This window comes from Sitophilus oryzae, unplaced genomic scaffold (genome assembly GCF_002938485.1).
Source record: "Sitophilus oryzae breed Bouriz unplaced genomic scaffold, Soryzae_2.0 scaffold_1178_pilon_pilon, whole genome shotgun sequence".
NCBI classification, from domain to species: Eukaryota; Metazoa; Arthropoda; class Insecta; order Coleoptera; family Curculionidae; genus Sitophilus; species Sitophilus oryzae.
The window spans coordinates 2070074-2131021 of record NW_022145813.1 but is presented as its reverse complement, the minus strand read 5'-3'; the positions used below and the strand labels follow the sequence as shown (position 1 = coordinate 2131021).

General features: G+C 31.8%; 1 protein-coding gene across 2 annotated transcripts; it reads right to left on the bottom strand.

Moving 5' to 3' along the window:
• Positions 1-4487: 4487 nt before the first annotated feature.
• LOC115890926 (forkhead box protein N3-like) lies at positions 4488-54354 on the bottom strand. Of its 2 annotated transcripts, none has more exons than XM_030911292.1 (9): positions 54280-54354; positions 37377-37611; positions 31201-31400; positions 27303-27575; positions 21025-21297; positions 16544-16630; positions 14481-14572; positions 12143-12256; positions 4488-5748 (listed from the first exon to the last, which is right to left on the bottom strand). In XM_030911292.1, exons 2-9 carry the CDS (start codon positions 37582-37584, stop codon positions 5541-5543), a joined length of 1455 nt encoding a protein of 484 aa, XP_030767152.1. In that variant the 5' UTR covers positions 37585-37611; positions 54280-54354; the 3' UTR covers positions 4488-5540. The 2 variants fall into 2 exon arrangements, with proteins under 2 accessions (XP_030767152.1, XP_030767156.1); XM_030911296.1 differs by having other exon boundaries at positions 37377-37590; positions 54280-54347.
• Positions 54355-60948: the final 6594 nt, after the last annotated feature.

The window sequence follows — 60948 nt, the reverse complement described above, 5'->3', positions numbered from 1 at the left end:
TGATGGTTTAAATAATACCAATATCCCTGTACAAAATATTAGAAAAAACTCTCCCATGTGTGATTTTGTCAGTAGGTTTAAAGATGAATTACGTGAACATTTTAAACGGGATCATGATATTAGCACAGACTAGGTATACTATATGTATACAGATAAAAATCTTGTCCCTAATTCGTGGTACGAAAATTGATTTTTATGACGATGAGCAAACGAGTAAAATTTCCTGTGCGCAAAAATAAAAGCATAATAACTGGGCCGGTCAGGCGCTGTGCACAATTTTAGAGGCCATATAAGTGCTATGTGCGCAAACTAGTAACCTAACTAGTGCGCGACTCCGAAAATTGGAACCACGAAAAACAATGCTTTTGATGATAAGTTTATAATCTGTATATGTGATATTAAGGGACAAAAAACGCTAACATTGCTGGGCATGCGAGTTGACTACTAGGACGTAGAAGCTAGTGAATTTTATACCTAATAAAATTTCAATTTATTAACTAAATGTAATTCATACCCTGTTAAATTATGCAAAAATTAAATGTAAGTAGACCAAATCAAAGTATGAACGAGGTAACCAAATGAACTAAGTAAGAAATAGAGGTTTCAGTCAAGGTGACAGATTTAAAAACAATCCTAGGAACGAAGCCTACACAGGTAAATTTTGACAGATACTAAAAAATTATACATATTATTGAAATGTTCGTTTTAACAAGTAATTATAGAAAAATTCTTTAAAATTTTCTTATAAAAACATTTTAGGTAATATCTCTATTAATTCTTCGAGCGATTATTGACACACACTTTGATATTTTTGATAAAATATATAACTTGCTCATTTGTTACATTTAAATATAAATATTTTTATTTTCATAACAATTAAGTATTGTAACAATCTCGTTTATTTTAATCAGTCTCATTATAATTAGAAATATAATAACTAGGATTTATAATTTTTTTTGTTAAGTATAATACTAGTTAATATAAGTTACTTCCAAATTTTGAAATATATAAATTACTGTGCTCCGAATAAATAAAACCTCAAGATCTTAGCCAACAAAGCAACTATCTTTTAATAGATATTTTAATGAAATTAACTGTTTTATTCAACACTATAACACCCCTGCAACTTTTTTATATTTTTTCTTGGATAAAAAAAACGAGATTTGGTATATTAGTAATATGACTTAAATCAGGATTGATTGACTATTAGGTATAGTACTATTTAGTATCGGTCACTTCCTGTTAACCGAAATAACTAAAACTTTTGATTTTTAAATGATACCCTCGATATTTTTTAACTTTATTTGAATAGAATGACATATGTCAACTTTTGATATTTTCGCTTAAAAATATAATATTTTAAACTTCAATCTAGAATGTTATGGCTAGGTTAAAACCACTAATTTTAAATCAAGGAACCTTGGAAAAATACATTTGATAGTCTAATGTTTTCCGTCACGTTTCTTGGCCGGTTAAAAGATGCCGTATTAGTATTTTTAATCATAGCATAGTTGGAAAAGGCGTTTTTTAAAGAATAATTTGGTACAACATTTTGACTTTTTGAGTCAAATTGTCATTATCAACACAACCATTGCACTCTAGATTGAAATTTAAAATACAATGTTTTAAGCCAAAACGTAAAAAAAATAATATATATGTCATATGTCATTCAGAATATAATTCTCTATACACATATCTATGTTCTCTATCAAATAAAGTAAAAAAATATTGAGGGTACTATTTAAAAATCAAAAGTTATAGTCAGTTCCGGTGAAACAGAAAGTGACGGAAAATAAATGAATACGTCAATCAATCCCCATTTATGTCATATACTACTATACAGGTTGCTACAAATTCGAGGTACGAGCATTGGTATCTCGGTAACCGTAATAGATACAAACATGGTTAAATTGGGACAAAGTTGCGCTTTGGGATTGGCCAAGATGCCATCATAAAAGTTTTAAAAATTTTAAGGATTGCTGAGTTTTTTGAAAAAAAAATGGGTTTTTTTGAAAATCAATTTTATTTTTTCCTTCCGTTACTTTTAAAAAAATCAAAAAACTAATTGCACATTCTCATAGCAACTTCATTAGGGCTATCTGATAGTATTTTTAGATATTCAAATTAGCTGATAATTTTTGAGATACAGAGGCCGACTTAATTTTTTTAAATACGGACCTGCATTTTTTATTTCAAGTTTTGAAAGAACTCGGTCTCCTGAGTACAATAATATGTCACACTTTATACTTTTTTTTGTTTCGGACATTTGAACGCAATTTATTTAAACTAATTTCAACTCCGGCTGTTTTTTTTTTAAATTATTTAATCTATTCATCGTTACAATATTGATAAGCCTTCAAACTTAACAATGACGTGGAGTAAAACATTGAATACGGAAAATCAAATGTTATAAAAAATAATGTAAAATAAATAATAATTTGGAAACGGTAGTGCAGTATAATGGCCAGCGAGGTTCATGGACCTGTAGTTAGGGGGGTATTACTTGACGTACGTCATTTGTAACAGTAAAATCAATATTTTTCAACATTTACAATAAAGAGTACAAAATGCATTTGGAAGTATAAGAAGAAGATATGTTCGAAGAGCTATAAATAAAATTGAACGAATAATAAATTTGTGCAATAGGAAGGGTGGTTACCCTTTCGAACATATAGAACATTAGAAACTAGTTTGTAGAAGTTGATTTATTTATAATAACTACGATTTATATTATGCATATTATTAGATCGGACACTGAGATTTCAAATTCACAATAAAAAAATTAAAAATAATATCTTTGAATTGCTGACCTGGATATTATTTATTAGAATCTTTCAATTGACTCGATTTTCCTTATTCAATGTTAATTAGCGATGAACAATATTGTTGCGATGAATATAATCGGATTAAATAATTTAAAAAACCAGAGTCGGACTTGAAATTATTTTAAATAATTTTGTTGTTGTTAAGGTACCCAAAACAAATAAAGTAGAAAGTGTGGCATATCATTGTACTCTACTAAGGAGACAGATTTCTTTCAAAACCTGAAATAAAATATGCAGGTCCGTATTTAAAAAAAATAAGTTAGCCTCTGTATCTCACAAATTATCAGCTAATTTCAAAACTTAAAAATACTATCAGATAGCCCTAATAAAGTGGCTATGAGAATGTGCAATTAGTTTTTTGATTTTCTAAACAGTAACTACAGGAAAAAATTAAATTGATTTTCAAAAAAATCTGTTTTTTCCAAAAAACTCAGCAATCCTTGAAATTTTTAAAACTTTTTTGATAGCATCTTGGTAAACATCCCTTTGCCCCCATTTAACCATCTTCGTATCTATTATGGTTTCCGAGATACCAATGCTCGTACCTCGAATTTGTAGCACCCTGTATACAAATGTCAATTTTGTCTGAAAAAAAAATTAAAAAAAATACAAAAAAAACAACGATATACTTAAACACTCGGTATTTGCTATCATGTAATTATAACTGAATTTGACTTATCTACACAAACTTTTTTGTTTAATACTTAAATTTTTAAAATAAACACACTGGTCCAAAACTAGGATCTAAATTGAATTTAAAGCTGCTTTAACTGAGACTTGAGATGAATTAAATAAAATTTAAATCGCGTTTTTAGAAAGCATATGTAAGAAAGGTACGTATAAACTCGGGAGTTAGGTTAGGTTAGGTTAGGCAGTTGAGGTTCAACATTTTTGTATTTATAAACTGTCAGTTTCGGTTGTAGGTTAGGTTTGGAATTGTAAAAATTTCGAACGTTTTTCTTTCGATTTAAAAATACTTTTGATACTTTTAAAAGCTCAAACATAATAATCCAAGATTGCGCAAAATATAAACATTATATAAAAATAAATAATGAAACAACAATAAGGGTCATTTTCCAATGCATCTCTTTTCTGTGCTTCACGTGATCGACAGGCGCTTACTCATTAGCTGCCGTTCCAACTGCCCAACGTCGCGAACTGCCGACTTAAGAGCTCGAACACACTGACGGCCAGGTCGCACGGACCAGGCCGCTGCTACCTCTAAAACCATTAAATCAAATGATACGGCGCACACTAACGACCCGGCCGTTGGCTGGTCGTTGCGACCAGTAGACTGCACTAAAATATTTTTCCTCCAAATTAATAATTTTTCAGATGAAATCCCTCAAATTCAACGCAAAATATTTTATTTTCTATAAGATATAGTGTTTTAGTATAGTTTTTGCACACGTGCAGAAAATCCAAAGAAATAGTATACAGACTGGATCAAAGGGAAACTTAAATCTAGTCCCTTTTTTATCAAGGGTCGATTCTAGTAAAAATTCAAAACATTTTTATATGACATACTCTATTTATGGTTGGTATGATACCTGTTATTATACCTTCGAGTTTCGATGTTAAAAAATAAAAAAATCATATTTAAAGTTTTTCTACAACCATTTGTTATTTTTTGATTAAATTAGTTTTTTTAGTTGTATTGTAGTCATGTACAAGGGGGACAACTGTATTTTATATATTATATTTAATTTAATGTTTTTCAAACAGGGCCCATTAGACAATATTTTTACTAGGACTAATTCAATATCCTGTACTAACACAAATACCAAGAAATAGAGTTAAAAAATTAAATATGTTTTTTACGTATATAAATAAGTCATAAATAAATCATTTGTTTTCAATTCTTAGGAACAATACTATTTTTGCCCTTTATTGATATAATGTGTTTATTATTTTTATATCTGATGCAACACACTGTGACGGCCAGACGGGCCAAATTGCTTCAAAAATATTCTATTCAGTTTTGTGTCCACATATCGTAGTTCTTTTGTGATTTTCGCTCGGTGTGGCTTTGAAGAAACATTACTTTATTTAATATTAGAACATTTAATAAGCTCATGAACAGGAAATTCGCTTTTTAGTTAACTCGGATATTTTAACATTTCTGAAAACAATATTTTCTAATAATTGGTAAAACGTAAAAAATCCTTAGATCTGACAGCCCTGCCGAAACTGGTCGTTCATCTGGCCGCACATGTACGCAATATATCCGACCAGCCGACGGCCAGGTCGTTGCGACCTGGCCGTCAGTGAGTTCTCTGAACTCCCTTGAACGTGAAACGAACTGTCAACTTTTTGACCAACTGACTTTATAAATGCGCGGATTCATTTCATAACCTCAACATCATTTTGAACCTCAACTGAACTTCAACTGCCGAGTTTATAAATCCAGCTTTTCAGTTATTACCGTTTTTGATTTATAAATAAATATATTTAATTATGGTAAATTTAAGTCAGCCATATTAAAGTACCTTCGCGGTCTCGCTAATTTTATTTATTAACACATTCCTTAATTTTCTTATAAAGACAGAAATGTCAAGCGTGTCAATTTTTACAACTCAGTCGGCCCAATGCCCTATACATACTAATAAAAACTCGATATCGCGCTTAAAATCGATCAAAACTAAAATGTTTTTATAAGGAAACGGCTCTATTAAAATGTACACATGTTCTATAAAGTAAAACTAATCCCCTTTATTACCTCAACTGGTTGATGTCGAGCGCGCGTCTGTGCTTAAGCCACTCCCGTTGATTGTTGTTGCATATCATTTTAGGGGAAGCGTTCTCCTTTCGCTTCGCCCTCAGCAATCTGGGCTTGAAAGGAACGTGCTTTTCCTCGTCCAAACCATTTTCGACCCTACTCGTTTTGAAATGAGGCTCGAAGTCCAGCAGGTCCGGTGCCGACCTGAAATTTTACCAACGTAAACATTACTAAGAAGAAGGCGTACGGGACATACTTTGATCTAATCTAGCTTCCCGACACATATACAGCTTTCTCAACAGCTACAGGATTGTCTTTACAAGGGGAAAACTTTTTTATCATTGACATTTGAGAAAAATGCATTCTTCATAAAAAATTTTGGTCGTTCTAAAATAGTTAATCCCGTTTATACTTTTCCAAATTTCCATACCGTTTTAGAGAAAATTAAAAAAAAACATGAAAATATGGTTGAATTTTTTCTAAGCCCTAGAAACTAAAACGCGTTTCTGTAGTAATATAAATTTTATTTCATTCTTTGATATATGCAAGATATATGGGTTATTATTAATTTTGATTAATGTCATATTCTTTGCTGTTGTTAAAGTATCATATTGTTAAGGTCAAGGTGTATTACTGGTTGCATAACCGCAACGGTGCATTGAGGAACCTGGCGCATTCGCCAGAAAGTAAAGAAAATTATAGAATTCTTTAGAAAAATCTAGAAACAACCGCCAGAGGGTATATAAGGCCCGCGCTTTGACAGTTGGACAAGTTTAAAGTTTGAAGTCTGAAGTCTGAAGATAGTCTGAAGTCTGAAGTTTGAAAATACCGCGAAATACCGTTAGAGTAATAGTAGTTGCATAAGTTGTGTAGTAAATAGTATAAGTTGTGTGTACAGAGTGAAACAAATAAATTCGTTAAGTATTTTATCGTGAGTTTAAATAGTGGACCCACGGAATCCGTAACAATATTTTCGGATAACTATTGTTACCCTTTCTGTAGCATTGAACTAAATAAATGTTTGTGTTTTGTGCTTCTTTAATATTTTAAAACAACAAAAAATATAATATTAACTAAAAATCTATGACTAACGATCTATCAATATGTCTATCAAAGAATGAAATCGAATTGATATTACCATAGAAACGGGTTTCGATTTTTAGGACTTTAGAAAAAATTCAACCATATTTTCATGTTTTTCTTAATTTTCTCTAAAACGGTATGGAAATTTGGAAAAGTATAAACGGGATTAACCATTCTAGAACAAGCAAAAAATTTTATAACGAATGCATTTTTCTCAAAATGTCAATAATAAAAAAGTTTTTCCTCTTGTAAAGACAATCCGGGGAAATTACTGTATACTGCTAAATTGGATACTTGGTTAGTTTTCAAACTAGCCAGCTATTTTGCATAAAGCGCTGTTATTTTGTTGGTTGGTTAGTTTGTGGTGTTCGTTGTGCTGTTTGTTTGCAAAATAGCTGGCTATATGGTTTGAAAACTGGCAAAGTATCCATTTTAGCTGTAACACAATATTTCCCTGGATTGTCTTTTTATACAGGGTATCCCAATATTCCGTGGACTTCTACGTATTTTTGGAATCAAAATAAGTTGATTGGACACAATTTATCTCTATACCAAAGTGCTTCGTTTGTTCGTTAGAGGGCATCAAACTTTAAAAAAATTTACAGATTTTTTCAGATATTTTAAGAACCGTTATTCCGATTTGAGATTTTGGGTGTCTATCATTTTTTGCTAAGTGCTTTAACATTTGATTTTCTCAAAAATCAAGAAAAAGTACGGGAAGGATGAAAACTATCCCCACCCCTACATACACTTTAGTATGAAGATTTTTCAAATCAACCGACGACCGATTTTTTTTCGTAAAATGGCCCTTCTAGTGTTTTCTACATTTTTTCTAAAAAACGCTACCGCCCATATTTTTGAGGAAAAAAATTATTTTTCCAAAGCAAACTTCCAAAAAACGTTTTTTGTCATGGCAAGCTATGGAGGCGCATAAAATCTATCTCATCAAGCATAAAATCTATCTACTCTAATAATCTAGTTGGCAAATATATAAAATTTTATGTTAGTATCACAAATTATATTTGACAATAAGCTTCATGAAAATGTTAAAAAAATTATAAATTTTAAGTTAATTAACGTTCGGGTTTATTTTTGATTGATGCCCTCTAAAGGCCAAATGAAGCACTTTGTATAAAGGTAAATTATGTGCAATTGACTAATTTTTAATCGAAAAATACGTAGTTGATCTCTGTCCACGGAATATTGGAACTCCCTGTATATTTTGTAGGTCTGCTTTGGAAAGACAAATTCTCCAAAATTTTTTTTCTCAAAAACTGTTGGTGTATAGTTCGTGAACGAACTAATAAAATTCCAATGAATTATTCCGATCCCGGAATGAAAGGAACTAGTTCCCGGTTTGTCAAAGAACTTCAGAACCTATTCCGGGATCGAGACTGTAATAATAATATGCGACAGCGAGGGATCACGACGGCCAGCGCGATCGTAGCCCGATAAAAGGCTGGAGTGGGGAGTGCCAGCCGTATGCCATATGTTATCGGATCCGGACCTAGAGGAACTAAATAAAAAACTAGTTTACGTACGGGTCGGCCAACGCGATCGTAGCCCCAGGTGGATGACATTTCTTATGGGAGAACTGGCAATGGTTGAAAACTTGACTACAAGCGATTTCCTAGGAATCTTCCTTACCGATAAATTATTGACAAGAGTGACAGATAAAGCCTTGACGTTCTTTCCGTATTCCAGTTCATCTCTTTTTCTTTCTAAAGTGTGCGTTGAAAGGAGACAAAAACAATTTTTGGTGACCCATAATTTGTTATTCGAACACCACCACGGGGGTGTCACTTGTATGGGAAAACAGGCAACAGTCAAATTTAAACGTGCCAGGACCAACGACAAAGAAAGCAACATCTGCCAGGCATTGGCTTTCTTTTTCACTCACATTGCTTAAATCATGATACCGCGGCCATTTTGCCAACAAAGAAGCTGACCGGGCTGTCCTGGCAAGTGATTTAAAACAATTTTGCTTTTTTACAATATTAAATTACCATTTGGATGTATTTAATGCGATTATTCAGTTAACTGGTAAGTCAGAAATTACACACAAATACTTTATTCGTAAATACAACTAAGATATAAACGTATTTTTGTATTTTTAGATTTCAACTTTTGCAAAGACCCGCCGATAGAACTTGCCTGGTAGCGTACCTGTTTAACTAAACGTATCATTTCCTGATCATAATATCAAAACACGTAAGTACCTCTATAATTTATGATGAAAAATGATTTTGATTATGTTTTATGTTATTTAAATACTTTCTAATCTCATATAATAGTAAGATCCTTGTTTATATCGCACAGCCCGTTCAAAACTGTATTGTCTTCAAAAAATATTTACAAAACAAACAATTAATACAACAACAATGTCCTTTTAATCTGATTTATACCTCAGAAGGATGCCAGCAAAATTTTATTAAATTAACATTATATTATTTGGCCATTAATATGCAAAAAGGAGCGTATTCCTTAACTTACATTTTCTTTTACTTCTCTTGACAATGTTCTCTATATTCTCTATTTTGAGTTAGTGAACTTTTGAACTGGATGTGCCATATATAAAATACATAATATATCCAAGGGTATGATCTGATAAAAGTATTTTTTTGATGGATTTTTTGGTTGTTTATGCACGTTGGCTTAGTGTATGTTTTATTCAGCTTATATTTATTTGGTATAATAGTTTTTTTTGCCTTTGGAATGGCATGCATTGACGCTAGATAGTGTTTCATTAGTTCATTAAAGGAATTTAAATTAGCACATATTTTTTGTGATATTAGTGTGTTATTATGATACAACTACTAGGTAGTTGTATGATAGTGCCTTATGCATGTTATTTACCTATTATATACTTATGTATTATCAGTAAATAGATGATAACATACTACTAAAATGTATTTTTAATAGTATGTTTATCTTTCCAATTCACTAGTTATTTGCAAAATGTATTTTGAACTAATTTAAGTCATTAATTGATCATCTTTCTTTTTCAGGTTGCGGGATATTCTTTTTCATTGTTAAAAATATATATATATATATATTTCAATATTATTGTACTATAAATCGCAGCTCTAAAAAATAAATGATATTGTTTACTAATGTGTAATTTATTTACTATGAATTTTCTCTGAAAATAATAAGCCTTTAATAATATCATTGATTTGCTGTGTAGAGTTAATAGACATGTTTTTTAATACATTAAATTATATTAAAGTAATAAAAAATATGTTTATTAACTTTAAACAGTAAGTCAGTGATACTTATAAAAATATTTTTTTTTGAAATTTCCCCTTTTTTAAGGCCCGCCCCTCCAATTCCCCTCAATTTAGCTAGTACTGCCAGGCGACACCAGGTGGCGTCTGTTTCCATTTTTTAACATGAAGTTAGCATTTCTTTAATGTTACCTATTCTCTGAACACCACTTTTCTCCTTGTCGGGTCGTTGACGTTGACTTGTCGCGATTTTATTTCTTTTGTTTACACGCTGCATTTTGCTTTGCAAATATAATACATACATTATTTAGGCAAATATAGGTTTTTAATAAAACTCCTCGGACTAACGTGCAGGTAAGTGTTGATAATTTTTTTTTATCTTAACATGCTCATTGTCGTTCTGATTTTAGGTGATAGAAAAGGATCATCAAATCAAATTGAATTTTATATTTTCCTTCCTATTTATCCTTCCTAAATATCAACGAGATGAGCCATCGGAAGAAAGGGACCATAGTACAAAACAGAAAGGTGATCTTTTTTCTTTCCACTTCGGATATTGAAATTATTATATACTGTAGTCGTGTTCGGCATTATGCTCTGAGAAATATAGATAAACAAAGAACAACAGATATAAAGCATCCCAGAGGAAAAGAGAGGCAATACCTGTATGTACTCTCTCTGATATTTGTGAAAGTTACAGCAAAGTATTGTTGTAAATGTCATCTTTTTGATCGACCTGAAAACTTCGAGCAAAAAGATGACACTTTCAACAATACCCTGACAGATATCAGAGACGATACAGGTTTTTCCTCTCTTTTCCCCTGGAATACTTTTAATTTATTATTCTTTGTTTATCTAGATTTCTCAGAGCACTATGAACGAACTCAGCTTGTATGTTTGAAATAATCGTCCAGTTGGCTTAAAAATGATGATCGAAGACATTTCCCATATAATTTTACTTTCAAAATTATGATATATCTTTTATTTCTAAGCCATCTATGACGCCATTTTTTTCAGTTTTGTTATAATTAATTTTGACTCTTGATCTACTTTTAACATTATTCTTTTAATTTTATTAATTTATTGTGGTGAAATTAATTTCTGTTGTATATTTGATATTGATATTAAACATATTTTTAAAAAATGGTGTATTTTTTGTGTTTTTGTGTATGTCATAATTAAAAATAAATGAATAAATAATTTTTTTTATTTCTTTAAACTTCCCGCCATGCGTGACAATTTAGTCCGTAGTTCCTACAATCGAAATTGGGGGCGCTAGTAGCAGTAGACTTGTCAACAGTGTCAAATTTAAACGTCAATTTCACTTTCCACTATTTAGCAAGGCGCTCGCACTTCTTCTTGTGTATGTGTTTTGTGCGTAGCCCGATGCTAGGCGGAATTGGGGAGTGCTAGCCGTATGATACCTGTCCCTGACCGAAAGGCTGAGAGGAACTAATTAAAAGACGTTCACGGGAATCTATTCAATCGGCAGATCCGAGTATTATATATACAAGGCGACGACGATGGATTCGGCATTGTTTATTGCCACAGCCGGCGTAATTACCACAGAAAATTGTCGTGGATACTGTTTTTGATTTTTAGTTTATTCTTTGAATATTTTATGGGAATGTTAAAATTAAGAAATGTCTTATAAAACGAAGTAGATATTCTGAATTTTTAGACAAAAGCAAAACGCTTAAAGTGAGAAAAAATGCAATTTTTCGTAAAATTTTCCTATTATTTGCTCCATTTGATTTGTGATATAGTTTTTTTTAAACTCTGCTTTGAGTTTCTTTTTTAATTTTTTTATCTGCAATGAAACTTACCTATATGTTTTTATACGCAATTACACGTCTCGTTATATTTCGTACATTACAAAAATTATACAGACCATACTGTTAATAGTTCTGACTGACAACGAAAGCCAATAGAAAGCAACGGGGAAGTCAATGTTAGTCGGGAACTATTGAACTAAAGACCTAGTTCAAGGAACTATTCTTCTGGAGGAACTAGAACTAAGGAACTAGAATTTTCACCTCTAAAAACTATGCGATGTGGCGTTTTTTGCAAGAGACAAAAATGTAGTAAATACCAGAGGGACCATTTTACGAAGAGAAAATTTGTCGTTGGTGGAGTTGGAAAATATGTATACTAAAATTTCTCACAACTTTTTATAGTAGAGGAATTGCGTTACGAGACTTCTCTATTTAATATAGAGTATTGCAGTCTCTGACGTCACGGTAATGGGCGGATTTCTAAAGCAATGCTTTATAAAAAATAAAACTTACCTCTTATTGGTAGAAATCCCTGCTAAATTAAGAAGAGTTTCAGCTCCTTCCTTAATTTTTCTTGCTTCGTCATCGTCGAAGTCAATTTTGCGACAGACTAGGCTCTTGCGACTCCTTAAATTACAAAAAATAAAATATAAATACGATTTTGTAACCATCTCTTATTTCTGATACATTTTCAACATTTATATTGTTATGTTTTTTATATCTTTATATTTATCGATGTTCAGAAACAATATAATAAATATCTCAATTGTCCGCTAGGGGGCGCATCTGTTATGGCCAATTAGAAAACGAGATTTTTCTCAAAAATATGCACGTAAACAGGTATTCTCAATATTGCTATTCTGGTTTAAGAGCTTTTATTCCTTAATAATCTGCAGTATATTTATCTGCTTCATATATTTTGCCATGGTAGCTAGGTTAACACAACAGATATTGCGGGTTTGCATAAAAAAAATTAAATGACAACGTATGTTTCTTTTCGCATAGTTAAATAGAGCACACAATTTCCAAAAACGCGCAAATTGCATCCTTCTATCTTCTCTGTAACGGGCGATATTAAGAGAAAAAATAAACTTTGGCCATTGATTTAAGATGAATAAAAGTATATAAAATACAGGAATTGTTGTATTTTATATATTTTGTATATTCGATATTCGTTTATTTAACATCATAAGATGACAAACAACAATGTTCATGAAGAAATAATGATAAACCGTGTGTTGTATCGCCGATTTGGACATAGGAAATCCCATGTAAATTTTAAAAATGATGAATGTTTTCCCCACTTTATTTTACAGGCAAATGTATTTTGGAACTTTTTAAAGAACTCATCAAAATGAAGCAAATTGTTCATTTTGGATGGTTTATACGAAGTAGTTCTTTATGAGAGATACAAAAATACTAAAAATTAAAATATAGCGGTCCTGATCAAACAAACATCTCAATCACAAGTTAAGTCACAATATGAAAAATATATTAAGATTTTCTTCTACAGAGATCTGTCAAAAATATTTTCAGTTATATTCTCTATGAAAAGTTACAAAAAGTATACTGTCAACATACGAGAATCTTTTAAAAATCAAATATATTTCGTAAATAAGTAAACACACTGCTTCAAAAGGAAATGTATTTATTAAACACTAAACAATTCACAAAATTAAGTACTTGTTAATAATTAAAAAATGTATAATATTTGCTCTAGTTATTCACCCCGTCCAATAATTCTTGGCGTTCTGAATATTTAAATGACTTAAAATTATGCTTTTTCATATTCGCTAAACAGTGGTACAATGTTTTTCGGCTATTTCTCCAAGTATTCTGGCACTTTTCTCAAATATCCTTATCAATATTAATCTTCTTTTTATATTTACTGTCTTTAATAACTGTTCGTGTTGGAATTTTTCTCTTCATATTTATAGTTTTCAATAACTGGTCTGGCATATTTGGAAAATGTACAGAAACTAAATATTTTACAGTCTATAGAGATTTTCCACCATAATACCACTAAACAATTTTTTGTCTTTAGTTGTGTTATTCATATTTCCAAACTATCTTTAGCACGTCAATATGACACATATGACATTTCGTATAAATCATTCAAAATGAACAATTTGCTTCATTTTAAGGAGTTCTTTAAAAATTTTCAAATAAATTTTTCTGTAAAATAAAATGGAGAAAACTTATTCATAATTTTTAAATTTTACATGGGACTTCCTATGTCCAGGTCGGCGACGCAACAGACTGTATACAAATGGTATGAAGTAGTGTAATAGGACAATTAAAACATGCCCACCAAATTCTAAAACAGTCTATCCAACGAAACAAAGGACGATTTCGGCAGGCGACATCCAAATAATGACAGAAATAAATCTACTTTTGAATCAGAATGACGGATAACACCTGTCACTGTCAAATCGTCTCTGGTTGGACCGACTATTACTATTTCAGATATAGTTTGTACAGCGAGAGAAATATGATTTTATACAGAGAACATGCAAAACATTACAGAAAAAAACAATAATTTATGAACTTTTAAAATAAAATGATAAGGCAACAACTTCATTAAACATATTTTCATTTGCCGGACAAACTAACGTAAAATTTGATAAAGTAATAATGTTGAATTGAAGTATACGAAATTCTTTTGATCAGTTTCATTATATGAATTCGATATAAAAAGAAACGTGTAAATCATGCATGCAATGCCAAAAACGACTTTTTTGGTATGAGACACAAAACGTACATACCTAGTTCTAATAATCCTAAGGTCATTACTATGCATGAAAATGATTTTATAGATTTGCGCTTATTAATCAGATAATTATTCACTTACTTATCTTCGTCGCTTTCGAAGGCCTCATCTTCGTTGTCTCCGCTGTCAGCTGCACTATATGTGTGATCTTGACTAGGAGACGTGGTAATAACCTGTAATAAAGAAAATACAATAAAAAGTATTAGTACGAGAGCTAGCAACATCGGAAAAAAAAAGTATTTTAAGACGTCTGGCTCTTTGATATATCTTTTACTATGCTCTTTAAAACAGCATGCGGCCCGTCTGGCTGCCGGTAAACGTTGCGTTCCCTACTGCGCATTGAAAGAAGATCCTATATTTTTATTAGTCCTTTAGGTAATCCTGCAGTTTAGGCCGACAACAAATTGCGATCCAGTATTGACCGCTGTGTTGCCAAACTTAAGAATATAGGTTTGGAAATAGGGAAATCTGAAAAATATTCACTCTGATGTTGATAAAGATTGTATCAAGATTTACTCTGAAAATATTTTATTGCATAGGATATTGTTCAACAATGCACTTTAAAAAGTTTGGAAATTCTGGCTCTCCAGAGATTTTGTTTCTCCACATAAATTTCTGTAAATAAGAGCCAAACAGATTGGGAGAGGTGCCAAATTGCCTTTTTAATTTTCTTTTAGCTCTCATCCATAAATTTTCAACATTTTGTGTGCGAATTCGAGGATCATTGGGATCAACAAAATTTTCTTGGTGAATAACGACAAGATGTTCATAAACACCTCCACCGAGGACATTTATGTTTCGATAGGCTCTCCACCTATCAGAAACGATAGTAGTACCAGGAAGTATATATCTAAAATTGTTAATACCTATTTTTAAGGACAAACAAAATGTTAGCTATGTATTTACCAGTCTAAATGATACTAGGCATGCAATTTATACCCGGTATTTCTCCTAGATGGTTCTCTCCCTTTGAAATGAACAAGTTATAGCCATTTTTGGTTTAACAGGAAGAGACGACAAAAATAACAACTGTATGCCAATCAATGCATATTTATGTAACAAACCAACCAACCAACCAGTTAAAATTCATTTGTTTATCTTGCCACAAAGAAGTTATAGGGGAAGCCTTTCATCGGGGTTTACAATAATCGTAGAAGCCATAATTCTTATGAAACTAAAAGTTATAATAGTTGTTTCAGCTTAATTATAATTATATTCTGTATTATTCCCTATAAATCTTACCCGTCCCGCGAATGGGTAGTCGTTTGTTATATAAATTAAATGTCTAATAATAAATTAAATTTCTAACAATTTAAAACAAGCAATCACCAAATTCCGTTAAAAAGTTAATGTGTTAAATAGTAACGCCGCATATGATCGTTAACGATTGCCTGACGACTCGCTTTATTTTTCGTCGGCCTAAACTGCAGGTTTACCGTCCTTTAAATGATTCACAGTTCGAATCCGGGTCAGGGCAAACACTTTTTTATTTTATTTTCGTTTATATTCTGATAGTAAAGTATTAAATATTAGTTTTTTTTTAAATTACCAGAATTAATTAATACTTTACTATAAGAATATAATGAAAATAAAATAAAAAAGTCTTTGTCCTGACCCGGATTCGAACTCTGAATCATCGGTTCGTGGTCGGAAACTACGCACTGCGTTATGGAGACATGGTCGATTTATATTCAATACTAGAATTTATAGGACTAAATTAATAAAAAATATAGGATCTTCTTCCGATGCGCAGTAGTGAACGCAACGGGTATCGGCAGCCAGACGGGCCGCATGCTGTTCCAGAGAGCATAGTAAAAGATATATCAAAGAGCCAGACGTCTTAAAATTCTTTCTCGAATATGTTGCTAGCTCTTAGACTATATGTAATGTAAGTCCACGCTATATGTGTAATTCACGATATATGGAAGTGAATTCCCGTAAGGACATTTACCGAATCAGAAAGTTGCCCGAATAAAGCAATAATTATCAGGCCATTGTCATTGTCATCCCTGCCTGAGTATAAACACTTAACTACATCTGAGGTCTGATCTGACAATTACATGCAGTCAATAAAAAGTCTTCGAGCAACTATTTCTTCGGCAATTGCTTTCGCGCAATTTTCCTAGCTTCATAAATTCTCTTACCTGAAATTCCTGTTTGCCATTTATTCTGGTCGCATTTTTTAAACTCAACATCACCGTTGCAGCATCAACAGCGTCCAAAGACTCTTCCTGAAATTAACGTTATATCTGAACATCATAATTTTAGTTCCCTTATTCAGCGTTTATATAGTATATGTATTATGTTACCGGCAAAATTTGAAATTCGACATTCCTAAGAAGGAGATGTTCAAAATTCTATGCCAAATTTCCTAAAATAAAATAATGTTTCTTCGTTTTTTTAAATGGAACACCCGTATATTATTTTTTCAATAGATGGAGAATTAAAAAATAAACATTTTTCGTATTTAGAGTATTTCAAAATTTTTAACGGTTTCGTAGATATTTGCGTTTTTATATTTCATATACCATTTTCCACAGAAATTTTTATCAAAGCCACCCAATGATTTTTCTCTGGTATTTTACCGTTGAAAGAGCCATATGAAATAATACTGCGTTTATCTGCGAAACCATTAAAACTTTCGAAATACTTAAAATACAAAAAATGTTCTTTTTTAACTTTCCATCTAATAAAAACATAATATACAGTTCCATTTAAAAAAATTAAGAAAAATTATTTTATATTTTAGAAATTTTCGCGTAGAATGTTGAACACCCTGTATAATTTAAGATTATGATATTTATAGCAAAGTAAGTATAGACCATCTGAAGAAAATAACTAATATAGTTTTTATTTCTAGGTAGTTCTTGTATTTGTAATAACTTTTTTAAGGAAGGGTGAAAAATATAAACTTTTTATTTATTTATTAATATCTCTGAAATTATCGAAATATATTTACTGATATCTTAGGATTATGTAAAGTGATCTGAAAAGAAACCAAAAATGCAATATTATACAGGGTGTTCCATTAAAAAAAAATCATCCCGATCCACTGACACTTTTTTGAGCCACCCTATAGAAGTTAAAATATTTTCCTCAAATACATCCTCGTACATACTTTAGGTTTGCACTTAAGCAAAATTCCCAAGTTTTTTTTAATCTAGGAGCTACTACAGATGCCCGACGCACTATTGCCGAACTCTGTATAGGTATTCTATAACAGCGTTTTCAGATGGAACGGAGCGTCCGCGACTTTGAGCAAATACCATGAGTTTATATTATGAACGATTTCACATGGGTCGCGTATGCTCCGTCCGGATGAGCTATATTGAAAAAACATCCGCGCGGACGCTCCGCACGTACGGTCCGCTCCATCTGAAAACGCTGTAAAATGTCTAAGCCCACGGCCACACAGAAATCGTTTTTAGCGTTTTGCATTTTTTGCGTCTCCAGCGCTTTTTGCGATTTTAACGTTTTAAGCGCTTTTGTAGATTTCTGTCCATTAAAAACGAGCAAAAGACGCGGCAGGTCTGCAGTTTCTATCAAGATGTCAATTAGTAACGTCGCAAGACCGTGGATTCCCGGCCCGTCCATCAATCAATCCTGTGAGGAAGAGATAGGCGAGATCGGCGCCGCTAGCGTGGAAAAGACGAAGATAAAAGATGCTGGGATTGAATTGTGGACGGGCCGGGGCATATATTCGGAGACAAACAATCTACTACTAGTGCCAGTGGTGTGTGTAAAAATAATAATTATTATTTGCCATTTATTTTACGAATTTTAGTTTATATGTGTATAGTTTTTTTTATGTTGTAGTGTTGTGGTTAGTACTTGTTATAATAATTATAATATAATAAATAATTATAATTATATAATAGAATAGTAAATATTTCTAGTTGCTAATTTTAAGACATGATTTATGAAACATTTTGGAGTGAAACTTCTTTACGCGCGCTGGGAGTAAAAATTCAAAGCCGTGACATACGAGCTAGTGAGACGGCCCTGACACACGAGCTTGTTGTAACGAAACGTGTTAACGGCTTAGAAATACGTAGTGACGCTACGTGTATTTGTGAGCAGTCCACGTGTTTATAAAAAATATTGATATTTTAATACAAATTTTGTAAAAGTGAATCAAATTATTACGTGTAAAAAAACTATTTTTACTATTTTTCGCGAATAAAATTGTCACAGTTATGCGTTGTTAACGCGCAAAAAACTATTTTTACGCGTATAAAACTATTTGTTACGTGTAAAAATCCTTTTGTTACACGTAAAAAACTATTTTTTTACGCGTCAAAAACTTATTGTTTCTGGTAGAAAACCTTTCTTACGCAAAAAAAAATATTTTTTACGTGTAAAAAACTATTTGTTACACGTAAAAAACTATTTTTTACGCGTTAAAAACTTATTGTTTCTGGTAGAAAACCTTTCTTACGCAAAAAAGAAATATTTTTTCGTGTAAAAAACCATTTGTTACACGTAAAAAAATATTTTTTGCGCGTTCAAAACTTATTGTTTCTGGTAAAAAACGTTTTGTTACGCAAAAAAAGATATTTTTTACGTGTAAAAGCTATTTGTTACACGTAAAACACACATTTTACGCGTCAAAAACTTATTGTTTCTAGTAAAAAACTCTTTTACCCCAAAAAAATTTTTTTACCTGTAAAAAAACTATTTGTTACACCTAAAAAACTATTTTTTACGCGTCAAAAACTATTTGTTTCTGTTAAAAAAAAACTTTTTACGCAGAAAAAAAACACTTTTTACGCATAAAAAAACTATTTTTTACGCGTAAGAAAAAATTCCTTTAATTTATTACTTTTCCAACATTTCAAACTACACTTTTTCAAACATTTCCTTCAAATTTTTGAATTTAATAGAATCTTCCTAAATAGTAGATGTTCTTTATAAATTTTTTTTTAGATAATACCCTAAAATGAAAAAAATGCATAGTATTTAATTTATTCTTATCGTATTATTAAATATAACGTCCGCCTATGACGGGGTCTCATCTTAGAAAACGCTAAAGACGCTACAGAAAACAAACTGATTTGTTTTCATTTGCGTTTTTTGCGAGACACGCCGAACGCTACACGCTTTTGGTGTGGCCACTCCTATATAATCCTGTTATTTTGTTTTAGTCGCTAAAGACGCTTCACGCTAAAAACGCAAAAAACGCTTTCAGTGTGGCCGTGGGCTTAGTCTCTATGTAAAGTATAAAACATTTAAATTTCATACATTGTCTAAAATTGTTAAGCATTTTATAGAATACCTAGGTTTTATACAGAATCTAGTAAGAACTAAGCTTCAAATATTAGCATGTTGTTATACTAAACAATTTATTACTTTATATAGGGTGATCTTAAATAAGTGCAAATATGGAGAGAGTGCAGATATGCAGAGCTGGTAGATCTCGATAAAACTCTAATCTATTTTCTCTTTACCGTTTTTCAAATAAGTCCAAAATAACCGAGTTATTTTACTTTGAAAATTTAAGGAAAAAATGATTTTTTGGTTAAATTTTGAGAACAACTAAATCTTTTCTGGATTTTCCACAGGGGTTTTCTTTCTTGTAAATTTAATTTACTACCTACGTTGCAATATTATGAAGATATTGTGATTTTTAACTTAAAATTAAAAATTTTCAATTTCTTTTTCAAAAAATTCAAAATTTTCATTTTCATTTTTCGCGTAAAAAACCTCATAGACGTGTTTTTAGGGTCGAAATATACTCCCCCAGAAATATTTGCACTTATTTAAGACTCACCCTGTATATATTTTAAAATTTTGCGAATACCGGGTGCATCTCATAAGTGGCTTACCCCTATAACTTTTTTATTTTATTTTTCAGATAAACAGACGAAGTTTGGTATGTTAGTATATAACATAAATTAGGATTGATTGACGTATTCAATTGTTTTTGGTCACTTCCTGTTACACCGGAAATTACTACAACTTTTGATTTTTAAATGGCACCCTCGGAACATTTCTACATTATTCAATAGAAAATGACACTCTGAATAGAATTACATATCACATGTCAACTTTTGACATTTTCAAACATGGTTTATTTGAAAATGTAAAATGCGGTTCATAACGGCAATTTGACTCGAAATATCAAGTGTGTGGTACCAAATTATTCGTAAAAAAATACTTTTTCCAAATAAGCTAATGAGCCACCCTTGTTCCATTTGAAAAAAAATTTCAATTCATATGATTAAAAATACGATTTGGGTACCTTTTAACCGGCCCGAACAAGACACGAAAAACATGGGCGATGGCACTCTATTTAAATTAATTATTTTTTTTTAAATTTAAAAAGTTAACATGTGATATGTCATTCTATTGTCATTTTCCATCCAATAAAGTAGAAATATACCGAGGGTGTTACTTAAAAATCAAAAGTTGTATTCATTTCCGGTAACAGGAAGTGACCAAAAACAACTGAATACGTCAATCAATCCTAATTTATATCATATACTAACATACCAAATCTTGTTTTTTTATCTGAAAAAATAAAAACGTTATAGGAGGTGAGCCATTTTCAAGACGCACCCGGTATAAATTTGAATTGACAAATCTTGTTTCTCTACCATTAAACAAACAGATTTCAGTTACGTACCTGCTCGGTTTTAACTCTAGATGCGTTGTTGCTGTCCATCTCCGTAGCTGCCAACTTCTTGCTCAGGAACGGAAACAGTTCGGGATTGGGTAAGTTTGGGTTCCTGTAAACCACCGGGGTTTTGTCGTTGCTCTGAGGTTTGGCTGACGTGGAACACAGGTACGTTAACGAGTCGATTGTCGAACAAGGATGAAAAGGCGACCGATTCAAGGCCTGGATTAAATTGGGTTTGTACTGGGGATCTACCGTCCACAGCGATCCTTTGCCCAAATTCTAGTAAACAAATAGCAATTTTTTAATTTTAGTTCTCTCTCTACCTTTACTTCCTTGCTAAGACAGACAACTGTCATGAAATATATTTTTAAAGTTTATATGTACAGGATGTCCCATTTTGCTTGAAATCATACGGTATCTCCGCTATTAGTGAAGATAGGAAGGTGCGGTTTGCAACAAAAAAATTTTATAGCTCTCTTCGTTTCTGAGCTACAGAGTCTTTTGAAAATTTTGCAATTTGGGACACCCCCGTATCTCTGTTACTGTTAAAGGTATCGAGAAGGTGAAAATTGTTTATTGTAGAACTTTTTACGGTAGAATACAGTGGCGTAGTCTATTATTCTATGAAACGAATATGTTTTCTTAAATGGAACACCCTGTATATTTATAAATTATATGGCTTGCCATAATATCTGGCTTGCCATAATAAGCTTCTGAAAAATATATATCACTCTATATTTATTTTCACTATTTACTGCAATATTTAAAAGTTTTTATTAAAAGATCATATTTATTAGTAGACCATGATTGATAATAAAAAAAACTAAAGAATTATTAAGAGTAAACTGCTATCTCTCTTGTTTTACTATGGAAACCACTAATAAATTCTTTATATATTAGGAAAACTTAACTCTCTACCACTATTTGTAAATCTTGGAAGCCATCGTACCGGAACTTTTAGATATTCCTTTAACTAATTTACGTGAAATAGACTTTCAGCAAGATGGGGCTTCCCCTCACAACTTTGAAAATATTAGAATTTTGTTAAATTATATTTTCTCAAATCAATGAATTGGAACCAATGAATGGACGGATACGATGGCCTCCCTGATTCCCGGATTTGTCTGTTCTCATTTTGGGAATTTTTGAAATATGAAATGTATCCTGACAACTACAACAATGTCGAACACTTTAAAAATGCTTTAATAATGCAAGCAATAATGCTAGCTTTTAGATATTTGCAAACCCATCCCATTAAGCCCCGTTCTCAGAACTGCGTCGTGTCGCTGGCTACACAGTTTGACATTTCAAACAACCAATGAGAGCTGTACTAAATTTAAAATTAACAGCTGTTTGAATTTTGTACAAATCTGATTGGTTCTTTTGATGTGTCGCTGTTCTGAGAACGGGGCTTTATAATAAATTCCGTTATAAAAAAAAAGAAAAATATATTCAGAGATTCAGTGGTAACAGTTCAAAAGTAAAATATATCAATCTAAAAATAAAATTTTAATATGTGTATGACTATTTTAGTAAATACCATTTTGATTTTTTTGTTATTTATCACGGCCTACTAATAAAAAAAAATGATATATTTTAAATATTGCAGTAAATAGTGAAAATAAAAATAAAGTAATATATATTTTTGAGAAGCTCACAGCAAAAAGGATCACATGATCTAAAAATATATAGCGTGTTCCATTAAAAAAACATAACTTATTAGTTCATATTTTCAAAAATATTTTTTCGTAGAAAAACAGACTACGCCACTGTATTCTACGTAAAAAGTTCTACAAGGATCAGTTTTCACCTTCTCGATATCATCCACAATAACAGAGATACGGGGGTTGTCCCAAACTGCAAAATTTTCAAAAAGACCCTGTAGCTCAGAAACGAAAGGGGCTATGAAAATTTTGTTTACAGCATCTTTCATTTGACAAAAAAGTGGGCCAGGTTTGTGCGAACCGCATTCTCTTATCTTTACTAATAACGGAGATACCGTATGATTTCAACCAAAATGGGACACCCTGTACATTTTCGTGTGTATTATGGAGTTTCTCGCTTATGAGTAGAGATACAAAGATACGGTTTTCACATATCTTTCCTACTTTTTTATAAAACTAAACATGCTACACAGATTTTTCCCAGCCCTCTTAGTTTCTGAAATACAAGACGAATTTGAAAATTTTGCATTTTTCGACTCACCTCGTATCTCGGTTAACCTATAACTTATCGAGCTATATGGGTTGTCAACTCGACAATTACTTATAGCGGAGAAGAATGGCAACACTGCCTATTGAGAACGCATGCACTAGGGTTTTCTGCCGACTTGTCCCGGCGGTCGGCGTCGCGTCGTCTATCGACGAGCGGGCCGAGGTTGCCATATTTCAACCATAAAGCTCTTGCCGCGAGTAATAAACAAATTAACAACCTGTATTATGGGCAAACCGCATCTTTGTATCTCATAAACGAGAAAACCCATAAAATGCACGAAAATGGGACACCCTGTACAGTGTTAGTATTTTATTTTATCCTAATTTTAACAGTAAATATGCTAATAAATATATAATAACGAAGAAATATATTTTGTGTACTTAACAGAAGTAACACTGTATATTATAAAAATAGTTCAAGTACAATATGATATCGAAAAAAAAAAACACGGCGTCAGCGACGGCTATGAACTGAAGATCGCTGTCATTTTAAATGTAAAATTATATAGGGAATGTCATCGATGTTCATTTCCAAGTCAACTGGACGCCGTTTTTTTTTTAATAAAACGGTATAATATTACATACTATTTACATAAATACTAACACATTAACCTATTCTACATTTATTATTAATTAGTATTCGTTTTATGAACTTATTATATTATTTCTTTGTTAATTGTTTAGTTAGTAATGTGTTTATAAGGTTATGTACTTGGTATTTATCATAGTATTAAACAGAAAGAACATTACTGAACCAAAAATAAACAAACAAAGAAAGAATCTAATACTTTCATAAAATTAACACGTTAAACGCCAGATGTTTAAAAAATGCTCTCTGGGCCAAGTTATAATTTTGTCATGTACTTTCAATATTTGAAATTCAAAAAAATCTAGTTTTTTTCAAATCATAAAGTTCCCATAGGTATACATGCCGCGCATCAACATCACACTCAAACAGGCTTAAACGAGGACCGCTGGCTTGTGGAACAAATAATTCGAACCGAATACCGAGCGGTCCCTGGGGACCTCCGTGGCGTAGAGGGTACTTCCTTTGGCGGTCCCTAGGGCCCACCATGGCGCGTTTAACGTGTTAATACTAATAAAATTAATAATGTAGAGTAATACCGTATGATCGAAATTTTTAGGAATAAGTTTTTCGAAGTTCTTAGATGTAAAATTATATGAGGAATGTTCATTTCCAAGCTGTTTAAAAAAAACCGTTTTTTTTCGGTCATACGGTATTATAGGGGATCAAAATTATTGTTAACTGAATTTATTCACCTAAAGGTGGGTATTCTCTATCCGAAGGAACGAACGAACGCTCAACAGACAAGACCGGACCCATTGGTTTCGACCGCTTTTGATGGTACCGACTCGAAACGGATGATCGAGCGAACGGCCGCAAGCGTTCGGTTTGTCGTACAAATATACCGAATTTCATTCGTTCATCCGGGTAGTGTATACCCACCTTTAGGTGTGAATAATAATGAACACTCACGAGAATAACAGCAAGTAAGTAGAATGAAATATTAAATTTTCCAAATCCCACCAGACTAATTAAATAGGCACACGGTACCTTCACTTAAATACTGCTAGTAACTAACTATTCTCTCAATGGACGAAAGTCACATGATCCTTTGACTAAGTAAAGCCAGGTATATAAAATCTACCCCGACCCCCATTTCCATATCGTTTTATGACATCTAGACTAGACATTTCTAATTCTTCCTTAATCACCTTATACTTTTCTTATATACCTGTTTACAACTTAATATTGACTCCGAAAGTGATACTACAATTTTATATTTCATTCTATTATACAGGGTGCGTCTTAAATAAGTGCAAATATTTTCAAGGCTGATAGATCTCAATAAAAGAAACATATTTTAACTTTACCATTTTTCAAGTCCAAAATAACCGAGATATTTAAGTTTGAAAATTAAAAAAAAAATGATTTTCTTTGAAAAAAATTTCAGAGCCACCGGATTTTTTTCTGTATTTGCATAGTGCCGTAACCATGGAGTAAAGCCGTAACCGCCGTAACTATGGTAATATCAGAGATTAAGAAGTTATACCGTGGGAAAATTTGCGGTGAACAGCAGGCAGTTCTAAAAAGTTTTCGAAAAATATACAGGGAAATTTAAAAGAAAATGTACAATTTTCAACATCTTTTTTTGCGAAAAAACCTCATAGACGTGTACCTGAGGTCGAAATATACCACCTCTGAAAATATTTGCACTTATTTAAGACTCACCCTGTATTTAATTCATTTCAAGTTTTTCATTTAGCTTTGTGACTTGATAGGCACAAAGACTAGTCGAAATTAGTCGCCTTTTATAATTTATTTATAAACTTTAATATTACTTTGAGCAAAATTTATCATGAAGTCACATTAGGTCACTACATGTTTGTTACATACAGTTTAAAACATCAAGAATTTGATTTTATCGTTTTGAAAAAGATTTAAATATCCATAAAATTTAGTCTAAAATGGCCAAATTTAAATACCAGTTACACCTAATATAATTTATTATACAGGTGTAAATGAATAAGTGCGAAAAAATCTAAAAGATTGCTTTTTTAAACAATTAAGGGAGGTTTTTCCTATAAAATTTTGATTTGTCATTAATATTTTAGCATATTTTTTTTTAAATCAGGGCATACATATTAAATCGAATTCTGCGCAGTGTTTCATTTTCGCGCTCTACAAAATAACGCAAATTTTATTTTATATACAGGGTGGCCCAAACTATATTCCGGAAACCTTCGGCAGCATATTCTGCAGATAAAAATAAGTAAAAAAGTTCGTATAAATGTATGTCCTAAATTGGTTAGTTTCGGAGATACAGGGTGTAGAAGTTTCATTTTTATTTCGATTTTTTCCAAATAATTTCTGAAGTAACGTCAATATATGGATAAAAATTGGTGTCTGGAAGTTGTTTGACATGAGAAATTTGATTTTGATGTCAAATATGACTCCTGCTTGTAGAGGACGCCAATTACATATTTTTAACTGGTTTGAAGAGTATCTAATAACTTTTAGTCCATACCTGTATAAAATTAGGTACTGAGTAAAAAATATATATTTCCGATGTTTTTTACGTAAAAAAAGTATCTTCGTAAAAATCGCTACTAAATGGTTCTCGAGATATTTGGAAGCAAAATTATCAATACCTGTCATCATTGACATAAATTAAACATGTTGACTAAATAGTTTTATTAGACTGAAATCATAAATTTGAAATGTTTTTGTGCCAAAAGTTCAACAAAAACTGTTTTATCTTCATTCTTTCGAAGAAAAATTTATGATTAATTAAAAAAAATTAAAAGTTCCCAAATTTATTTCAGTCAAATAATGATCTCAACATTTTATTTTTTTGTCAATAATGGCATGTATTGACTGACTATTTCCTTTCTAAATATCTTGAGAACGTTTGCTCATAGCGATTTACCAAGGGACATTTTTTACGTAAAAAATCACAAAAATGTTAATTTTTTCACTCGGTAGTTTTATACAGGTACGGACGAAAAGTTATTACTTTTCAAAACAGTTAAAAAATATGTAGGTGGCACCCCCTACAAATAGGAGTCATATTGATATCAAAATCCCAAATTTCTCATGTCAAAAAACTCCCAGACACCAATTTTCATCCAAATATTGATGTTGCTTCAGAAATTATTTGGAAAAATCAAAATAAATATGACATTTCTACACCCTGTATCTCAAAAACTAAGCATTTCAGGACATATATTTATACGAAGTTTTTTACTTATTTTTATCTGCAGAATATGGTGCCGAGTTTCCGAAATACAGTTCGGACCACACTGTATTATAAAATTTTATGGTCCATATTTTTATTTGTCAACGCAGCAAAAATTCACGTCCAATATCGTTTTGCGCAAATATCTCACATGGAGAAAAGGATAGGTTTATATGTTAACCTCGTTCTAGAAAGAAGTAAGTAGAAGAATGCATGTCTTACTAATAGGTACAATGTTGTGAATAATAACTTATGCAGTTTTATGCACAATATTTATAGGATCTAAGGTAATAATAACTTTTTCACTTACTGGTGCCTTCTCAACTTTCTGGAAGCATTTATTCAGAGACAAATTATGCCTGACGCTGTTCTTCCATCCCGTGGGTGCGTTTTTGAAGTACGGAAAGTGGTCCAATATCCAGGCATAGATCTCCTTAACGGGTAAGGCCTTCTGTTTGGAATCCTCGATGGCCATAAAAATTAGACAGGAAAAAGAATAAGGAGGTTTACTGCTCACGTGAATTAACGGATCGTAAGGTTTGTTGGTGTAACGAACATTATGGGAATAACGGCTATTAGTGACCTGCAATAAAGGAAATACATGATAGTTTCAATAAAAAAAATATTTTATTCATTTTATTATTGATTTTTCGAAACTGAAATTCTAAAGGGGTGAAACCACTCCTCAAATATTAGAATATTTTTTATTTAAAAACCGGTGAGTTTTTCGGAAAAACTCTTAAAAACGTACATATATTTTATTTTGTTGTTTTACATATTTTAAGATTTTTTTAAAAATTTATACAGGGTGTTTCATAAAATATGACCATTAAGTAATCACGATTCTGCTTAAACTGCTTGACGTTTAAAGCTGATTTTTGGCAAACGGATTGACTGTGGGGTGTAGAGGTTCGATACGGAGGGGTTTCTCGATTGTTCTTTCTCATGCTGACATAAATGTGATAAAATTTTATCCAGTTTGTATGTTAATGGAAATTCTTGCTTTGCTAGCGTGTACCCGCGACTTCGTTCGCGTCGAATTAATCGTTTGTAATGGTGATGATAAGCAAAGCAAGAATTTCCATTAACATACAAACTGGATAAAATTTTCTCACATTTATGTCAGCATGAGAAAAAACAATATGGCGATATTATTATATAACTTGGTAATATTTGAGGGGTAGTTTCATCTCGTTGGAATTTGACTTTCGAAAAATCCGTTTGCCAAAAATAAGCTTTTTACGTCAAACAGTTTAAGCAGAATCGTGGTTAATCAATTACCCAACTTTTTGGAACACCCTGTATGATTTTTTAAAAAAATTCAAAATATGTAAAAAACAAAATAAATTATACGTGTCCAAGCGTTTTCCCGGAAGACTAATCGTTTTTTAAATAACAAATATTGTATTATTTGAGGGGCGTTTTCGCCCTCTTGGAATTTGAGATTCGAGAAACCCCTCCTTATTCAACTTCTACACCCCACAGTCAATCCGTTTGCCAAAAATCAGCTTTAAACGTCAATCAGTTTAAGCAGAATCGTGATTACTCAATGGTAATATTTTATGAAACACCCTGTATAAATTTTTAAAAAATCTTAAAATATGTATAACAACAAAATAAAATATACGTGTTTAAGAGTTTTTCCGAAAAACTCATCGGTTTTTAAATAAAACATATTCTAATATTTGAGGGGTGGTTTGTGGTTTCACCCCTAAGAATTCGAGTTTCGGCAATCCATTCTTATCGAACCTCTACACCCTAAAGTCAATCCGTTTTCCAAAAATCAGCTTTTTACGTCAAGCGCTTTATGCAGGATCGTGATTAATCAATGACCAGATTTTTCGAAACACCCTGTATACATTTTTAAAAAATCTTAAAATATGTAAAAAAAAACAAAATCAAACCAAACCAAATATACGTGTTTAAGCGTTTTTTCGGAAACTTGACCGTTTTTTAAATAAAAAATATTGTAATATTTGAGAGGTAGTTCACCCCCTTCGAACTGGAATTTCGAAAAACCCTTCTTATCTACACCCTATAATCAACGTATATGCCAAAATTGAGCTTCTTAGGGTACGAACATAGTGGAGGCAGGTTTCTGCTTTCCGGCAACCAGCGCCGTCTCTGGGGACCTATTCTTGACCACTCACATCTTCAAATATCGCTCACATCTCCCATCTCCGAAAAAGCCATATAACAATACACGTGATGCGTAACTTTGCGTATATGCCGTGTATTGTTATATGGATTTTTCGGAGATGCGAGCAGGGTTCGGAAGTAGTTAATTAAGAGGAAATTTACCTGATTAACTAACCTAACCTAACCTAACCATATTCAAACGGCGCGCACATAGGGGTATTTGGCCAAAAGTGAAATATTTTTATTTTCATTTTTTATCTTAACTGAATACAAATCTATAAATACTAAATGTAAGCGCGTTTATTAGCTTTTTTTAAGTCGTAAGTTGACTATCAAATAAATAATATATTTCAATTATAAGTATGAATTATCTTGAGTGTATTCTGAATATTTCTAAGTATAAAATAGTGGAACTGTTTGTAGTGCTTTTTTGCAAATTGTTTATAATAACTGTCATGATGGATACAGAGCCAACTGACAAGTCCTGTTTTATGCCATATTTTTATTTTGAAACGTTTCCTTCTATTCTATTCCTTTATAATGTCTTATATTTTAAAAATCAGAGGCATTTTTATAAGGTGTAAGACTATTCGGCAATATTCTGCATGGAAATTAGTATCCGTTCAATGCTTAAAGTCTCCAGCTTTGGAATATGTACAAAAATCTTGCCAATATTTGCCACTGCCAAAAAAAACATTGATTTAAATAGATTCTTAAAGGAATTAGTCTTTACCCTATAACACCCATCCTCGCTCAAATATCGTCTATAATATACAAATTACTTTCTTGTTCTAGCATCCTCAACCAATTGCTTGGTTTTGCAGAGAATGGCCCTATTTGATCGGTGGAAAGTTTCAGAGTAGAGGAAAAAATATTGTGTAGGAAAAACAAAATGGGGTTCCATATTAGTACCCTCTCCTCTAATAATTATATCACTAGCAAAAAAGCAAAAAAATCATAAAACATAATTTCGGCCAACTTTTAGTTCTTAATACCCTCTGTGCGCCGTCGGCGCGTGCAAAAGCAGAAATAAATAAATTTTCGTTCCGGTAAAAGCGAGAACGCCGATGAACGCTGGTTGCCGGCGCCTACCTGCTTTCACTGTGAACTAGCCAAATACGTTTTAATAAAATATATAGTAAATTTAAATGTATTTGGAACTAGCCGATTTGATAACACGCTTTAATTTTTCAAGGTTATAAGCGCGAAGCGGCGCGGCGCTACTAGGTACCCATATACAGGGTGTCCCAGAAATACGTGCAAGTATTTTAACTTAACTGGTAATATAGTTCAACCCGAGAAACACGCCTATGAGGTTTTTTCTAAATATTTTTTTTTTAAATCGGAATTTTTTGAAAAATTTTTTGGATTTTTTTTTTAGTTTTTATTTAAAAAACATAATTTCTAAATAATAAGGCAACATAGGTAGTAGATTAAATTTACAAGAAAGAAAATCCAGAAAAGATCCAGTGGTTCTTAAACAGCGCCAGTGGTTTAATATAGGAGAGGCCAGTGCAATTATCCGTTTGGCTCAAGACAGGGAGGAATTCCAACTGATGGTCGCCAAGCTCCGATGAGGAGAAGGCACATGAAGAAGAAGGTTCTCAAAATTTTAGCAAAAAATCATTTTTTTTTTGAAAATTTTCAAAGTAAAATAACTCCGTTATTTTGGACTTATTTAACAATACAGAGAAAATATGTTTCTTTTATCGAGATCTACCACCCTTTAAAATACTTGCACTTATTTTTGTGATACCCTGTTTATAACAATACACGTGATGCGTATACGCAAAGTTGCGAACGATGTCAAGAATAGGTACCCAGATTGGCGCCGACTATCGGAAAGCGGGAAACCTGCTTGCACTGTGTTCGCACACTTACGTTGAGTGGTTTGAGCAGGATCGTGATTAATTAGTGAGTCCAGTCACTTAAGGATTTTATATATTAGTATAGAAATCTATATATCTCATAAAAATCATAAGGTATCAGTACCATACTATGCTGTGGTATCAGCATTAAGAGAATGAACATGCAATAAAAAATGTAGCAAAATAAAAAGAAAACATTACCTGACTTCCGTTGCCATTGCCGTTGCCGTTGCTTCTGGGCGTGGGAGAATTCACCGCACTGTAAGTGGAAGATTCGGGAGTTGATATGGAAGAATCGTCGACGTAATCACTGGTCGGTGACTGATCAGGAAGAAATAAGACACTGTTTTTGATAGGCGTAGAGTTCGAACTACTAATTGGCGACGTGTTGATGTTCATATCTAGTGTAAAATATAATGTCAATTCAAATTAAAATGAAATTTTACTTGGACATAATATTATTATGCTCTTAAAAAATAATAATATTTTATAATTTAAAATAAAAGCATAAATAAATAATTAAGAATACTCTAGATAACAAAATGCTAATACAGATTATTGGATTAATGCACTAATGTTTCGTTTTTTGCGTCTATGTTTTTTACCAGACCATCATAATCCTATAATATTTTTCGACGCTGAACACGAATCCGCTATCAGAGTTACGGTATCACATCTCATTTTATTTCTAACCTCAAAAATTTGGTGAAAATCCGTAAAAATTAAGGAAAGTATAGTAGGAAATAATAAAAAAAAATTCTCATGTATAACACTATAACCTAATATAAATGGGCCTAATAAACTCAAAACACCCATCAGAATTGAGCTAGCATGTCTCATATTTTTTCTAACCTCAAAAAACCTAACACAAGTCATGATTTTCGAAAATCGCACCAATCTTAACCAAAACCGCCGATCGTGAATCTGACGTCGGATTTGCCAAATTCAAAATGGCGAATACAATATGGCCGATGCAATTTTCAAAAAATGCCCGGACTTGGACAAAAGTTTATATTGTTGGAATTTTTTAGGTCGCTGATCATGAATCTGACGTCAGATTCGCACAATTCAAAATTGCGGATCAAATATGGGCGACGCGAATTTCAAAAAACACGGATCCGAACAAAATCAGTATATGTGAGTTTTTTGGGTCGCTTATCACGAATCTGACGTCGGATTGGCAAAATTCAAAACGGCGATGAATCCCATATGGCCGATCTGAAGAATAGCTTACCCTGTGGGCGCGGGACCGATTAGAATTGGCCCTACACGTTCTTGAGGTCGACCAAATGGTATCCGCCATCTTGAATTTTGCCAATCCGACGTCACATTCGTGATCAATGACTCATTTGACTTCAGATTAGCGATCAGCGACCCAAAAAAACTCACATACACTGATTTTGTTCGGATCCGTGATTTTTTGAAATTTGCGTCGTCCATATTTGATTTTGCTATTGCCATTTTGGATTTTGCTAATTCGACGTGAGATTCATGATCAGCAACCTAAAAAAAATCCTATGCCGGTTTTGGTTAAGATTCGTGCGATTTTGAAATTCGCATCGGCCATATTGAATTCGCCATTTTAAATTCTGCAAATTCGACGTCAGATTCATGAACAGCGACCGTTATACATAAGAATTTTATTTTTATTTTTTCTATTACATTTTTCTGAATTTTTACGTATTTTCACCAAGTTTCTGAGGTTAGAAAAAAAAAATCAGATGTGATAGCGTAATTCTGATAGCGGATTCATGCTCAGCGTCGAAGAATACTATAGGACATAATGGTCTGGTAAAAAGCATAGACCACTTTTTTATGTGGCTGTGTAATTATTAATATAAAATATGCCTTATCAATGACAGAACATAAGAAAAAAAGATAACCACTATTTAAAAGTGGCGTTGATGAGGACCAAGAACAATGGCATACATTTAATGCAAAAATTGCTCTAAATTATTACTGTTTTATGCAAACGCGAATATCATCGTATGCGGTTAGGGGGGGTATATATGAGGAGGCCTAGAATACTCACGTACCCCCATAGAGCCGCCAAGAGCCATAAGTGATTTTGTTCCATTAACTTACGACTACTACATATGTTTTTTTTAAAACATTATACAAAAAAAGAATACATAACAATGACAGATGTGTCTATCATTTTAATTCGCCAGGTAAATTGTATATTGTGCCATTTTTTCGATGTCGTCTGTCGAAATCTTTTCCGCCTCATTACACAAACTTTAACGTAGCTTTAATGTAAGTTTACAATTAATCATAATTTATCGCTTTTCAAATTATTAAGAAAAAAAAATATTGAATTTATTTCTATTTGTTCTGTTGGTTTCTCCAACGGGACAACAAACTCTCCTTTATCAAAATGTCCTTTTCTATCTTAGAGTATAGTCTAAGTTTTCTATAAATGCATGAGAAAATAATGGGCCATAAGTACTTTTGGTTATCATTCAGAATCAATTTTAACTAGAAGGAATGATCTTATCAAAATGTTTTATAGCGTAGCCCCCCGCTTTGTAAGATAATAATAATTATACACAATTTATAAATTCTCAAATTAGCAAGAAGAAAATGACAAATTTATTTTTAATTTTTTTCTAGCCATAAAAGAAATTAAAAGCTCGTTCCCACTGAATTGGTGATTAAATGATTAATTATATACCCCCAGTTATGTTTTTTTTATTATCTAAAATAAAATTTTACCTGTAAAGAATTCTGTTATCAGAAGATATTATGACGTAGGTAGCTTTGTATAGCATATACCTGGCATAAACATATTCTAAACATTCTAAACTATTTAATGTTTGTTAATAAGAACATTATTTCTAGTATGTAATCGATTTTTTAAATATTCATTGTTTTTATTAATATTTGTTTATTTTTAGTGTTTTTAATTTAATTACTCTCTTTTCAGAGATTCAGAGTATCTTGAAAGCCGTTCACCTTTTCAAACTAAACGAAGAGCACTAAACGAGCAGCAAGATTTAAATCAACGGATTTTTTATTTATCCTAGGTTTAATTTTCGTTTATTGAAATTACTGTATCTATAAAGATAAGAGAAGTACCACTAGTAGTACTCTCTACCCTAATGGAAAGTAACGTTTCAGGGTTGTTACGGAATTTTTCACAATCGTCATTCGCTTTGGCATTAAAATGTGTTAAGAGTACCAAATTTCAGGAAAAAGGGTTTACCAACGTTCTTAAAAATAAAGAAATTATATTATTTTTATTTAACTTTTCGAGGGCAGTAACTTCTTTGGGAAGCATTTTAGGGCATATGTTCATAGGAACTTTTTGTTTTATTTTTATCTGTAGAATCACCCACCAAAGATTCACTTAATTTTGACACCGTGTATATACCGGGTGCGTATCAAAAGTGGCTCACCCCTATAACATTTTAATTTTTTCGGATAAAACAACGAGATTCGGTATGTTAGTATATGACATAAATTAGGATTGATTGACATATTTAATTGTTTTCGGTCACTTCCGGTCTCACCGGAAATGACTACAACTTTTGATTTTTAAATGGCACCCTCGGTATTTTTTTACTGAGTTCGATAGAAAATGACACTCTGAATAGAATGACATATCATATGTCAACTTTTGACATTTTCGCATATGGTTTATTTGAAATTACAACATGCGGTTCATAACGATAATTTGACTCGAAATACCCAGTGTGTGGTATCAAATTATTCGTAAAAAAATGCTTTTTCCAAATATGCTAATGAGCCACCCTCGTTCCATTTGAAAAAATTGAGATATGATTAAAAGTACGATTTGGGCATCTTTTAACCGGCCAGGACAAGACAATAAAAACATTAACCGATGAAATCTATTTTTCCAAGAGTCCTTGATTAAAAATTAGTGTTTTTAACATAGCCATGGCACTCTAGAATGAAATTTAAAGTACAATTAAGCGAATATGTCAAAAGTTTACATATTATGATATGTCATTCGATTCAGAGTGATATTTTCTATCGAATAAAGTAAAAAAATACCGAGGGTGCCATTTAAAAATCAAAAGTTGTAGTCATTTCCGGTGAAACAGGAAGTGACCGAAAACAATTGAAGTGATCGAAAACAATTGTATATGTCAATCAATCCTAATTTATGTCATATACTAACATACCAAATCTCATTATTTTATCTAAAAAAATAAAAAAGTTATAGGGGTGAGCCACTTTTGAGACGCACCCGGTATACAAGTTTTTGTGAGTTTTTAGTAAATAACATCTAGAAATTGACCTCACCAAAATTATCATCGATTGTCATTCGCAACGTGTCTTTTTTTCCGATCATATTGTATTTTAGACGTAAAAAAACTTGTAAAAAATATCACATGAAATCGTTATCAATATTTATTTATTTATTTTTATATTACTTCGTTAAAAGAACACACAAAATAACTTCCTCGTTACAGAACTAAGTCGATATTATTTTAATTGGTATATCTAAATAATATTTCAAATAGACCGAAAAAATAGTATATCAAATAAAGAGAAAGCGGAGAAAGTTTATATTTTGTGTACTACTTTAATTAAAAATTATTTTAAACATACATTTGATACCTTTAATAGAAAAGAAAAAAAACTAGTTAAATCAAAACGGTTTATAACCCAGCACTAAGTAATCTTTGAGAATCGCATAAATAAAAGAACGAACTGATATATATGAAACTATACCGGGTGCCCCTCAAAAGTGGCTCACCCCTATAACCTTTTCATTTTTTCAGATAAAAAAATGAGATTTGGTATGCTAGTATATGACTTAAATTAGGATTGAGTGACGTATTCAATTGTTTTTTGATCACTGCCTGTTTCACCGTAAATGACTAGAACTTTTGATTATTAAATAGCAACCTCGGTATTTTTTACTTTATTCGTTAGAAAAATGACACTCTGAATAGAATGGCATATCATATATTTTCGCTTTAAAAAATCGTATTTTAAATTTCAATCTAGAGTACCATGACTGTGTTAAAAACATTAATTTTTAATCAAGGAGCATTGAAAAAAAAAATTGATCGTCCAGTGTCTTTCGGGTCTTGTCTTGACCAGTAAGATGCCCAAATCGTATTTTTAATCATAATTCATTTTTTTCAAATAGAACGAGCGTGGTTCATTAGCATATTTTGAAAAGGCATTTTTTTACGAATAATTTGGTACAACACACTTGGTATTTCAATTGGAGTCAAATTGGAGTCAAATTGTCGTTATGAACCGCATGTTATAATTTCAAATAAACCGTATGAGAAAATGTCAAAAGTTGACATACGACATGTCATTCTATTCAGAGTGTTAATTTCTATCGAATAAAGTAAAAAAACCGAGGGTGCCATTTAAAAATCAAAAGCTGTAGTCATTTCCAGTGAAATAGGAAGTGAATTGAATACGTCAATCATTCCTAATTTATGTCATACACTAACATACCAAATCTCGTTTTTTTTTTGTCTGAAAAAATAAAAAAGGTATAGGGGGTGAGCTACTTTTGACACGCTCCCGGTATACCGCGGATAACCTGGCAATAACTCCTAAATAACTTGCTACATTATTTAGGAGTGGCTACATTAGGAATGGCAGATAAGAGAATATTGCCAGTTCACCCGCGATATTTTAACCAAAACAATTCATTACCATAATATGTTATGGTATACCGGGTGTTTCTGAAAATTGGCTCACCCCTATAACTTTTTATTTCATTTTTCAGATAGAAAAACAAGATCTGGCGTGCTAGTATATGACATAACTTAAGAATGACTAGTGATGTAAAAGGGAATATTACCGCGGTAATATTACCGGTAATTTTGGTAAAATTACTTAATATTACCGCAAGATCGGTAACATTGGAAGTATTCCAATGTAAGAACATCCAAGAATGGTAGAAGCTGCTAAGAAAGAGATGGAAGAAGAAGACATCGATTTCAAAGTAATGACTTAACTTTATTAACCGATTTGAAAGTAATAGACTTGACTTTATTAACAAAAGAGAAAGAAGAATCAGATGACGAGATTTGGGTAATTTACCATTATCCACTCTATTACGTACTAAATCATTTAAAAAGCTGTTTTTTATGAATTACCAATGTCACCGTAATATTACCGATTTATAAATTACCGGTAATTTTACATCACTAAGAATAACTGACAGTATTCCATTGTTTTCGGCCACTTCCTGTTTCACCGGAAATGAATACAACTTTTGATTTTTAAATGACACACTCGGTATATTTTACTTCATTTGATAGAAATGACATTCTGAACATAATGACAATCATGACCTTTTGACATTTTCAACAATTAAAAAGGCGTTTTCAATTTCAATTTAGAGCTATCAAGCATTAAGAAATAAACTATAGTACCTTTTAGTACATCTCCTTCGTGTAACCAAGATAAACTGGTCAAGTCGTCGTCGGGTCCTTTCTGGCTCTGAGCCACAGCCAGCAGTATGGAGATGGGCGACTGCGCATGGCTCATGGGCGTGAGCGCTATGGGGCTGCCGGGAACGGACATACGTGGCGGCGGAGGGTACGAATCGTCTTCAGCTGATCCGGGCCTTTCAGGAGACATTACAATCTAATGGAAACCAATTTGGATCTGTAATTAATAGTAATGAGTAGTAATTGTAGTTGAAGGTAGAGGTGTGTAGTTCGTGAAGGAACTAGTTCCAGTCAACTATTCCGACCCCGGAATGAAGGGAACTAGTTCCCTGTTTCTCAAAGGACTAGTTCCTCAGAACCTATTCGGGGATCGAGATTGTGACTGATATATAATATCCGACGGCGACGGATGGGGCAACGCGATCGTAGCCCGATGCTAGGCGGGAGTGGAGAGCACCAGCCGTATGTTACCTGTCTCGAACCGAAAGGACTGAAAGGAACTAATTAAAAGACTAGATAACGGGAAGATAGGATAGAATCTATTCAGTCGGCAGGTCCGAGATATAATACAAATCGACGACGATGGATTTGGCATTGTCTATTGTCACAGAAAATTGTCGTGGATACTGTTTTTGATGTTTAGTTTATTCTTTGAATATTTTATGGGAATGTTTCACTTTAGGTCCCTAAAATTAAGAAATATCTTATAAAACGATGTAGATATTCTGAAATTGTAGACAAAAACAAAAAGCTTGACGTGAGGAAAAATGCAATTTTTCGTAAAATCTTCGTATTATTTGCTCCAATTGATTTGTGATATAGTTTTTTAAACTCTGATTTGAGTTTGTTTTTTATTTTTTTATCTGCAATAAAACTTACCTATATGTTTTTAACATACGCAATTACACGTCTCGTTATATTTCGTACATTATAAAAATTATACAGATTATACTGTGAATAGTTCTGACTGACTGACAACGAAACCCATTAGCATGCAACGGGGATGTCAATGTTAGTCGGGAACTATTGAGAACTAAAGACCTGGTCAAGTACCTATCTCTGGAGGAACTAGAATTAAGGAACTAGTTTCTCCCAAGGAACTATAATCCCCACCTCTAGTTGAAGGTGTGTAGTTCGTGAGAGAAAGTATTTTCAATGAACTTTAACCCGACCCCGGAACGAAAGGAACTAGTTCCCTATTTCTTAAAAGACTAGTGGAACTATGCGTTCCGCAGTTCCGAGATAAATATTTGATCGACCAGCATGATCCTTTTTATTACGCTACTTTTAAAAATCTAATATATCTGCACAGCTTCACAAAATAATGTAATTTTTACAAATTTCTATAGATATTTAATTGCCAAACGATACTATTATCACAATTAGCTCTGCACAGGGTTGGGTAACGACACGTAGAAAATTAATTTTCTGTGTATGTAGAAAAATGCGTAGAAAATGTCGAATGTGTAGAATATTAAGTAGAAAATGTATAAAATCCGAGTACGTGTTCAAAATTAATTTTGTATTTTAAAAACTGTTTTTCCCTTTACAATGTCCTTCTGGGTATTTTCTTCAAATTTTATAAATGTTAAAACTGTAATACGTGCGCGCGCTGTCTTTATTCTGTGACGGTACTAACTACTGAAGATAAGAGACAGTAATCGATCTGAAGACTATTAAATTATTTTATTCTATTTAATCTAAGGACCGTTAAAAAAAAGTCTGATTTTATAGTACAAGTTTTGGTTGTTTTTTTTTCAACTTTACCCTGGTGTTAAAAACTATACCGACTTGGTCATCGAAAAGAATTTTAATGTGACAGTGATGTAGACAGCTTAATGGAATCAAATATATTAAAAAGAGATAAAAGGCCTGCTGAGCGATAAAACTGAACGTCTGTGACAATCTTAAGACTTTTTTTAATTAAAAAATCGAGTTAAAACTGAAAACATAAATTGTGTGGAATTCTTGTTATTTTCAATATCTATCACTGCATTTAATAAAATAATTACTAGAAAAAAAAACATAAAAATTTGGCTACCCTATAAATTACAGTTGAGGGTTGGAACCTTTGGTGTTACACAGCAAAATAAAAACACTAAATCACCACAATACACCAAAACACTTTTACTTTTACACTGATTTCAGTGTAAAAGTAAAAGTGTTTTGGTGTATTGTGGTGATTTAGTGTTTTTATATTTTACCCTATAAATTCATTATAATAGTAACCTAAATTTATTTTTTATAGTAACAATTAGTTGTATTTTCCAAGAAATTGGTTGGTTGCTCAAAGCAACATTATAAAAACAAATCTGAGAAATTCTAGATACACAAATTAATATAATAATTAATAATATTCTTTTTGCATTGACTTGTGTGTTAACCTCGTATGAATATTTACATGTTCATATCTTTAAATGTTTACTTAAAAGGCAGGTTTGAATATTAAACAAATTAGCTCTATGACGGTTAACAGAAAATTTTATTAAATATCGACTAATGCAGTAATTAATATTTTAGCTGCAGCTATAAATTGAATTATACCAACTATTTAATAATTATAATCAATAGTTAAAACCTGCTATGTACAGGGTGGAGTCTATCATACGACGCGGAGGCTCCAAGGAGAACGACAGTTTCTATTAAAATGAAATTTTATGAACATATGTTGGCCAATATAAAGTCCCTAAAAAAAGTTACAAATTAAAGTGGTGTTTTTTGTAATGGAACACCCTATATATTAAATGATTTTCGGATTCTAAGGGAAAAATAAAGGCGAGTTTCATTAGAGAAGTATATGACTAAAATGAAAGATTTTTGACATATTTAACAATTTCAAAAAATAAATAATACTTTTTAAATTTCAATAAAAACTACCTAAACCGGAATTTTCCCGGTATAGCCTAATATGTAGCTAAAATAACTATTGTACTTTAAATCAAATTAAAACTTGACCCCAAAAAGTTATACAGGGTGAGACAAAATTAATATTGAACATTGGTAACCTTTAAAAGCAAGCTACTCGTTTATTTTAAATGGAACACCCAGTATGTTATTCCGATATTCAATCGGGAATGTAGGTCTCCCTAAAATACTACCAAGGTTACCTATCCATTCAACAAAAATTTTTCTAGATATTTTCATTTTTATGATTTGGTTTGAATAACACACATACAACACAAACAGTCTAAAATATTGTCCACACTAGCAGAAGCAGAAGATTGTCCTTCTTGACCCTCCATTACAAACGAAACAGTAAACACTAAGTTAAATCCGAAAAAAATACAATATAACCTATAAAATCGCAAGCGAATTATATCCACGTAGCTGGGTACGTCACCCGCCTTTGACGTCACTGCTACCTCAGCAGTAGAAGCCTATAAATATAAGTTACATTTATATTTTCTCATCTTTTTGTTAGTACTGTTCAACCAAACATATTAATAAACTGATCAAGTCTCTGTGTTGTTTTTTAAAAAGTAATTGTCCCGGTCACGAAAGAAAACTAGCGAACCCGTCCCGATAAATTAAAAGACGAGGAAGGCGGCCGACAGATCGCTGCCGTGGCTAGCAACTGTGGACGATTTTCCAGCTTAAATTTGTCGTTTGCGTTCGAGGTCAATAACACCTACATGAAGGAGGGATAGGCGACCGGCGGCGATTTCCAGACGCGCATCCATGCAGTAAAAGGCTAATTAAATTTACTACCTTTATGTAAGGTCTCAAATAAATAATTTGAACAAATTAAATTAATCTTTTGTTATAAAATAACAGTATTATTAACGTTTAACTATTTATTTTATTTATCTTTAAAAATTTTAGGGAAGCGGTGCTTCCCCCGCTTCCATGGACCGCACGCCGCTGTTTTCAACGCTTTATACGGAAAAAAGGTCTCTTGGTAAAAATCGCTACGAGTAATGGTTCTCGAGATATTTGAAATCGAAATTATCAATACCTGTCATTATTGACATAAATTATACATGTTGACAAATAGTTATTTGACTGAAATCATCAATTTGAAACGTTTTTGTGCCAAAAGTTCAACAGAAACTGTTTTATCATAATTTTCTGACAGAAAAAATATGATAAATTAAAAAAAAATCACAAATTTATTATTTCAGTCGATTAACTATCTGCATAACGTGTTTATTTTTTGTCAATAATGACAATTGACTATTTCGATTCTAAATTTCTTGAGAACGGTTACTCGTAGCGATTTTTACCAAGAGGTATATTTGTTTACCCAGTAGTTTTATACAGGTAGGGACGAAAAGTTATTACACTTCAAAACGCTTAAAACACATGTAGGTGGCACCCCCCACAAATAGGAGTCATATTAACATCAAAATCCAAATTTCTCATGTCAAAAAACTCCCAGACACCAATTTTCATCCAAATATTGACGTTGATTCAAAAATTATTTGGAAAAAAATCGAAATAAAAATGATCTTCTACATCCTGTATCTCCGAAACTAAGTATTTTAGGACATACATTTATACGAACTTTTTACTTATTTTTATCTGCAGAATATGCTGCCGAAATTTCCGAAATAAAGTTCGGACCACCCTGCATTTGCGATATATTTTAAAGCTAAAAAAGTGTCGACATATTCACCAGAGACTGGAATATTTTTCTAAAAAAGGCATGTACGCCACTGACTTTTTTCTCTTGTTACCGAAATAGTGTTTAATGCCGATCAAAAATTGTCTCTTGATATTTTGTTGATTTCGACCTCGTTGATGAGATAAACGCAATGTTATTAATTTGCCTTGATCCAAGTGTAACGTTTTTAGTTCGTTACATGTCTTTTTTATATATAATATATGATGTCTGGGCCTATCATCACCGGATTCCCTCTCGTTCAGGCCGGATAGTTTATTTGACGCGTAATTTTTACGTTCCCTAGTCGCCAACCCTGTTATCGTTCGACACAACCCTGTTACTATTCTGTGGAGGCGCGCGCTGTCAACATCGCTTCTGTCAACTCTCCGTGCTTAACCTCACTTTGTTTTGACGCTCTGTTGTATCCCAGCTTTTAGAAATGGTGATTATTTAAATCTTGCTGTAAGTCAGTAGATTTTATTATTTGATAAAATCTAGGTGGCTGTGATATTTCTAACGTTACTTCAACATAACTGTCACATTAGTTCAACTTTACCAACTAGTTATCATTTTGTATTAGGTTTTTTGGGGACACCCTGTGGAATTTTCTATATTTTGAAAATGCTCTAAGCTAACCTACATATGCTACCAAGATTTCATTTCGATATAATGTACCGTTCTCTATGGAGCCTCCGCGTCGTATGAGAGGCGCCACCCTGTATATATGTATAGGTATCAAAGATAAAATTAAACTTAAATTAATAGAATAAAAAAATAGATTATATTTATCATGTATAATGTTTGAATTGCCTGGATTTTCAGTATCTTTTGTGTGGTATTTCACATTTACTATTAAAATATTAAAATTTTAACGTCCTGTACAGGGTGGCTCGAATTCGACGCTCATCATTGGGATTTCGGAAACCGTAAGAGATACAGGATCGGTTAAATGGAGGCGAAGTTGCGCAGTTAGATACTTCCGAATATATTCGAAAAAAAAAACGGAATTTTCAATTTTGTTTATTGTTTCCTGGCTTTATTTGTTAAGATAACTTAAAATGAAAAACACATTTTCATGGCCACTTTTTCTGCTCTAACTCTGTGTGATTAAATATTGACTCTGACGTTTTGGCTTCTGGCATCATCATCAACTTAATTTTTTTAAATACGGAGCTGATTTTTTTTTAATTTAATTAAATCCTTTCATCACTCTTAAAACACTATATACAGGGTTGTTCACCACATACGACACGGAGTATTGTAGCTAAACGATTAGATTTTTACAAATTGTAAGTTTTGGGTTCGTTGAAGAACTATTAGAGCTACAATTTAAAAATATTTTTACAAGATACACAGTGTCCCAAATAAGTAAAAAATATTATAGTTATATTATTCTATTTTTGGTTTCTACGATTGAAATAAGGGTAAATCTCATTAAGGTTTATCACACTTAAACCTTACCGTTTTTGAAATATTTTCAATTTTATGAAATTGCAGTAAAATTTTTAAGGCTTTATTTCTCCAAGGGTATCAAAGTTTTTAATACTAAATATTTACTGAAGATTATTTCTTGATCACATATTGTGTTGCAATAATAAAAAAATTACTACCATATACAGAGTGTTCAAAAATTTATATTAAATAATTATTAGCTTTAAACGGCAATAACTTGTTTAATTTAAATGGAACATCCTGTATATTTTACCTGAATCAGATGCACAATGTAGTTGTCTATCAAATTGTATTATACTATTTTTTACCCATCTCTTCAAGTTTTCGTAGAAAATGCATTTTCTTATAATTTAGACCTCATTTATCACTATACCCATGGAATATTGACATTTCAGATTTTTTTATAGCACCATATATGTACAAAATGTATAGGTGGTAAATATTGCAAGTCCATTGGCATACAAAAAAATTGGCGCCGGGAGGCACGTATAGCCGCCCATACTAAAATATGTTAATATCTCGAAAACTGCGACTTTGACTGATTTTGATGTTATTACAAACTAGGTTTTTCCCGCGACTACGTTCGCGTTACACCTCGAATAGTTCATGCATTGATTTAAATGATTTATTTTGTATATAGAGCTAGTGAGCCTTACAAATGCCCTATTTAAACTATGTTTTTAAGAGTTTTAGAGCTACTCGTATTTCATATGAAAGTTATCAATTGTCGATTTTCTGGGTATTATACAGGGCAAGTCTTGAATAAGTGCAAATATTTTCGAGGCTGGTAGATCTCGATAAAAAACCATATCTTCTCTTTACCGTTTTTCAAATAACTCCAAAATAACTGAGTTATTTTACTTTAAAAATTTCCAAAAAAAAATATTTTTTGCTTAAATTTTGAGAACCACTGCAGCTTTTCGGGTTTTTCTGTCTTGTAAATTTAATCTACTACCTATCTATGTTGCCATATTATCAAGAAAATATGGTTTTTAACTAAAAACTAAAAAAAATCCAAAAGGTTTTTCAAAAAAATCCAAATTTAAAAAAAAAATTCGCGAAAAAACTCACAATCGTGTTTCTGGGGTCAAATATACCTACTACCGCTAAGAATAATTGCACTTATTTAAGACTCGCTCGACAAAAAATCGAATAAAAATAAAAATTTTATACTGCCAGATGTTATAGTAATGCATTTTCGTACAGCAAACTTTCATTCCCTATTCTACTCCCTAAGATTATAAATTTCATAAAATCGCTTCATCCAAATAATTAACTCATGTCTTTTAAATGATCCCTTGTGCCAATTTTTATGTGTATAATTCAGAGGTCACCAAGCTTTATATAAATTTTTACTAACTTTACCCATTCGATTGATAAATTTCAAAAATATCTTCTAATTCTTTTTGGTGGATTTCATTCTTCTAGATCACATAGTAAAGAATTTTCATACAACAAATTGTTCCGACATAATTTTACTCTCTAAGAGGATGAATTTCCTAAAATCGCTTTGTGTAGCTAATTCACTAATGTCGTTTAAACGAACCTTTGTTCTAATATTTATGTATCTAAAGCTGGCTGTTTGAACTGATCCCTAAAATATCTAAAAACTTGATATATAATCTAACTGACAAACCACTGACAATGACAAATAATTTATTTCTGGAGGTATTGTGTGTAGGTGTTTTTCAGGTATGTTTTAATGTTTAGTCGATTTACACAAAGAAATAGCCATTCAACAATTTAAAAATACTTCATAACAAATCTACACATGTATACCTTTCATTTAAAAAAAGAATCATCAAGATTGGTAAAGCAGTTTCGGCGGGATGGATGTAACAAAAAAAAACCTTTGAGCTTTTATATATGTATGGATTTTGTTGCAAATATTATTCCTAATCTTAATTTGAAAACCGCGTTTCGTTAGCTACTGTAATTTTGGAGTTACGATTTTTTAAACTTTATAACCCCCTCCCATACCCCCTTACCAACCCCCCACCCCCACCAAAAACTAATGGCCAGATTCTCGGGTGCCACAGTATTTTTGTGCCAAATTTGGTTAAAATCGGTTCAGCGGTTTCTGAGTTATCGTGTTACAGACGGACAGACGGACAGACAGACAGATAGACAGACACCATGAAAATATTTTGTATTTAGGTCATTTATGACCCAAGTAACTCATTTTGAGTGAAATTAAAAAAACTTTTTTTTGCCGATCTTAATAGCCTACCATACCTATTGGTATGGTCGGCTAAAAAACTATTTAAATGTTTGTAAAAGAGTATACCAATTAAAATACCACCATCATTTCCGACCAAAAACACCAAAAATTAGTTAATTACACACTTCTCAATTGTTTTAATTAATAAAGTATTCTAAATAAATGTGGATTTGGCTCAGATATCAATATAATAATAAGTTATGAAAATGAATGTCTCTGTTTTTATAAATAAGTATTCCTCAAAAAAATAAATAAAATTTATAAGGTGTTTGGTTTGATCATTTTTGGACTTTTTACCACACTGTCTAATACACACACAAAATTCAGTTTTTTAGTATATGGAGCAATTATTATTAATCAACGTAAACAGTCAATTAATGTAGTTTGAATATTTTTTTTTAATTAAATAAGCGATCTATATCGACAATATTAGTATATGTACCCATTGAAAATTTGTTACATATTTAAAAATTTGTTACATCTTTAAAAATAAGCTAAAATGTCAATATTCCATGGGTATAGTGATAAATGAGGTCTAAATTATAAGAAAATGCATTTTCTATGAAAACTTGAAGAGATTGGTAAAAAAGTTATAATACAATTTGATAGACAATTCCATTGTGCATCTGATTCATGTAAAATATATAGGGTGTTCCATTTAAATTAAACAAGTTATTGCCGTTTAAAGCTAGTAATTATTTAATATAAATTTTTGGACACTCTGTATAAGGTAGTAAAATTTTTATTATTGCAACACAATATCTGATCAATAAATAATTTTCAGTAAATATTTAGTATTAAAAACTTTGATACCCTTGGAGAAATGAAGCCTTAAAAATTTTACTGCAATTTTATAAAATTGAAAATATTTCAAAAACGGTAAGGTTTCAGTGTATAAACCTTAATCAAATGTACCTTTATTTCAAGCGTAGAATCCAAAAATAGAAAAATATACAGGGTGTTCCATTTAAAAAAATAGAACTATAATATTTTTTACTTATTTGGGGCACTGTGTATCTTGTAAAAATATTTTTAAATTGTAGCTCTAATAGTCCTTCAACGAACCCAAAACTTACAATTTGTAAAAATCTAATCGTTTAGCTACAATACTCCGTGTCGTATGTGGTGAACAACCCTGTATAGTCACTTTGATATTTGCCATTGTTTTGTACCAAACCAAAAATTAAAATTAAAAATGCAATACGGCATTTTATTGAGCGTCAAATTGCGCAATTTTGCGTCCATTTAACCGATCCTGTATGTCTTAAGGTACATTCAGGCTGAGAGCGTCGAGCGTCACGTCCGCCCTATTGAACTCGAACCCCGACGCTAGCGCAACGCCAAACGCGACGCTGTCTGCCTGAACGGTCTAATTTAAGTTAAGTGAAGTGATTATATTTCGACACGCGGACGCGACGGCAACGCGACGTGACGCTCGACGCTCTCAGCCTGAATGTACCTTTACGGTTTCCGAAATCCCAATGATGAGCGTCGAATTCGAGCCACCCTGTACAGGGTGTTCCATTTTCGAGTGTTTTATAGATACAGGTACCAAACCAAACTTAAGATGCTACACACAGATTTGTCCTAGCCTTCTTAGTTCCTGAAATACAGGGCGAATCTAAAATGTTGCTCAGAGCTACCTAGATTTTATCACATAATAACGATATACGATGATTTTTTTTTTAATCTTCAAAGTAAACCTATCTCGGTTATTTTAGACTTATTTGAAAAACGGTAAGAGAAAATATGCTTCTTTTATCGAGATCTACCAGCTCTGTAAATATTTGCACTTATTTAAGACTCACCCTGTATATTCTTATATACAAAAATTGTAGACAATAACTATTCAATTAGGCCAATTATTTTATAATATTAACTAGCGTGTACCAGCGACTTCGTTCGCGTCGAATTAATCATTTGTAATGGTGATGATAAAGCAAAGCAAGAATTTCCATTAACATACAAACTGGATAAAACTTTCTCACATTTATGTCAGCATGAGAAAAAACAATATGGCGATATTATTATATAACTTGGTAATATTTGAGGGGTAGTTTGTAGTTTCATCTTGTTGGAATTTGACTTTCGAAAAATCCGTTTGCCAAAAATAAGCTTTTTACGTCAAGCAGTTTAAGCAGAATTGTGGTTAAGAAATTACCCAATTTTTTGGAACACCCTGTATGATTTTTTAAAAAATTCCAAAATATGTAAAAAAACAAATAAATTATGTTTGGCCAAGCGTTTTCCCGAAAGACTAACCGTTTTTTAAATAACAAATATTGTAATATTTGAGGGGCGTTTTCACCCTCTTGAAATTTGAGATTCGAGAAACCCCTCCTTATCGAACCTCTACACCCCACAGTCAATCCGTTTGCCAAAAATCAGCTTTAAACGTCAAGCAGTTTAAGCAGAATCGTGATTACTCAATGGTCATATTTTAGAAAACACCCTGTATAAATTTATAAAAAATCTTAAAATATGTAAAACAACAAAATAAAATATACGTGTTTAAGAGTTTTTCCGATAAACTCACCGGTTTTTAAATAAAAAACATTTTAATATTTGAGGGATAGTTTCACCCCCTTAGAATTCTAGTTTCGAAAAATCCTTTCTTATCGAACCTCTACACCCTAAAGTCAATCTGTTTTCCAAAAATCAGCTTTTTACGTCAAGCGCTTTAAGCAGGATCGTGATTAATCAATGATCAGATTTTTCGAGACACCCTGTATACATTTTTAAAAAATCTTAAAATATGTAAAAAAACAAAATAAAATATACGTGTTTAAGCGCTTTTTCGGAAACTTGACCGTTTTTGAAATAAAAAATATTGTAATATTTGAGGGGTGATTTCACCCTCTTGGAACTGGAATTTCGAAAAATCCCTTCTTATCGAACCTCTACACCCTAGAATCAACCTGTATGCCAAAATTGAGCTTCTTACGTTGAGTGGTTTGAGCAGGATCGTGATTAATCAGTATGTCAGTCACTTAAGGATTTTATATATTAGTATCATAGACTTAAAATAAAATATAGACTGAGCATCTCATTCATAAATAGCTGGAACATGCGGTCAGACACTGTCTTGTTATTGTTTTAGGTTATAACGAGTGCGACACGAGCGATAGATAGGTTGTCTCTGTCGTAACGGTCGTTCCCTGACGACTCTGCCGAGAAACACAACACTGTCTTTCGTTTCTCAAGTACACCTGAACTCTCCGTATCATAGCCGGGTAATTTTTTTATTTTAATGAAGCTATAATTAAATTAAAAATATATCGTATTTAAACTTTTTTATATTTTATTAAGATTTAGGACAGGTTTTTTAAATATAAGTTTAGAAAAAACAATTTAGAGTCCAAAAAGGATAAAAATAATAAAATACACGTTATAGAAGAAATTTTATAATTGAAATTAGGTAATTTTTGAAATTAATAATAAATTATTAATTTTAGTCAAACATTTACAACCCCTAATATTAATCAAAACAGGATCTATTCCACAGATATAATAGAATCGGCGACAGGGAGAGAAAAAAAAATATGATTGTTGTAATTTTGTTTCTGGTTAAGTGATGTCTTATTATGTAAATTAGAGAAAACATAAATCTGTTCCATTAAAGCAAGGAAGGTGATAAAATAAAAACTACATTTATTTAACTCGGTACTGTCTTTATTATACCAGGTGCGTCTCAAAAGTGGCTCATCCCCCATAATTTTTTTATATTTTCAAATAAAAAAACAAGATTTAGTATGTTAGTATATGAAATAAATTAGGATTGATTGACGCATTCAATTGTTTTTGGTCACTTCCTGTTTCACCGGAAATGACTATAACTTTTAATTTTTAAACGGCACCCTCGGTATATTTCTACTTTATTCGATAGAAAATGACACTCTGAATAGAATGACATACCATATGTCAACTTTTGACATTTTCGCATATGGTTTAATTATAATTGTAACACGCGGTTTATAACGACAATTTGACTCGAAATACCAAGTGTGTGGTATTTCATATATATTCATAAAAAAATGCTTTTTCCAAATATGCTAATGAGTCACCCTTGTTCCATTTGAAAAAAATTGACATATGTATGATTAAAAATACGATTTGTACATCTTTTAACCGGCCTAGACAAGACACGAAACCTATTAGACGATCAAAACTATTTTTCCAAGGCTCCTTGATTAAAACTTAGTGTTTTTAACAACACCATGGCACCCTGGATTGAAATTTAAAATACGATTTGTTTTTCAGCGACAATGTCAAAAGTTGACATATGATATGTCATTCTATTCAGAGTGTCATTTTTTATCGAATAAAGTAGCAATATACCGAGGTTGCCTTTAAAAATAAAAAGATGTAATCATTTCGGTGAAACAGGAAGAGACCAAAAACAACTGAATACATCAATAAATCCTAATTTATGTCATATACCTATAACATACAAATCTGTTTTTTTTATCTGAAAAAATAAAAAAGTTATAGGGGGTGAGCCACTTTTGAGACGACCCGGTATATTAAAAAATATTGTTTCATAATGTAATATCAATTTAAAATTCTTGTATGTTATTTTATATGCTCAAGATAATTTTAGAATAAACCATATTTTTAATAAAATCATTATTAATTATTAACAGGGTTATAATTATGACTTTGTTACAATGTAAGTAAGTAAATAATGTAATGAGAAAAAATTCAGATTTTACATTTTACTAAAATATTATCTAAATAAGCGCCTTTCTACAACAACGCCACTGGCTCCCAATGGGCAAATTGAGAGTTGTCTACCGGTCGAAAGTCGTTTCAAGACTTAAATGGATTATTTAAGTCAAATTTCTTGCAAATTTGGCACTGGCGAACCATATTTTATAGTTCTTGAACAGAAAAAGTCAATAAAATAAACACTTAAGGACTACAAACTAAGAAAATGCGTTAATACAGCCGGGGACATAGCGGCATCAAAGCTTTACCGCACACTTGCCACGCGTACTACAAGGTAATAAATGAATGAATAGGCTCCCTCGCCTCTAATCGGTGTTATCATATTGTAAAGAACTTATCCTTTTTAAACAGTATCCGACTTATAATTTAGTAGTATAAGGACTATTTAATACATCTATGGAATATTAAAACCTACTTTATTAAACTGTAGTATTAATATCTCAATATATGTGTATAACAAGAAAAAAAATATTGATAATATTAAAGACGTGACAACATAGGCTGGATGAGGAAGGCTCGGTCGACTGTACCCAGAAGTAAACATGTGTACAAAAAAGGTTGTTTGTCCGCGTTGAGATGTAAATAGTGTAGTCTATATTTTATTTTAAGTCTATGATTAGTATAGATAATAAAATCTCCTATACATAGATCACAAAATCAAAGAAAAATTAAACTGAAATATACAGAGCGTCTGTCCGTTCTGTGGCTACCGGGTATCCGTGAGAGGGGAAATGATATTCTCTCGATGTTTTTCGTAAAAAATTAGACGACGCATCCCATCAATAAAAATTCGACAAATTTGCAAGTAGCCAATAAAATGAGTGGGCGGAGCGATTTGCGGTGACGTACTCGTCAAGTCGACGTATAAAATATATTGCTGTTTATTTAAATGTTTTTGTCCGCATTCCTTTCATAGACACAGATCCAGCAGACGAACTGTACATATACAGGGTGGTCCGAACTGTATTCCGGAAACTTCGGCAGCATATTCTGCATATAAAAATAAGTAAAAAAGTTCGTATAAAGGTATGTCCTAAAATGCTTAGTTTCGGAGATACAGGGTGTAGAAGTTTCATTTTTATTTCGCTTTTTTCTAAATATTTTCTGAATTAAAGTCAATATTTCGATTAAAATTGGTGTCGGGGAGTTTTTTGACATGAGAAATTTGATTTTGATGTCAATATGACTCCTACTTGTAGGGGGCGCCACCTACATGTGTTTTAACTGTTTTGAAGAGTAATAACTTTTCGTCCGTACCAGTATAAAACTACCGAGTGAAAAAATTAACATTTTTGTGATTTTTTAAGTAAAAAATGTCTCTTGGTAAAAATCACAACGAGCAATGTTTCTCGAGATATTTGGAATCGAAATTATCAATACCTCTCATCATTGACATAAATTAAACATGTTAACTAAATAAATAGTTATTAGACTGAAATCATAAATTTCAAATGTTTTTGTGCCAACAGTTCAACAGAAATTGTTTTTTTATTATTTTTTCAAAGAAAAATTTATGATTAATTTAAAAAAATAAAAAATTAATAATAATTAATAATTTCAATCAAATAACTACCTACTCAACATGTTTATTTTTTGTCAATAATGACATGTATTGACTATTTCAATTCTAAATATCTTGAGAACGGTTGCCCGTAGAGATTTTTACCAAGAAACATTTTTTACGTAAAAAATCACGAAAATGTATATTTTTTTACTCAGTAGTTTTATACAGGTACGGACAAAAATTTATAACTCTTCAAAACAGTTAAAACACATGTAAGTGGCGCCCCCCACAAATAGGAGTCATATTGACATCAAAATTAAATTTCTCATGTCAAAAAACTCCCAGACACCAATTTTCATCCAAATATTGACACTACTTCAGAAATTATTTGGAAAAAATCGAAATAAAATTGAAACTTCTACACCCCATTTTAGACTAGACACCAATTTTCATCCTAGAGTAGAAACTAGACACCAATTTTCATCCAAATATTGACGTTACTTCAGAAATTATTTAGAAAAAATCGAAATAAATATGAAACTTCTACACCCTGTATCTCCGAAACTAAGCATTTTAGGACATACATTTATAGGAAGTTTTTTTTTACTTATTTTTGTCTGCAGAATACAGAATACAATTATATACAATTCGGTACCACCCTGTATTTAAAAAATATATTTAACTTATATATTATATTATAAAAAGAATTTTCTTATCGTACCTAATTACGATCTTCGAGTTGCCTTGGAAATTCATTTATACGATAAACAACTCGTTGATCTTATTATGACGTAAACTATTCCACATTTATCAACTTCGACGTTATCTAACAACAATACCACATCCCCTAACACATTCATGACCATTTTTTTCCGCAAAAATCACAAATAAAAAACCCTATCTTTACACAATTGGATTTTGAGACACATCAGTTGCTATAGGAACGACTTCCGTATGAATCCGACGTAAGAACATCGTCCCACTACCATATTACGTGCTTCACGTGCCCGTACAGAATCCCAATGACGTACGTCTCAGTTTACACCCGAGAAACTACAGCGTCACTGTTGCTATGACAACGAGACGCGAGGTTGTCAGTTCGGGCTGGAATACGTTTGATTTGATGAAAAAAGCCTTCAATGAGATTAAACAAACCTTGATTTTTATCATAATAAATGCCAAAAATACACTTAAAGTTCATTTTTTATTATCTGAAATGATAAGCAATAAAATATTAAGCCATAATAAAAAAAATAGTAATAATATATGTAGTTTAAAAAGATTAAAAAATATTTATGTACTTAATACCAAATTAATTGTTAATTTACAGAGCTAAATAGTAAAATACAGGTAAATAAAAAATAATAAACAATATATGGGGAAAATAATTCTAAACTCTGGCAACAACGGTAAATTAGTTGATGAAACAATTTCGGTTTGTAGATATATTTAAGAATAACTAATAATTCATTGCTTCCTTCTTTCTCATGTTTATCTTATTTAAATTTACTCGCAAATATCAATGGCAATTATGACATGCGTTAAATTAATCTCTGTTTATCAAATCAATCATAAATTTTCTCTCATATTAACTAATACATCGACTCTATTATACAACAATCATTTTGTTTAGAAATGCTTAAATTTTAATATTTCTTATATCAGGTTCAAATATAAAGTGATATTGAACATGGATTAAAGATATTTTTCCATATGACAGCAAATATGTTATGTAATAAGATATTGCTGCATAAAATTGTTTATTTGCTCTAACAATTATTGCAATTGTTAAGCAAATATAGGTCATTTAGGAAACTTCCAAAATTCTTTCGAAAATATGTCTTGAAATAGAGTTGTCCTAGCTCATATAAAATGCTATTTTGAGATACACTTTTCATCTCTTTGTAAAGTAAAAAATAGACTTTAGAAAAAGAAAAATATCTGTAGCCTCCTTTATTAGAATACTTACAGCATTGAACACTATGAACCATATTCTATCAGAACAATTGTTTGGATGAGAGTTTGTTATAAAAAAATGTGCCACGCGTTACACATAACCATATTTTCCAAAGTGACTTTTCAAGCATACCTTATTTTAAACTGTTCCAACCATATTTAAATTGATTGAAAGAAGCCCCATAACGTATTTTTATTTATTCCTTTTGGAATTACAGTCTAAGCTTTAGCAAACAGATCGTTATTAGGCAATATAGGTCAAAAATTCAGCCATTAAACAAATACACATCGTGAATGTGACATGGTTATTTTATTTGTTTCATCAACATATCTGATATAACAAAATTTAAAATTGTGCTCGTTCGATTATACATACTTCGGGGCAACTTTGGGGTTAGTGAAAAACAAAAACACATCGTACCTTTACGGAAAAAAATGGAGAAAAACTAACAAACGAAACACTGAAACCAAGACCACACCATTTTCTGCCACAAACACATGATATCACAGATTTGTTTGAAGCCACACGTCATTCGTGATTTTCAAATGTTCCCGCCGCCGATTTTAATCGATAAAGTTTTAGATTTATTTTCGGCCAAGTAAAATAGAAATCATAAAACACATCATCAGTATTTTGAATAGAGTTAAAAAATACTATCATTAGATAATTTCTTGCTAATTTACGTACGTAATTATAATTTAATATTTTTATATGAATTTAATAAACTACCAGATAAACACAATGTCAGTTTTACTGGTTGTCCAAATTTTAATATTTATTATTGTTTATTAATTTTTCCAATATTACTTTTAATGATGTGTACATAGGACACTCGAAAGTAAAGTCTACGGACTTTACTCCATGTTTACTTTAGAACGGTTGAATGACGGTCTGGTGATGGTCATAAAAACACCCATAAAAGGGTTACAGAAACGTTAATTACTCTTAAAACCCAATATTATTAATTAATCTGTTATTTGCATTTAATATAATTACAGGTCATGGTTCTGAAGTTGCCCTATTTGCACGACAATACATTTTATTAGTATTTCAAGGGTATTTCCAAAAGAAACAAACATTTTAATTCTTTACTTTTTTGAACAAATTATAATATATGTAGCATTATATCTTGTATTAAACGTAGATTAAAATATAATAATTATCTCATCTATTAATAGTAATTATACATAATTTATAATATAAACATTATTCAAATAAAATTAAAATTATTAGTTACCTTTGAATTGCCGCATATAGCGACATCTAGTGCCGTTAACGCATACTTAGTATTGAATTCTTACATATACCTGCTTCACGGAAGCCGATTTTGGGGCTGTATTCAACCAGTTGATCTTAGCTCTGGTAGATGGCGCGGTATGTACCGACTTTAAAAAATTTAAAATAAAATAATATACAGGGTCGGCAAATGGAAAAACATTTGCTCTTCTCTCTTTGTTTAGTACATCGTATTGTACTGAAACACATTGATTCTCCTCTTCGTACACTTGCACCCCATGGTACAAAGACAAAGAATACAAGGTTTGATATTGCGCAGGTTGGTCGCTACGTCACAGGTGATAACAGGCGCTATTGGTCAGCACATGGTCAGCACATGGTCAGCACGCTCCGCGCGCCGGTCAAATCGTCACGGTATTGTTATAAACCTGTTTTTTTGTTTATATACCGTCATTGAATTATCGCTAAACAAGTTACTGTGGAACAGTGCGTAAGGAGTTGGGCTAGGAAGCGAGAGACCGGAGTTCGAATCTCGGCGGGACATAACTTCTTTTTTTAAATACTGTTGTATTCTATAGTTTATTTTTGTAGTGTAAAAGAAAGAACTATTTATTCTGTTATTTTTTAATCTGCGGTATTAATATAAATTGATTGTTGGTACAATACCTCATTTAATATAAAATAATATTCTACTTTTTGAAATGTATCTGGCCCTAATTGTACCTAAAAGTAATATATTTTTACAGTGATATACCATATTGTAAACTATTGAATATTTCAGTCACTTAAAAAGTTAATTTGCATTGAATAATTGCCTACGATCAAAGGAAATTTGAGCTATATAATCCTTGATGGGCATATTCTGGGTATGCAAATACTTCCTCTAAATTTTAGGTTTCGTTCAAACGATTCAAATTTTGGGTGTGGTTCAACCGATTTATTCTCAAAACTAGAAACATCTACATATAAAAAGCAGCACAGGTCACTAATTATAATAAACTTCACCCTTGGAATTACTTCTATCACATTTACAATACATTCATCTGCATTGGCATTTTCTACTTTTCGATGGGAAACAATATAATTTTTTAAATGATGTAACAATTCCTCTTGTGGTTACTTTTCCATAGATATCCTCATCTCTGTCCTCATGTGAATTCAGAGGCAATGAACATAAAAATTATTTACCATAAACATCGCAAACTAAAAACCTAATAAACAATTTTATACCGAATATAGAAATAAATTTAGTATTCTTACCTATTACGGTCCAAATCCATGTTAATAGATAATTATTATTTTTAAATATATTTTTGAAACTGCTGGTTTTAGTAATTATTAAATTAAACGAACTAAAAAGTCTTAAAAATAAACAATTCTTAACCATAATCCCAAAAAATGCAGATTGCAGATCTCCTGTCAACTTTCTTTATTTTTTATTTATTCATTATTTTCCTAGTGACGTCACAGGTGGTATGCGCGAACTGAACGAAATTGGAGCCGCTATCGATCATACCTTGTATTCTTTGTACCATGCTTGCACCCTAGCAAGCATAGACGTGATTTTAGGGGGGCTTAAGTCTTCTGGGGCGCTCAGCTGCTCAGCTCACTTAACTTTGAATAGAACGACAAAAGACATATCATATGTCAGCTTTTGGCATTTTCGCATATGGTTTATTTGAAATAAAACATGCGGTTCATAACGACAATTTGACTCGTACCAAATTATTCGTAAAAAATGTTTTTTTTAAAATGCTATACAGGGTGTCCCAGAAATAAGTGCAAGTATTTCAACTAGTAGTATAGTTCAACCCCAGAAACACGAAAAAAAATTGAAAATTCGAAATTCTTTGAAAATTTTTTTGGAATTTTTTTAGTTTTTAGTTAAAAAACATAATTTCCTGATAATATGGCAACATAGGTATTATATCAAATTTACAAGAAAGAAAATCCAGAAAAGATCCAGTGGTTCTCAAAATTTTAGCAAAAAATATTTTTGTTTGGAAATTTTCAAAGTAAAATAACTCCGTTATTTTGGACTTATTTGAAAAACGATAAAGAGAAAATATGTTTCTTTTATTACCCCTTAAAACACTTACACTTATTTCTGGGATACTCTGTATAATGATCGAGCCACCCGTGTTCCATTTGAAAAAATTGGGCCTCTTTTAACCGGCCAGGACAAGACACAAAAACATTAGACGATCAAATCTATTTTCCAAGGCTCCTTGAATAAAAAATTAGTGTTTTTTACACAGCCATGGCACCAGTGGCGCATCTAGAAATTGAGTCTGGGGGGGGGGGGTTATGGCAATATTTAAATAAAGTACCGTATTATCGAAAAAAACGGCGTCCAGTTGGCTGGGAAATGACGATCAATGATATTTCCCATAGGTATAAATTTACACATAAAATGACAGCGATTATTTCATAGTCATCGCGGACGCCGTTTTTTTCGATCATACGGTACTAAATTTAAATTATATTTTCGCTGGGTGATTGTGACGGAAAGAAAAGTGTGCGTGTGAAAAGAAATATACCGTATGATCGAAAAAAAATGGCGTCCAGTTGGCTTGGAAATGACGATCGATGCCATTTCCAATATAATTTTACATATAAAATGACAGCGAACTTCATTTCATAGCCATCACTGACGCTGTTTATATTCGATCATACGGTACTTTGATTGGTTTTAATTTTGTATTTTGAATGGTATTATTAACTTTTTTTTTGAGACTTTATTTTTGAGATTTTATTTTATAACACATTTTATCTCATTCATAAATTTCTTCCTGGGAGGGGTAATTACCCCCATTACCCTACAACCCCTCCCGTATATGCGTCCCTGCATGGTCCACTAAATTGAAATTTAAAATACGACTTTTTAAGCAAAAATGTCAAAAGTTGGCATATGATATGTCATTCTATTGTGCTGTTTGTTTTTTATTGTTAATCTGGATACAATAAAAACATCTAATCCAACCAAACCAATCACGGCGCGCCTCAACACCATGTATATTATTTTTTCAATAGATGGAGAGTTAAAAAATAAACATATTTTGTATTTAAAGTATTTGAAAACTTTTAATGGTTTCGCAGATCAGGGGTGGCTGGGGAAATGGAAACCGGCCCGGGAAAAACAGGCAACCGGCCCAAATCCACAAAAACAAAATGACCATAACGAAGATACGACATATTTTATTTATTAATATACAGGGTGTCCCAGAAAAAAAATATTTTTGCTAAAATTTTGAGAACTGTATATCTTTTCTGGATTTTCCTTCTTGTAAATTTAATCTAATACCTATGTTGCCATATTATCAAGAAATTATGTTTTATAACTAAAAACTAAAAAAATTTCCAAAAATTTTGTCAAAAAATTTCGAATTTTCCAAAAAAATTTTTTCGCGAAAAAACCTTATAGGCGTGTTTCTGGGGTTGAACTATACTACCAGTTGAAATACTTGCACTTATTTCTGGGACACCCTGTATAAGTAAGGGTGTTTTTCGCTCGTGAGAAAAAGCTCTTTTGCCTCTCTATGGTTTAAAAAAAAATTAAATTGTCTTGATCAAAATTTTCGTAAAGACTAATATTGGGTCGGACATCTGAATTTTTACCACAAAATGGCTCAGTTTTACAGGGTTCTACTGCTTTATTTCCATTGTCGATAACGGTAATTTGATCTTGAATAGGCTACGATTTTTAGGAATTTTAAGATTTCCTGATTCATTCAGTTCAGCTGACCCAATCCTCTGTGAAATACATTACTTCTTAGCTTTTCGGGTATATACTTTCTTACACATTGTAATTCTCTCTTGTCTGCTACAACAGGCTTTACAAAGGGGAGCTCGAAAAATATTGCACCGAGGCATATTGCACCGAAAAATATTGCACCCAGTTGTCAATCTACGCTACCGTATTCTTAGTATATATCACTTAGATTGAGACTATTTAAATTTACCTAATGCTATTCATTCTTTTTTCTGCTGCCAGTCATATTTATTAGTTATTAATAAAAGAATAGTGGGTAAAACTATACAGGGTGAATCTTAAATAAGTGCAAATATTTTCAGGGGTGGTATATTTCGACCCCAGAAACACGTCTATGAGTACACAAAAATATGTTAAAAATCGAGTATTTTCTTTTAAATGTTCCTGTATATTTTAAAAAACTTTTTAGAATTTCCTGTTTACCGCAAATTTTTCCACGGTATAGTTTGTTAATCTCTGATATTAGTGCGCTAAAAGAGATGCAAATACCGAAAAAATGAGGTGGCTCAATTTTTTTTTTAAATAAATCTATTTTTTTTAATTTCCAAACTTTAATAACTCGATTGGACTTATTTGGAACTCGGTAAAGAGAATATAGAATACATTATGTTTATTTTATTGAGATCTACCAGCCCTGAAAATATTTGCACTTCTTATAGAGCAAGACAATTAGAGAAAGACATTTTACAATACTGACGATTATACTGATGCAAATTGATTAGTTAGTTATGGTTAGGATCTCACGTCACTTTAGTTAGAAGATTAACCATTTAATTTTTGCTAATCCAATCTTTTATTGGGCTCTGATCGGAGCCGGCCCACCGGCCCATCTTTCCACCGGCCCACCGGGAATTTTCCAGTTTTCCCATTTGGCCCATCCACCCCTATCGCAGATACACGCTGTATGATTTTATATGGCTCTTTCAACGGTAAAATACCAAAGAAAAATCATTGGGTGGCTTTGAAAAAAATTTACTGTGGAAAATGCCATATGAAATATAAAACCGCGAATATCTGCGAAACCGTTAAAAATTTTGATATACTCTAAATGCAAAAAATATTTATTTTTTAATTCTCCATCTATTGAACAAATAAAATACAGGGTGTTTTATTTAAAAAAAAACAAGAAAAATTAGTTTATATTTTAGAAAGTTTGGCGTAGGATTTTAAACATCCTGTATGATTTACGATTGTCATATTTATAGCGAAGTAAGTACAGACTATCTGAAGTAAATACCTAATTAGTGATGTTAATATTTCAGAAATTTTTGATTGTTGCAGAGGAAATTTCCGAAACTTTCGGAAATTTATGTAATTTTAGGAAATTTTACAATTTTACATATCTTTTGTTGATACAATAAAGGAACAAATTAGATAGACAATTGATACCAACATGTAAGTGAAAAAAAAACAATAAACATAATATTAGTTGTTATATTTTTAATAAACAATACATAACTCATAAAAGTCATAAACATAACCTCCCTTCTAGGTGCCTTCTCTGTTGAGGTTGGCGATTAATATGGCGTATGACTCTCTGTCCAGAGTTTGGTGAATAAGAGTGTTTCCGTCGGTGTGGCTCCAATCTCTTATGTTACGTAGCCATGATTTCTTTTTCCTCCCTATGCTACGTTTTCCATCGATTTTTCCTTCTATTATGAGCTGTATTTCTTCATATTCTGAGTGCCGCATTATATGTCCAAGGTATGAAGGCTTTTTGATTTTAATTGTGCCTGTTAGGTGTGGACGAGTTTTCATTCTGTCTAAAACTTTACAATTTGTTGTTCTGGAGGTCCAACTTATCCTCAGCATCTGACGATACATCCACATTTCAAAAGCATTAAGGCGTTACCTTAACACATAACAAAAATCATTTGGTAACATTTGTACTTTGTACATAAACCATGAACTATGACTATGAACTTAAAAAAAAAACAAAAAGGCACGAAATATAAATTTAAAAAACGTAAAACACAAATAACTGAATTATTCTATTCCGGAATACTTTCAGGCGCCGAGCTGGTCCCATCTTCATAGGGTATTATAGTAGTAGTAGTAGTACTGTCTTCGTCAGTTTCTAT

Excerpts from the sequence above, each read along its gene's own strand:
- LOC115890926 (XM_030911292.1), bottom strand. The coding sequence starts at position 37,584 with ATGTCTCCTGAAAGGCCCGGATCAGCTGAAGACGATTCGTACCCTCCG. Across the intron at positions 16,631-21,024 it reads CTAGAGTTAAAACCGAGCAG|GAAGAGTCTTTGGACGCTGT; the intron begins GTACGTAACTGA and ends CGTTAATTTCAG. Across the intron at positions 12,257-14,480 it reads TTCGAAAGCGACGAAGATAA|GAGTCGCAAGAGCCTAGTCT; the intron begins GTAAGTGAATAA and ends TTGTAATTTAAG.